This window comes from Lissotriton vulgaris, chromosome 1_1, assembly GCF_964263255.1.
Source record: "Lissotriton vulgaris chromosome 1_1, aLisVul1.2, whole genome shotgun sequence".
Classification (NCBI taxonomy): Eukaryota; Metazoa; Chordata; class Amphibia; order Caudata; family Salamandridae; genus Lissotriton; species Lissotriton vulgaris.
The window spans coordinates 641,467,910-641,539,998 of record NC_141685.1 but is presented as its reverse complement, the minus strand read 5'-3'; positions in this window follow the sequence as shown (position 1 = coordinate 641,539,998).

Below are 72,089 nucleotides of genomic sequence, written 5' to 3'. Positions count from 1 at the left end.
CTCATGGGGCAAGTGTCTTGTAAATACGCTCCCACTTGCGCTTGGCAAATTTAGATTTTGATTATGGGAGTTACCTAGCCATGTTAATAGTGTCCCAAAAATGGTGCTAGGGCATTCCAGAAAACACTTTCATGTGTCTCAAGGACATTTTTAGTCATTTCTTCATGAATGAAGGTATACAATTGATTTATATGCTGTGTTTAAAAACGAATTTTGAAATCAATTAAATTTCTGGATATGTACTGTTAGAGCTTCATAGGTTGTTTGGGGTCATATTTAGAAGCCATTTTAGTGTCTTTGATGTTATGTTTACCTTTTTAAATGGAAAGCGTTCCTCATGGGGCCCTGAGCAGTTCTTAGCCATGTTATTTAATGGGAAGTGGATAACATGGCTAAGAGCATTTGCTGGAAAATGCATGAATATCGCTGACTTTTTAGCGATATTCATGCATTGCGGCCGTTTTTTTTCGCATTTGCGAGCAGTTCTTAGCCATGTTATCCAATGGGAGGTGGATAACATGGCTAAGAGCATTTGCTGGATAATGCATGAATATTGTTGACTTTTCAGCGATATTCATGCATTGCGGCCGTTTTTAATCGCATTTGCGATAAACAATTACATTTCTTGATATGTACTGTTAGAGCTTCATAGGTTGTTTGGGGTCATATTTAGAAGGCATTTTAGTGTCTTTGATGTTATGTTTACCTTTTTAAATGGAAAGCGTTCCTCATGGGGCAAGTGTCTTGTAAATACGCTCCCACTTGCGCTTGGCAAATTTAGATTTTGATTATGGGAGTTACCTAGCCATGTTAATAGTGTCCCAAAAATGGTGCTAGGGCATTCCAGAAAACACTTTCTTGTGTCTCAAGGACATTTTTAGTCATTTCTTCATGAATGCAGGTATACAATTGATTTATATGCTGTGTTTAAAAACGAATTTTGAAATCAATTAAATTTCTGGATATGTACTGTTAGAGCTTCATAGGTTGTTTGGGGTCATATTTAGAAGGCATTTTAGTGTCTTTGATGTTATGTTTACCTTTTTAAATGGAAAGCGTTCCTCATGGGGCCCTGAGCAGTTCTTAGCCATGTTATTTAATAGGAAGTGGATAACATGGCTAAGAGCATTTGCTGGAAAATGCATGAATATCGCTGACTTTTCAGCGATATTCATGCATTGCGGCCATTTTTTTTCGCATTTGCGAGCAGTTCTTAGCCATGTTATCCAATGGGAGGTGGATAACATGGCTAAGAGCATTTGCTTCAAAGGTTGTTTGGGGTCATACACCATTTTTGGGAAATTATTAACATGCCTATGTAACTCCCATAATCAAAATCTAAATTTGCCAACCGCAAGTGGGAGCGTATTTACAAGAAATGTGCACCATGAAGAACGTAAAATAGCATAATAGACACTCAAATGCCTTATAAATATGACCCAAAACAACTTATGAAGCACTAGCAGTGCATATTTCCAGAAATGTATTGGTTTTCATTTAATGATTTACTTCATTGGTAGGCCTTCACATGTTTTTTTACCTTGGTTTTTTTCAGTGAAAATCTTATCTGCAACCATGTGTTGGCCTCACCTCAAATAAACAAAACAGGTGATGGACTGAATGTGGATCAATGACACACATTCACCCCAGTCTAAAGATCTGGGCCTAAACAAACCTTTAGATAGGCTACATCTTATCGCCATCCTGAATTAATCATTTAAAATATTAGGGAGTGATTTATGATTGTTCTATGCCTGTTTTGTACCATTGAGTGTCATTTTTGTGATGCAGTGCTGGTGGAAAACATTTGCTATGTTAAATAATTAGTAGGGCATTAAGTTTTAGATGACTGTTATTCATTTACTGTTTGGTAATAGTGGTTAATAACATTTTTTATTATATTTTTCCACAGATTCAACTGCAGATTCTTTCATAGTTTGGAAAATGCCTACAAAAAATAGAATTAGAAAGGCTAGAAAACGTCAAAGACAGCAGGATGATGTTTTATTGCAGCAGTCCTCTTCCCCAAATACTTGTCAAAACACCAAGAAAGGTCCGGGTAAGAGCACGAAATCATTCTTAAGAAATATTTGTAGTAAGAAAAGTTTTTCTCCAAAAAATGTTTCAGTCCACAAAAAGAAAAGCAATTTAAATGGAAAGGAGAGACCCATCACAAATGTTACTGGTAGAGGAAGAGATAACTCTGTGCATGATAGTAGAAGGAAACAACAGTTTAGGGACATTCGAAATCGAATGTTCCGTAACAGGATAATAGTTAATTTATTGAAAAATATAAAAAAAAAAAGGCCAACAGAAAGCGGCATTTTATAAGAAGAAGAAAAATGTAGAGAAAATTATTGATCATGCTTTTGAAATTAAGCGAAAGTTGTTTATTTTGGTAATCAATAGAATTAGGAAACTAAGCAAGGTAATTTCTGATTTCAAAACAAAAAGTAGATGGAAGAGAGTAGTAAATCGTACTAACTTTTGTGAAGTTTTTTCCGGAGAATGGATGCATAGTTCAAGTTGTGAGGCATTTTTTAATGAGGAGAGTTATTTTCAGGATAATGATTTGGTGTTTGCAGTTGACACCAGTGGTCGAGCTTATGAAGTGAAGGATGGTTGTCCAGTTGAAAAAGAACAACTTGTGACAACAGAGACAGAAGAGGCGCTAAGTGATGAGGTTTTAGGAAGACGTCCTAAGGGTCCTGTGTACATTTGGAAGTGTAGTTCTATTTGCAGTGTGCAACAGGTTTCCATCAATTTGCTTTGTGATTTTATACGGACATTTAATAAGAAAAGTTTGAAGCAGAAAATGAAGTTATTGCAAGATTTAGATCCTTGCAGAGTGAGACAAATGACAGGTTTGCGTGGTCATTCACTGGCTTGTCTTTCCAGGAGAGTATGCCAGAGTGTTTTTCATCATTTCAGGATGCTAGCAGTGCATCATAATAAAGTGAGAAAATTAGTGAGAATGTTGTATTATGCTAAGAGTCCAGCAATTATGCTTAAACAATTATGTGCTGCTCTTTTGCATTGTTCTGAAATAGATGTGAAGAATATTTGTGAAGAAATTGAGTTTTGTTACTTTGGTAGTAAAGATGAGAATGTTCAAATTGACCCTGAAGTAGAGGGTAATGTTGAAGATAATGTACAGGTTTCCAGTACAGAATATTTTCAGAAGGAAATTGCCACGTTTCAGATGAAATCAAGTGAGAGGTCTAATTTCACTTGTGTATGTTGTCGACGCACTTATTATAAGAATCAGACTAAGTTAGTGGATTTATATGCAAAAAGTGAAAGGGAAAATAATAGTGAATGGAAGGATTTTGCCACATACTTGATGGTAGAAAATTGTTTTGATTTGGGAGTGGACCAACGTGTGTGTACTTATTGTTGTAATAAATTAAATCAAAACCAGATGCCTGCTAGGGCGGTTCATAATAATCTGGAATTGGTTGAGATTCCTTCAGAATTGAAGGATTTAAATACTTATGAATCTATTTTGATACAAAGTATCCATCCCTTTCAGGCTATTGTAAGAATGGAGCCAAAGACAGGGAAGTTGCCTCCAGCAGATTTACAGAGAGGATTAAAGGGAAGAGTTGTTTATTTGCCTCTAGATTTGAACAAAAACATTAACACAATTGGAGTTGAGAAAGTGGAAGAGGAACCTCTGGTTATCTTGGTTAATGGGGTTCCGACAAAGAATAAGAAAATATGGCAAGATTTAGTGGATGTTAGGAAAGTGAAAAATGCAACTTTGTATTTGAAGAAAAATAATAAGTACTATAAGAATGTATATGTTGCAGAAGAGGAAGTAAGTGATGAAGAGGATAGCGTTTTGTGTGCTGGCCAAATTGAGAAAGTAGAGGTGTCTAATAGTGAAGAAATATATGAACATTATAGTGTTCATCCTTTGCATTCCAAGGAAGTCATGGGGAATGCAATTGAGTTGTTTCAAATGAAACAAGCCAAAGGGAGTCCCATTAGTGTTTGGGAGGAAAGTTTGGAAGCTCGGTGTTTCCCACAGCTATTTCCCACAGGTCAAGGAGGAAGATATGATGAGCGACCTCATCAAATTCCTGCGTCTGAATACCGGACTTTACGATTGTATGCAGAAGATCCTAGGTTTCGTCAATGCATTCCCTATTTGTTTCATCTCTTGTTTGAAAGCGATCTGTCAGGACTGTCATATGCAGTGAACCACATTTTAAAAAGTGGTATACAGATGCGAAACATCTCGGCAAGTGACTTTATGCATAAAGTCAATGTCCAAGACAGTATTTTGGATTCTCACTTAATTAATCTCATGGCGTGTCAGCGTGGTACTAATGAGTACTGGTACCGTCGTCATGGTGATTTAAAATGTATGCTGAGGAACTTAGGAACTCCAACATGGTTCCTCACTCTGAGCTGTGCCGAGTATGGCTGGGAAGACTTACTTGAATTTCTACGAGAGGCAAATGGAAATATTGAAAACATTGAATTCAAGACACCTGGAGAACTGTGTTCTTTGGATCCAGTGAATGTATGCAGGTACTTCAATCATAGATTTGAAGCTATGATGTCTTTCATCACAAATAAAAAGAATCCACCTCTTGGAGAGGTGTTGGATTTCTTCTGGAGAAAGGAGTACCAAGCAAGAGGTGCCCCTCATATACATATGTTGTTGTGGATCAAGGATGCACCTAAATTTGGAACAGATCCGGATGACTTAGTGATGAATTTCATAGAACAGTATTCTACGTGTGCTGTTCCAAACGCAACGGAGAAGAAAAGCCTAAGAGAACAAGTTCTACGTTTCCAAAGCCATCGTTGTGGAAAGTACTGTTGTCGTAAATTCAGAAACAAGGACAAGTTCTACACCAAATGTCGTTTCAACTTTCCACGACTGGTTGATTTCTAAAGGAAGAGTGAACAGTTTGATGTCTTCGCTGCGACATAATGTGACGAGGAAATCACCCAAGAATACATACAATTTGAAAAGGAACGAAGAGTCCAAGTACATCAATGACTACAACCCAGTGATTTTGTCCATGTGGAATGCTAACATGGATATACAGTTTGTGGCTGACAACTGTATGGCTGTGGCTCGGTATGTGACATCTTACATCACCAAAAAAGAAAAGACCGAACTGAAGGATATGTGGGAGGACATTTCCCATGAAAAGAGCCTCAGCAAGAAGTTGTACAGTTTCAGTCTGAAGATGTTGTCGCATCGAGAAATCGGAGCTTACGAATGTTCTGATCGATTGTCTTCAGCAAGTCTCTATGCCAAATCCAGGAGTCTCGTTTGGGCGAGTCTTGGTCTTGCTGCAACGCGAAATCGAGTTCTAAAACCTGTCCGGGAAATTGAGTATTTGGCAGAAAAGGAACCAAACAGTACCGACATTTTGAAGACCAACATGTTGGATACATATTATCCAAATCGAAGCAGTCACCTTGAAAATGTTTGTCTATATGAGGTTCTCCAAAATTATATATTCAAGAGGAACATCAAAGAAGATATTGAGAAAGGAGTGTATGCTGTAATTGGAAGTGAGGGATGCCTGGTCAAGCAAAGAAAATGCCAATTAGTAAACCATCGAAAATTGAGTGGTGAATCTCCAGAAAAAAAGGAGTTTTTTTATTTAGCACTTTTGCAACTTTTCAAGCCTTGGCGTGCAGAAGAGGAACTGCTTGGAGATTTCCTCTGTTACGAAGACTCTTTCAATGCAGCCAAGGAGTCCATAGAATGTCCTGCTTTTTCTAAATATCAAGAAATGCTAACTTTGGAAATTGAGCAGGAAGCAACGATTGCAGCCGAGATTGCCAGAGACAGTTCTCAGGACAGTCAGAGTTCTGTTTCATTGAGTCAAGATCCACTTGGAGGACCTATTATCGAAAATGAAGCTGCCACTGCTATGAATGAAGTAGAAAGAGCCATGGCACATGCTCAGGAGGATTCAGTTAACTTAGAAGACTTGGAAAAACAACTCAACGTTGAGCAGAGGAAAATATATGATGAAGTTACCAAGGAAATTGAGCACGGATTAAGTCATGAGAAGAACGAGTGCTCATGTACATCGTTGAAGCCTGTCCGACTGTACGTGAGTGGAGAAGCGGGAACTGGAAAAAGTTTCCTCATTAAAGCAATCTCTTGTTATTTGCAGGAAAGGACTGAGTCATCGCTGTCTTGTGTTGTCACCGCTCCTACTGGACTGGCAGCACATAACATTAAAGGTATTACTTTGCATCGTCTACTGATGCTGCCGGTGGAGCATGACAACAAATTACAATACAACAAGTTATCTGGGGATGCTTGCTGTGAAGTTTCAAGAGTCTTGAGGAAAATGAAACTACTTATCATTGACGAAGTAAGCATGGTTTCCAATGTCATGCTTGCCTTTGTGCATTTGAGAATGCAAGAAGTACTTAAAACTGAATATGATGTGTTATTTGGTGGCAAACACATCATTGTTTTCGGAGATCTTCTGCAGCTGACACCAGTAAAAGGTCAACCTGTGTTCAAAATACTCACGCATGAAGATACCAGGAAGTGCCTAGGGAGCATTGGCAACGTCAATATATGGTTAAACTTCAATTATGCTGAACTGCATGAAAATATGCGTCAAGCAAAGGATGAAGATTACAAGAATATTCTACAAGATATTAGAATTGGAAAAGTGACCGAGCATGGGAAAGAAGCTTTAAATGCACGATTACTGTCAAATTTATATCCCAAACAAGAGATTGTGCCTGAGAATATTTTTAAGAAAATTACTGAGAAGAAATCCGGGATATGTTTGATGCCAACTCTTGCAGAATGTGGCATCTTCAACAACAAAATGTTGAATTTAGAAAAGCAAGAGATTGTGAAACTTGAAGCTATCGACAAATTAGAGCATATGGGATCAACAATTATTTTGTCAGACAATTTGAAATCAAAATTGGATTCATTAGAGAAGACTATATCTAAAACAGCGGGTTTTGAAAAGACTTTGAATGTGTGTTTAAATTGCCGAATCATTTTGAGAAGGAATTTACATGTAGAAAGAGGTCTGGTAAATGGATCAATGGGTAATGTTGTTGATTTTGAGAAATACAGAAATTGAGATGGAATAGAATTTTTAAGAATTAAATTTGATGGCATTGAGGAAGTACAGCAAATTGGTCGTTGTTCTGCTAGGTTTTTGCTTGTTAAAGACTTATATGTTCGCCGTAAACAGTTTCCTGTTTGCTTGGCATATGCGGTGACAATCCATAAATCGCAAGGTTTAAGTGTAGACAGTGCATTGGTGAATATTGGCAGTTCTGTGTTCAAGGAGGGTATGGCATATGTGGCATTGTCACGAGTTAGAACTTTATCGGGATTGTACTTGATTGACTGTGATGTCACAAACATTTGTGCGGATCTAGATTGTGTTAAGGAATACAATAGGTTAAGAAGAGAGTATGCGCCACATTTGCCTCAATATCCTTTGTTTGAGAAACGTGTGGTAGGCCGGAAACGTAGAAATATCAGTAATAGTAGGGAGGTTGTTGCAAAAAGACTAAAAGTCAATGAACCGAAAATTGTTAGCAGAAAGAAAGTGGATTCTGTTGAAGATGTTGTCGGTTTTCAATTTGAAAACAGTTCTGGTGTCAACTGCTATGCAAATGTAGTGGTTAATGTTCTCTTTTCATTAGAGAGTTTAAAAGAACAGATTCTGTTGAATTCAGAACAAATTTTATGCTGTTTGTTGAATTCTGTTTTCGAGAAATGTAGCACTGATCGAACAAAAGTAGAAAGTGTGTCTGAAGTTCGTTATCTGTTAGATGAATGTTCAGGTCAAACAGACTTCTCTGAAAATAATCAGCAAGATTGTCAGGAGTTTTTAATGTATATGCTTGATATATTGCAAGATGAGGGTGTAGATGTAGATCACCTGTTTGGGCTTTCTTATCAATGGCAGCATGACTGCGAGAACTGTATGGTATCAAGTACTACTAGTGTAGACTCAGAAAGATTTATATATTTAACTTTGCCAGACAGTAAATCAGTGTCCTTTAATAAGCTAGTAAATGCAGCGGATCACAACATGGAGTGTAGCCAATGTAAATGTGATATGATGTCAACATTATTTATACGTAGATATGGCCAGTATGTCATTTTAATGATCCAACGATGTAAGCCTGATGGATCAAAATTGTCAACTTTAATAAAAAAATTTGTGGCTTCTCAGCTGTCAATATCAGGGAGGACTTTTGTAACTGTAGCAATTATCTATCACGATGGTCCTTCAACAACATCAGGACATTATACAGCTTACTTAAAGTCTCGAAACGGCTGGTCATTCTGCAAAGATTCTGTTGTAACTTTCAAAAAAAAATAATTGCCGTTTGACCTTAAAAATTCTTACCTGGTGTTTTTAAAACCAAAATTTTAAAGAAAGTTTTTTGGGATTTCCTGTGAGGAATTGGAAATTGTTCATCAAGTAGAGGGAATGTAAGTCTGCAATGCTGTCTAGATTATTGGTCCAAAACTTTTAATTATAATGTCAATTTTAAAATCCAACTATATAAACCTGATGCAAGTAAGTCTGCTTCATAGTAAGCAGTATCAGTGTCAAAGGAAAAGGAGAATATGAGTGACAAAGAAGAGTAAGATATTAGTAGTCCAGGATTGTGAAAATATTCTCAAATGTTTTCTTTTTGAAAGATGCGAAAATAGAAAATGACGGGATTTGATTTGAAGAATTACAAGATTTGCGAATCGCTGCAACATGATTTGGCCTAGTGGAAACATGTGATAGAATGTGAGAAGTCTTTTTTTGTATGTAACATGTTTTTCGAAATGATGGAGGTTTTCTTTCAGAAAGTGCCGGGCTGAAAATATTTATAGCACAACAGAGTGGATGCTGTTCATAGGAGATCCTTTGACGTTATTGAAAGTAAGTTAATTTTAAGGAGTTTTGAATTCAGAATTCTTATGTTGTATGGGTTTTTTAAACACAATCATTTTGATTGTGTTTTTTTTCCCCGCTGTTACATGATGAATACCTTCAAATCACTGATTTAAGTGAAATTTGATACATTCTGAGAACAGCAAAAATAAACCATTTAACATGTATAATTAATGTTCTGCTTTTTGTACCTATGATATACATTTAGAAATGTGAGGTAGATATGGAAAAAGTGAGTCTTCTGTAAGTGTCAATTCTAATGCTTACAGTGCTGTACTTCTGGGTACTGTTTTTTTTGAAAAAAAAGAAATAGGCCTCACCTCTAAGAAAGCTCTTGAAAGCACACATCTTATTTGCATCCTGAAACAATCATTTAAAATGTTAGACACAATTTTATGATGGTTTTACATCTCTTTTGCGCTGTTATTGCATCACTATTGTGAGACATAAGCAATGCAAAAGAAGCATCATGTTTCTAAATAGGCCTCATTTCATCAGCATGAAGATACTGTTTGTTTAAAATAAATATCTTTAGGATTGTGTACGGGTCATAGAGAAGTAGAGGTTTCTGTAAGTGTCAAAGTTGTTTAAAAACTGTTTCTTCTTGAACCTTTTCCCTTCTTTTTTCTAATTTTTAAATACATGTTTTAATATTTTTGGAAATGTTTGTTTTCTCATTTACAGATTGAATATATGAAAAATTTTCTTTAAAAGTTATCAAGAATTATAAGGTAAATGTTTTCTACTTTTATAACCCGCATTCCACTGCTGATGATGTCACTGACTATGTTATGAATGATGTAATAAGTGGGCATGTTTTACTACAATGGTAGGTCTTCACATCTATTATCTCCTCTGTATTCTTCAACAAGCATAAATTTGATATGCAACCCAGAGTACGGTTCACCTTAAACAAACTTTTAGAGAGGACATACCTTATCGTCACCCTCAATCAATCATTTAATCTATCACATTTAACATCTATTAGTTCTACTGCTTCATTTCTTTAATCTTTACTTTCCTGTGTTTGCTACTTCTCTCATTCCTTTCTCTATTACTTAATTTTTCTACTCCTTCCAGTATTTTTCTCACTCCCTCTCTTCTCATACTTCGTCATTATTATTCACTAATTCTGTCTCTATTAATGTTACTGTTTCTGAATGATCTCCAAAAATTTTTAAAACAAGAACAGTAAGTATAAGGATAGGAAAAGACATTTATGTTACAAGAAAGACAGCTATAGGAAGTAAACAAAAAAAACTGTTACTCGCAATCCACTGCTGATGATGTCACTGACCATGTCAAAAATTATGTAATATATGACATGATCAGAAGTGAATTGCGGGTAACAGTATCTTTTCTTTACTCCCTATAGCTGTCTTTTTTGTAATATAACTGTCTGTTTCCTTTCCTTATACTTACTGTTCTTTTTTAAAAAAAATTTTTTTTGGTTCGCTCAAAGTTCGCGTACCGGAGTGCGAACTGGGAGCGAACTAATAGAAATAGAGCTTGGCAGAGTTCAAAGAATTCAACCAATTTTTTTTAATAATGGGGAGGTAGTTCTGAAAAGAACTTTTTTTTTGTTTTTGTTTTATTTTATTTTTTTTATTTTTTGAACATTTTTTATATTTTTTTGTTTTTTTCTGAACATTTTGTATTTTTTTTTATTTTTTGGGGGGTAGGGGGGAAACAAAAATGATTCAGTGAAAAGGGCTCAACAGGAGCAGCGAAAAAAAGAAGAATTTATTTCTTGGGTCGTTTTGGGCACACATGATTGTTGATGGCTCTCATTATAAGGGTAATGCTACTTTCGCGGTAGCAAAGTGTCTGGTTGCACCACACACAGACTTGCTTCACTTCCCCCATGTTGATTTGGATGTTCGGGATCACCTCCCTCGCCTCCGGTCCCGATACCTCCTGAACAACGGATCTTCTCGACATTTCTGGGGGATTTTGTTGTTGGTCGCGAAGCTGGGCATTGCTGTAATTGTGCGGGTGCGCGATATATAGTTAGCGCATCTAACTATATATGGAATTTCAATGGTTTTATGCGAGTAAAATAAGGTTTTGTAAATGCAAATTCCTAACTATATATGTTCTTTAACCAATGGTTTTTTCATTGAATTTTAAAGGTTTTGTAAATGGAAATTCCTAACTATATATGGTTTATAACCTATGGTTTTTTCATTGAATATATATATATATATATATATATATATATATATATATATGTATGTATGTATGTATATATATATATATATATATATATATATATATATATATATATATATATATATATATATATATATATATATATATATATATATATATATATTCACTGAAAAAAACATAGGTTATAGACCATATATAGTTAGGAATTAGCATTTACAAAACCTTGAAAATTCACTGAAAAAACCATGGGTTATAGACCATATATAGTTAGGAATTAGCATTTACAAAACCTTATTTTACTCACACAAAACCATTGAAATTTCATATATAGTTAGTTGCACTAACTATATATCGCGCACCCGCAATCCACTGCTGATGATGTCACATATTACATCATTCATGACATGGTCAGTGATGACATCTCAAATGACATCACTGATGACATCACTGATGACATCATCCAGTGACTGTCTGTTTCTGTAAAGTTTAAATATGTTTTACATATTGAAGAATGAGTGGATGTATAAGTGTCTGGATGAAGGATTTAGTAGGTGCATGACTGACTGTATGAGTGAGTGAGTGATTAAATGTGTCTCACCGAGTGCATGGGTTAGTGACTAAACTGTCTTAATTTGTGCATCATTATGTCTGTTGTTCTGTAAACTGCTGCATGTGTTGATCAGTAGCTATATGAGTAACTATATGGGTTATTGATTGATTGTCCAAGTATTTGTATGGGAGACTGAGTGTGTGTGTGGCTGGCTGGGAGATGTGTGACTCTGTGCAGATCAATGTGTTCTTGTATCAATTATTGTATAAGAGAGTAAGTATGTGTTAGTATATGTTTGAAAATGTAAGGTACTCTATGTTTAACTGTATTGATTAGAAAATGGAAGTGTGATTGATTCTTTACAGGACTGACTAGGTGTGTGAGTAACTCCATGGATGAGTGGCAGAGTGTGAGTGTCTGTATAGGTGTATGAGTGCATATGATAGTGTTGTAAAGGTGAGTGATTGTATGTATGAATGATTGTATGGGTGAATGAGTGAATGTGTGTGTAGAAATAGGAATCAGTGAGTGCGTATGTAGTAACTAGTATTGGTGTGTCAATGGTTTAAAAAATTATATTCTGTATTTTACACTGGATGTAACAGAGGTTATAATAAAGTGTGAGGAGATGCATTGTATTGTCACATGAATGATATCATCAGTGATGTGACCATTGATATCAAATGAGATGTCATCAGTGATGTCATTTGTGATGTCATCAGTGATGTCATCAGTGATGTCATTTGAGATGTCATCAGTGATGTCATTTGAGATGTCATCAGTGATGTCATTTGAGATGTCATCAGTGATGTCATCAGTGATGTCATTTGAGATGTCATCAGTGATGTCATCAGTGATGTCACTGACCATGTCATGAATGATGTAATATGTGACATCATCAGCAGTGGATTGCGGGTGCGCGATATATAGTTAGTGCAACTAACTATATATGAAATTTCAATAGTTTTGTGTGAGCAAAATAAGGTTTTGTAAATGATAATTCCTAACTATATATGGTCTATAACCCATGGTTTTTTCAGTGAATTTTCAAGGTTTTGTAAATGCTAATTCCTAACTATATATGGTCTATAACCTATGGTTTTTTCAGTGAATTTCAATGGTTTTTTAATAGCAAATATCAAAAGCTTTAAAATGTGAAGTACGTGGTAGGTAAAAACATTTTCGTGTTTATGCACGCTGATGTGCTTTGAACGCTGCCCCCCCCCTCTTTTCTTTTAGGAGTATTCTCTCTTTGCAGATAGTGAAGGGTAGGGAACGCAGGCCTTTGCCCCCGTTGTAATGCGTCGTGCCTGCTTCCCTCTCCATTTGATTGATTGTTATCCAAGCATTTACTGTTTTAGAATTGGTTCTCTTTGGTTCATTCTCTATTTACAAACAAGCACAGTGTCGCAATACTCTGTTTAGTCCTTGCAGATAGTGAAAAATCGTTAAAAAAACAAAAGGAATCAAGCAAAATCAGTAGGCCACTAATGGGATCTCTTTTTGACCTCGCTAAAATAGAAACATTAGGAACAACCCCTCATGAGAAATACGAAACTAGTGAGAGGAACTCAGCTCGACACCATGATGGCTGCAAGACAGCTCGGCTCCGCCGCCCACCCCGCCCAAAATAACGACAAACCCTATGCAAATATTATAAATATATACAATACACCAGCAAAGTAACAGGGTAAAACGTTTTATTAAATAACTATTTACATGGCAGCCTGCTGCAACATCGATCCAAATGCATGCCGCCATTCCCGGGATTTCTCCCCGACTACTCTGTGGCCTACGAGATGGATCAGTATGGGCAAATATACACTTGGGGATTCACAAGCAACAACAAGCCTTTGTATTTGGGGCTCAAAATCAACAACAGTGACAGAGAACAGAAGCGAACTAAGCACTCAGGGGCTACGTTTAAACGTAACATCATCTCCCCAGAGGTTCATCACCTTACACAGACATGCACTCTGATCTCCTTGGCCTCAGTCAAACATCAATAGTAAGATTTTCATAGGTGAGTGTAGGTTCATTGTTTTCCATCCACAGACTAAAAGCCTGGAGTGGGACTGAAAGAACCATAACTAGGTAAGAAGGAAGGCAGAGGCTGTAGGAAGGACTCTGGATATGGTATGTTGCTTGGTCCCTGAGATGCTTCGATGTCACTGCCTTGCACAAATGGCATAAGTCCTGGATGTTGGGTGCCATAGTTGAGTGTTCCGAGCAGCGCTTGTAACACTGTCTGAAGCTCATTTGCACCTGCTGCAGCTTCACTATTCTCAAAGTAAGTGGGGGCTGTTTGATGACCTGACTGCATTGGAAAGCAAAGTGATGCGGTGCCTCCCTGAACCGCTTGACGGAGGCCCCCGAGGGGCAGTGTGGTGGCGCGGACTCGGAGGGGGCGCTTGGCTCCTGCCCCCTCCCCAAGTCTTGTTGCCCTGGTGTGGCCTGAGATCGCCCCCGACATAGGCGGCCGGCTCTCGGGGTCAGGCGGAACTTTTTGCCTTTTGGTGACTCTTCTATTCTGGACCTTGTCCCACAATCCGTTTGACCTGAAGTCACGTCCTGCAGTGCCCTAGTCCGACCATCACATATACCTGCGCCAGGAGACGACGTGGGGTGCACTAGAAGGGAGAGGCGGCGCGAGCGAGCCTCCCCCACCTCCCCAGGTTCAAAGACCCCACCGTGAGTATAAGCACAACTGGGGCCTTACTGCACACCCTGAGAAAAACTACGCAGCAAGACAATCTCTACCTTCTCCCTTTTCCATGTTCCAACGCTTTGAAATGAACAATATATTTACTCGCAGTGACAAAATGGCGGTCAACACTTCCTGATTTCCTTCGAATCGAACGTTAACAGACGTCACACAGCAACAAAAAAAATTCCGCTCACACGCAGCCACTGGAAGACATGTATCAACATATATGAGCATCCTCAGCCACCCTCAGAAAACATATGGGGTAAGGATACGTCTCCCGTGCCCCCTTATACCCATTTCCCACATTGTTTTCCCTCCATCTTGTGATTTAATTAAAACGAAACACAAATTGGCGAATTCCCGTTACGCTACAGGTTTGCGACCCGGTTCGCGTACCGGGAAGCGCTCCTACCGCGAAAAATATATTTTTTTTATTTGCCCCACGGGACCCTTTAATAACCCCAACATCATTCCTAGGGGGTCAAGAGGGGTCTACCTTGCCCCCTTTCATTAAATTCCCCCTTCGTTTTTTTCCTCCTCTTGTCTCTCGATCCTACCGAGAGACAAGATGGCGGCCGTTCCGGACTGTTTAGAATGTTGACAGACACCGGAGAGCCAATCAGCTTCGCTTCGCAAAGTTCCGTTATGTGAAAAGTACGCGAACCGGAGCGCTACCCGGGACGCTGTCACAGATATATCTGTTTTTTAAAACGTTAATTTTTCAAAATCCACTGGAGCACATATATTGAGACCTAGCAAAGACACATCGGGCTAACAGTCCCTACAATTTTGCCAAGTTTCGTGCAAATCCATTCAGCCGTTCGAGCTAAAAGTGAGGCCAACCGCCCTATGGAAAACTCAATGTTAAAAACTTGTTTTGGGACTCCCCTTTTTTCTAGGCCCCCCCCTTGACGAAACCCCCCAAAGTTTCAGGGGCTGCTCAGAAAGAAAATGTGCCATTTTCCTGAAAATTTCAGCTAATTCCGTCCACAAACGCCAAAGTTATTAGACATAGAATTTTCAAAAATCCCATAGGAAAAAAATCCTAACTATATATACCTACTGGCGACCGCCAGTAGGTAATATATATATATATATATATATATATATATATATATAAAAATATATATATACTCCAGAGTAACCTACTCTGGAGTGCTGTGTCTTTTGTGAAGGAATATATATATATATATATATATATATATATATATATATATATATATATATATATATATATATATATATATATATATATATATATTCAGTGAAAAAACCATAGGTTTCACACCAGTTATAGTTAGCTGGAAATTTTACTGACATAAAACCATTGAAATTCCAACGTTACAGTTAGTTGGACTCACTATAACTTGCGCGCCTGCAATGCACTGCTGATGACATCACATATTACATCACTCATGACATGGTCAGTGACATCACTCATGACATCACTGCAGTCTTTTGGCGCGCCCCGGTGCGCGTACCGGTGCGCGTCCCGTTAGCGCACCCCAAAAAAATAATTAAAAAAAAATAATGAAGGAGTGAGCATAAGGAAAGGGGACAGAGAGAGTAATGTTAAGAGAAAGAGAGCTAGAGGGAGGAACACAGAGGGACTGTGTAATAGATAGTAAGACAGAGAAAAGGTGTAAGAGGGTGTAACTGAGAAAAGGAAAATGAATAAGGGAGCGAAAGAAGAGAAGAGAGAGGAAGAAGACTAAAGCAGAGGTACTGGGAGAATGTGAGTGGGTGTTGAAAGTAAAGGGAAGGAGAGTGAATGATGGGGAATGAGGGGTAGTGACGGAACTGGAGTAAAGGAACAGCGGTGAGAGAGGGTAAGAAAAGAGCAGTGAGTGTAAGTAAAGAGGAGTGAAAGAGGGTGGATAAAAGTGAATAAGGGTAAGACATGGGCAGTGACAGGGAGAAAAGACAGAGAGAGTAAAGGAAGAAGTGACAGAAAGGGACTGAGTGAAGCAGAAAAGAAAGGTAAGTGAAGGAGTATGGGTGAGTTATAGGGAGTGAGCATGACGAAAGAGTAGTGACAGAGTGAGAGGACAGAGACAGTGAGGGTAACAGAGACGGAGTGAGGGAACGGGAGTGAGGAACTGTGAGGACAGAGGGACTGAGAGAAGAAGTGAGAGGAGTGGAGTAAGTGAGTAAGGGAAAGGGAATGAGTGAGGGAGTGAACGAAGGGAACACAGGGTAAGGGAAGTAAAGCAGGGGGACTGAAAGAAGTTGAATGTGGTAGAAAAGTAAGGAAAAGAGAAGTAAACATGGAGGATACGAATAAGTGAGGGAAGCAGAGTAAGGAAACAGGGGTGAGGTAGGGTGAGAGAAAAGTAGTGAGGTTAAAGCAAAGGGCGATGACAAGCTACATTTATTTAGTCACACTTACCATGTAATTAATGTAAACTTAATTACATGTTTTTACTACACTTTATATCTGTGATAGAGAGAAGAAAAACTAAGTTATAATTAGTAAAATATATATTTTAAAATAGAAGAGACAGATCAAGAGGCTAAAAATCATAAAAGTGTACTAAGAAATGAAGTAAGAGTGAAGGACACAGAAAGGGAATTAAAGTAATGTAGAAGGACAAAAAGAGGGAAAAAGAAATAGAAGGAGAGCAAATTACTAAGAGTAAGGCAGATACATTCAGTGACAGAGAGGAAGAGAAGAAGAGAGAAATGAACTTAAGTTAAGTAAGATACTAAAAGAATGTGAGTTCGCAAAACTAAATCAGGAAAGAGGAGTAAATAAAAGAGGAATGAGTGAGAGAGAAAGGAGTCTGATTGAGGATGCATTTACAAGAATGAAGAATGGAAGATGACTGAGAGTGAGTGAAGGGGAGTCACAGAGTGAAGGGATGAAGGGAGTGAGGATAATATAGAAGGATTGAGGGAAAAGGAGTGAACTATAGAATAAATTGTACAACATGTTAGATAGTTTATTTTTGCTGTTCTCCGAATATATTGAATTTCACTAAAAACAGTGAGTTCAAACTATTCATCATATGACAGCGGGAAAAAAAACCACAATCTAAAAGATTTTGTTTAAAAAAACCCATATGAACTTTCAAATCACATATGTACACTAATCTTTGATTCACTTACTTTTCCTTGAGGCCAAATAGTAGATCGTGAAGGTCCTTTTCGTTGGAAAATACTCTGCTGTTCTCTAAAACTTCCATTTCATCAACTTTCTATAAAAAAAGCTCCAAGAACATCTGAAATATGTCTCAATATTTTCATTTCCTCCTTGTGTTAAGTCATGACTCTTTGCTCATTCCTTCACCTTTCCTTACGGCCAAATAGTGTCAGATATATCAGTATGTTTTCAAATTACTCAAAACAAACTCTGAAATTACCGTTTTCCCGACGTTCTGAAAAAAAAGCTCATACAACACTTTCACAATGTTTAAATATTCATATTCCCATCTCTGGATCACTCATGTTCAACATTTCCTATAATACTGATATCACTTACTATGAGAACCACTTACAGTACCTATATGAGAACTTGATTTTTTATATTATGTTGATCACTTTTATTCACAATATAATTTTAAACAGTAGACTAACTTTTATTAACTGCTCCCGTCTTCATAGGCCAATTACCTTTACTTAAATTTTGGTTCTAAAAACACTAGGTAAGAATGTTTTAAGTCAAAAGGCAAACGTTGTTTGAAAGTCAAATGAGTATCATTACAGTAAGTCCAACCTTTTCGACATTTTAAATAAGCTGTATAATGCCCTGATGTTGTCGAAGGACCGTCATGATAAATAATAGCTACAGTTGCAAATGTTTCTTCTTGAAATTGATAACTGAGAAGCCACAAAATTTTTAATAGAAGTTGTCAATTTAGTTCCATCAGGTCTACATCGTTGGAACATTAAAATGACATACTGACCATAAGTTTGTATAAATAATGTGGACAGCATTGGACACTTACATTGGGTACACACCATATTATGATCAGCTGCTTTAACTAGATTATTAAAAGACACTGATTTGCAGTCTGGTAAAGTCAAATATATAAATCTTTCAGTGTCTATTCTAGTACTACTTGATAACCTACAATTATTGCAGTTCATCTTCCAATACACCAAACATATACATAAAAAATTCCTGACAATCCTGCTGAATGTTCTGTGAATTTTTTTTTTGACCAGAACATATGTCTAAAAGATTTAGAATTTCTGAAACACTTTCTATTTTTGCTCTATCACTGCTAAATTTCAGCTCCACCCGCTGCAATGTTAAAATAGAGGATGTGACCGCCACCCAGGCGGTCACATCCTAATCTGCACAGAGGGAACGCCGCAGCCCATGCGGACGTCCTCTCATGCTCTGGGGTCGCGGACGGACTCAAGTCCGTCCGCGATCGTAATGACCCCCATAATCAAGTACAATCCTGATAAAGTTCTGACTCGTGATAATGCCACATATGCCATACCCTCTTTAAACACAGAACTTCCAATGTTCACCAAAGCACTATCTACACTTGAGATTTATGAATTGTCACTGCATATGCCAAACAAACAGGAAACCGTTTTCGGCGAACATAAAGGTCTTTTATAAGCAAAAATCTAGCAGAACAACGACTGATTTGTTGTAGTTGCTCAATGCCATCAAATTTAATTTGTAAAAATTCAATTCTATCTTTATTTCTAAAATTCACAAAATCAACAACATGACCCATTGCTCCATTTACCAGACCTCTTTCAACATTTAAATTCCTTCTCAAAATGATACGACAATTTAAGCACACATTCAGAGTCTTTTCAAAACCAGCAGTTTTAGATATATTCTTCTCTAATGAATCCAATTTTGTTTTCAAATTTTCTGACAAAATAATTGTTGCTCCCATATGCTCTATTTTATCTAGAGCTTCCAGTTTCACAATCTCTTCATTTTCTTATTTTAACATTTTGTTGTTGAAAATGGAACATTCTTGCAGAGTTGGCATCAAACATATCCCAGATTTGTTCTCAGTAGTTTTCTTAAAATATTCTCTGGAAGAATGTCTTCATTTGGATACAAATTTGAAATTAATCGTGCATGTAAAGCTTCTTTCCCATGCTCACTTAGTTTTCTGATTCTTACATCTTGTAGAATATTTTTATAATCTTCATCCTTTGCCTGTCGCATATTTTGAAGCAGTTCTGCATATTTGAAATATAACCATATATTAACGTTTCCAATGCTTCCTAGGGACTTCCTGGTATCTTCATGCGTGAGCATTTTAAATACTGGTTGTCCTTTCACTGGAGTCAACTGCAGTAGATCTCCAAAAACAATAATGTGTTTCCCTCCAAATAACACATCATACTCTGTTCTAAGAATTTCTTGCATTCTCAAATGCACAAAAGCAAGCATTAGATTTGAGACCATGCTTACTTCATCAATGATAAGAAGTTTCATTTTCTTTAGGACTCTGGAAACTTCAGAACACGCATCTCCAGATAGATTGTTGTATTGCAATTTATTATCATGCTCAACTGGTAGCATCAGTAAACGATGTAGAGTAATCCCTTTAATGTTATGTGCTGCCAGCCCAGTTGGAGCGGTTACAACACAAGACAGCGGTGATTCAGTCCTTTTCTGCAGATAAGTTGCAATTGCTTTCATCAGAAAACTTTTTCCAGTTCCCGCTTCTCCACTCATGTACAGTCGGACAGGCTTAAATGATGTACATGAGCACTCTTTTTTCTCATGACTGAATCCATGTTCAATCTGTTCTGTGACTTCGTCATATATCTGTTTCTGCTCAACGTTTAGTTGTTTCACCAAATCTTCTAAGTTAACTACATTCTCTTGAGCTTGTTCCATAGCTCTTTCCATCTCATCCATGGCAGTGGCAGCTTCATTTTGGATAATTGGTCCTCCTAGTGGATCCTGATTCAATGAAGTAGAACTCTGACTGTCTTGGGAAATGTCTCTAGCAATCTCTGCAGCAATTGTAGCTTCTTGCTCTATTTCTTTGTTCAACATTTCCAGATAATTTGGAAAAACAGGACATTCTATGGTATCCTTGGTTGCATTAAAAGAATCTTCGTAACAGAGAAAATCTCCAAGTAGTTCCTCTTCTGTACGCCATGGCTTAAAGAGTTGCAAAAGAGCTAAATAGTAAAATTCTCTTTTGTCTGGAGATTCGCAACTCAATTTTCGATGATTAATCAAATGGCCTTTTCTCTGCTTCACTAGACATCCTTCACACCCAATGACAGCATATTTTCCATTATTGATATCTTCTGTGATGTTCCTCTTATAACTATAGTTTTGCAGACCTAAATACAAACAAGTGTTCTCAAGATGACTACTTCTATTGGGTAGTATGTATCCAACATGTTTGTCTTCAAAATATCTGTACTGTTTGGTTCTTTCTCCGCCAAATACTCAATTTCTTGTACAGATTTCAAAACTCGGTTTCGTGTTGCAGTAAGACCTAGACTCACCCAAATGATTGTTCTAGATTTGGCATAGAGACTTGCTGATGATTACCGATCAGAACATTCATATGCTCCAATTTCTCGATGCAACAACATCTTCAGACTGAAACTGTATAATTTTTTACTTATACTCTTTTCATGTGAAATGTCCTCCCACATTTCCTTCAGTTCTGTCTTTTCTTTTTTTGTGATGTAAGACGTCACATATCGAGCCACAGCAATAGAGTTGTCAGCAACAAACTGAATATCCATGTTAGCATTCCACATGGACAAAATCACTGGGTTGTAGTCGTTCATGTACTTGGATTCTTCGTTTCTTTTTAAATTTTATGTATTTTTTGGTGATTTCCTCGTCACAGTATGTCGCAGAGAAGACATCGAATTATTTACTCTTCCTTTAGAAATCACTGGTCGTGGAAACCCGAAACGACATTTTGTGTAGAACTTGTCCTTGTTTCGGAATATTCGACAACAGTACTTTCCACAACGATGGGATTGAAAGCGTAAAACTTGTTGCCTTAAACTGTTTTCTTCTGTAGTTTTCGGAACAGCACATGTTGAATATTCTTCAATGAAACTCATCACTGTGTCATCCGAATCAGTTCCAAATTTGGGTGCATCTTTAATCCATAACAACATATGCATGTGAGGAGCACCTCTCGATTGATACTCCTTTCTCCAAAAGAAATCCAAAACCTCTCCAAGGGGAGGATTTTTTTTGTTGGTAATAAAAGACATCATAGCTTCAAATCTATGATTGAAATATCTGCATACATTCACTGGATCCAAAGAACACAGTTCTCCAGGTGTTTTGAATTCTATATTTTCTATGTTTCCATTTGCCTCTCGTAGAAATTGAAGTAAGTCGTCCCTTGCATACTCAGCACAGCTAAGAGTGAGGAACCATGTAGGAGTTCCTAAGTTTCGTAGCATACATTTCAATTCCCCATGACGACGGAACAAATACTCGTTGGTACCACGCTGACATGCCATGAGATTGATTAGCTGAGATTCCAAAATACTGTCTTGCAGATTGGCTTTCTCCATAAAGTCCTCACCGAAACATTTTGCAGATGTGCTCCACTTTTCAGTATATGGTTCACTGCATAAGAAAGCCCAGACAAGTCACTTTCATACAGTAGATGAAACAAATATGGAATGCATTGACGAAACCTTGGATCTTCAGCATATAATCTTAAAGTCCGGTATTCAGCTGCAGGAATTTGAACTCGTCGATCGTCATATCGTCCACCTCGACCTGTTGGAAATAACTGTGGAAAACAACGAGCTTCCAAACTTTCTTCCCATACACTAATGGGACTTCCTTTTGCTGCTTTCATTTGAAACAAGTCAATTGCATTCCCCATTACTTCTTTGGAATGCAAAGGATGAACAGTATAATGTTCATATATTTCTTCACTTCTACACACATCAACTTTTTCAATTTGGCCGGCTGAACAATCACTGTCTTCTTCTGTCGCTGTTTCCTCTGCTCCAACACATACATGTTTATAGTGCTCATTGTTTTTGACCAAATACAACGTTGCCTTTTTGACTTTCCTAACATCCACTAAATCTTGCCAGATTTTCTTACTCTTTGTCGGAACCCCATTAACTAGAATAACCAGAGGTTCCTCTTCCACTCTTTCTACACCAATTGTATCAATATTTTTCTTGAAATCTAGAGGCAAATAAACAACTCTTCCCTTTAATCCTCTCTGTAAATCTGAAGGAGGCAATTTCCCTATCTTAGGCTCCATGCGAACAATAGCCTGAAAAGGATGGACACATTGAATCAAAATAGATTCATAGGTATTTAAATCCATCAATTCAGAAGGAATGTCTACCAACTCAAGATCATTATGAACAGCTCTAGCAGGCATTCTGTTTTCATTTAATTTTTTAAAACAATAATTACAAATACGCTGATCAGAACTCAAATCAAAAGAATTCTCTACCAACAAATAAGTTGCAAAATCCTTCTATTCACTATTATTTTCCATTTCACTTTTTGAATATAAATCAACTAACCTAGTCTGAATCTTATAATGAGTCCATCGACAATACACACAAGTAAAATTAGGCCTTTCACTTGATTTCACCTTAAACTTGGCAATTTCCTGGTCAAACTTTTCTATACTTGAAATCTGTACATTGTCTTCCACATTACCTTCTATTACTGTATCAATTTCTACACTGTCCTCTTTGTCACCAAAATAACAAAACTCAATTTCTTCACAAATGTTCTTTACATCTAATTCAGATCCATGCAAAAGAGCACTGTTTAACTGTTTAAGCTTAAGTGCTGGACTTTTTGCATAATACAACCTTCTCACTAATTTCCTCATTTTATTATGAAGCACTGCTAACATCCTAAAATGATGACAAACACTCTGACATACTTTTCTAGAAAGACAAGCCAGTGAATGCCCATGCAAACCTGTGTTTTCTCTCACTCTGCAAGGATCTAAGTCTTCATTTTCTGTTTTAGACTTTTCTTACTATATGTACGTAAGAAATTACGAAGCAAATCGATTGAATCCTGTCACACACTACAAATACTGCTACACTTCCAAGTGTAGACTGGACCCTTAGTATGTCTCCCTAAAACCTCATCAGCTAACACCTCTTCTGCATCTCTAGACACAAGTTTCTCTTTTTCCATCGGACAACCGTCTTTCACCTCATATGCTCGACCACTGGTGTCAACTGCATGCACCAAAACATTCTCCTGGAAGTAACTCTCCTCATTAAAAAATGGCTCAGAACTTGAACTATGCATCCATTCTCCAGAAAAACCTTCACAAAAATTAGTCCGATTAATTATTCTTTTCCATCTACTATTCGATTTGAAAACATCAATTGCCTTCTTAAGTATCCTAATTCTATTGATTTCTAAAATAAATATTTTTTTCTTAACTTCAAAAGCCTGATCAACAATTTACTCTACACTTTTCTTTTTCTTGTAAAAAGCAGCTCTTTGATTACCTTTCTTAACATTTTTTAACAAACTTAAAACTACCCTATTGCGAAACATTCGTCTACGAATGTCCCTAAATTGGTTTTGCCTTCTATTCCTATACATACTGTTCTCTCCTGCTGCTGTAGTAACATTTTTGGGGGGCCTCTCCTTCCTTTTCAAATTTGCTCTCTCCTTCTGAATATTCACATTCCCATTAACATTTTTTTTTATCTACATATGTTCCGAAAAAAAGACTTAGTTGTCTTACCAGGAGCTTTTTTTGTGTTTTTTGAAGTACTTGTTGTAGGGGAGTGGTTTAATTCCGTTGCTGTTTTTGATTTTTTCCGCTTGGCATCTTTCCTTCTCCTCTGCCTTGAGGGCATATTTCCTTACTATTAAATGTTGATTTCAATCTGTGGTAAAGAAAGAAATTACACATTATAGACCACTATTAGCAAACAACAAAGCAATGACAATAAGCAAACGATATAAACACTAGTTTGCAACATATCTAAGTTTATACCACAGCAACTATATAACTAGAAGTAAGACAGAGAAAAAGAGCTAGAGGGAGTAACACAAAGAGACAGAGAGAGTCAGACAAAGAAACCGGTAGAGGGAGTAAAACATAGAGAAGGAGTAAGACAGAGAGAGTGTATAATATGCTGTAAGATAGAGAAAGGATGTAATAGGGAGAGGGAGTAAGTCAAAGAAAGGGAGAAAAAGAGTAAGTCAGAAAAATGATGTAACAGGGTGTAAAACAGAGAAAGGGTGTAAGAGGATGTAAGACAGAGAGAGGGTGTTAGAAGGGAAGAGCATGTAAAAGAGACTAAAACAGAGAGAGCCTGTAAAAGGGAGAGAGAGAGTAAGAGGAAGTAAATCAGAGAGAGGATATAACAAGAAGTAGCTCAGACAGAGGGTGTAACAGAAAGAGAGGAAGAGAGTAAATAAGTCAGAAAGAGGGAGAGAGGGTGCAAAACAGACAAAAGGTGTAATAGGGAGTAAGTCAGAGAATGTTACAAGGAGAAAGGTTATAAGACGGAGTAAATCAGGAAGAGGATGTAAGGGAGAGTATGACTTAGAAATTGCTGTAAAAAAGAGAGAGAGGGAATAAATCAGAGACAGGGTGTAAGAGAAAGTAAGTCAAAGAGAGAGTGAAAGAGAGTGTAACACAGAGTCAGGATATAAAAAGGAATAAGTCAGAGAGAGGGTGTTAGAAGGGGACAGGTGGAAAAATAATAATAATGCTTGGTAAAGAAATGTTGGTGCATAAAGAAATTGTATTTTGTAAATGAGTGAGGTTTCAGTAGTGTAATGAAATGCTTGTACATATGACCTGTGCTCTGTTTTTTTAATGTTATTTAAAAAAAGATTTCGGGCACATGAATTGGTTTTACATTAATGACAAGGATTAGATGGCATCTGCATGATTAAAAAATATATTAGCACATTTCACAATCATGTCACCTGTGTTTCCTCAGATTAGTAAACAGATTGTGCAGATGAGGTGAGGCCTGTACAGGGGTGCAGAGGAGGTGAGGCCTGTGTCCAATAGTGCAATGGACAGTACTCACCTCCTCTGACCCTTTGGCAAGCCTCAGCTCCTCTGTGCCCCCTGGACAGGCCTCAATCTATTGGGTATAATTGATGGTAACAGGGTGCAGATGAGGTGAGGCCTGACCAGGAGTGCAGATGAGGTGATGCCTGTCCAGGGGAACAGAGGAGGTGAGGCCTGTGTCCAAGAGTACAGTGGACAGGACTTCATAAAGTCTCTCCCCCACTGCACTCTTAGACACAGGCCTCACCTCCTTTGCACCCCTGGATAGGTCTCTCTCCCTCTACACTCTTGAACACAGGCCTCGCCTCCTCTGCACCCCTGTACAAGCCTCACCTCATCTGCAACCCTGAACAGGCCTCACCTCATCTGCACCCCTGGACAGGCCTCACCTCATCTACACCCCTGGACAGGCCTCACCTCATCTGCACAATCTACTTCCTAATCTGACGAAACACAGGTGACATGATTGTGAAAGGTTCAAATATATTTATTTAATCTTACAGACACTATTTATTCCTTTTCAAAAATCTAAAAGCCATTCATTTGCCCCAAAATCGCTTTTTAAATAACATTTAAGAAACAGTGCGCAGGTCCAGAAGGTGTCTGCATGATTAAATAAATATATTTGCACTTTTCACAAACATGCAAGCTGTGTTTCCTAAGATTAGGAAGTAGATTACGCTTTTGTATTCTTCCTTCGTGTCATATTTCTTGATAATACTTGGAAAAGAAATGTTAGTGCATAGAGGAATTGTATTTTGTAAAAAAGTGAGGTTTCAGTAGTGTAATGAAATGCTTGTACATATGACCTGTGCTCTGTTTTTTAAATGTTAATTAATAATCGATTTAGAGCACATGAATTGGTTTTACATTATTCACAAGGTTTAGATAGTGTCTGCATGATTAAATCAATATATTTGCACGTTTCACCTGTTTCCTCAGATTAGAAAGCAGATTGTGCAAATGAGGTGAGGCATGTCCAGGGGTGCAGAGGAGGTGAGGCCTGTCCAGCGGTCAAAGGAGATCAGTCCTGTTCAAGGTTGTAGAGGAGGTATGGCCTGTGTTCAATATTGTAGTGGGGGAGAGGCTTGTCCAAGGGTGTAGATGAGATGAGGCCTGTCCAGAGGTGCAGAAGAGGTGAGGCCTGTCCAGGGGAGCAGAGGTGGTGAGGCCTGTGTCTAAGAGTGCAGTGGACTGGACTTCATGAAGCCTCTCCCCCACTGCACTCTTAGGCACAGGCCTCACCTCCTTTGCACCATTGGACAGGCCTCTCTCCCACTACACTCTTGAACACATGCCTCGCCTCCTCTGCACCCCTGTACAAGCCTCACCTCATTTGCAACCCTGAACAGGCCTCACCTCATCTGCACCCCTGGACAGGCCTCACCTCATCTACACCCCTGGACAGGCCTCAACTCATCTGCACAATCTACTTCCTAATCTGACGAAACACAGGACATGATTGTGAAAGGTTCAAATATATTTATTTAATCTTACAGACACTATTTTATTCCTTCCCAAAAATATAAAAGCCATTCATTTGCCCCAAAATCGTTTTTTAAATAACATTTAAGAAACAGTGCGCAGGTCCTATGTACAAGCATTCAATTTCACTACTGAAACCTCACTATTTCACAAAATACAATTCCTCTATCTTGCATATGTTGATATCAAGCATTATCAAAAAAATGACACAAACCAACAAGAAAGAAGCTCAATCTGCTTCCTAACCTGAGTTAACGCAGGTACCATCATTCTGAAAGGTCCAAATATATTTATTTAATCTTGCAGACACTATTTATTCCTTCTCAAAAATGTAAAAATGTAAAAGTGTAAAAGCCATGTAAAAGCCATTCATTTACCATTCATTTACCCCAAAATCGTTTTTAAAATAACATTTTAGAAACACAGCACAGGTCCTATCTACAAGCATTCCACGTCACTACTGAAACGTCTCAGTTTTACAAAATACAATTCCTCTATGCAGCAAAATCTTTTTACCAAGCATTATCAAAAAACATGACACAAACCAACAAGATAGAAGCTCAATCTGCTTCCTAATCTGAGGTAACGCAGGTGACATGATTGTGAAAGGTTCAAATATATTTATTTAATCATACAGACACTATTTATTCCTTTTCAAAAATGTAAAAGCCATTCATATGCCCCAAAATCGCTTTTTTAATAACATTTAAGAAACAGTGCGCAGGTCCAGAAGGTGTCTGCATGATTAAATAAATATATTTGCACTTTTCACAAACATGCAAGCTGTGTTTCCTAAGATTAGGAAGTAGATTACGCTTTTGTATTCTTCCTTCGTGTCATATTTCTTGATAATACTTGGAAAAGAAATGTTAGTGCATAGAGGAATTGTATTTTGTAAAAAAGTGAGGTTTCAGTAGTGTAATGAAATGCTTGTACATATGACCTGTGCTCTGTTTTTTAAATGTTAATTAAAAATCGATTTAGAGCACATGAATTGGTTTTACATTATTCACAAGGTTTAGATAGTGTCTGCATGATTAAATCAATATATTTGCACGTTTCACCTGTGTTTCCTCAGATTAGAAAGCAGATTGTGCAAATGAGGTGAGGCATGTCCAGGGGTGCAGAGGAGGTGAGGCCTGTCCAGCGGTCAAAGGAGATCAGTCCTGTTCAAGGTTGTAGAGGAGGTATGGCCTGTGTTCAATATTGTAGTGGGGGAGAGGCTTGTCCAAGCGTGTAGATGAGATGAGGCCTGTCCAGAGGTGCAGAGGAGGTGAGGCCTGTCCAGGGGAGCAGAGGTGGTGAGGCCTGTGTCTAAGAGTGCAGTGGACTGGACTTCATGAAGCCTCTCCCCCACTGCACTCTTAGGCACAGGCCTCACCTCCTTTGCACCCCTGGACAGGCCTCTCTCCCACTACACTCTTGAACACATGCCTCGCCTCCTCTGCACCCCTGTACAAGACTCACCTCATTTGCAACCCTGAACAGGCCTCACCTCATCTGCACCCCTGGACAGGCCTCACCTCATCTACACCCCTGGACAGGCCTCAACTCATCTGCACAATCTACTTCCTAATCTGACGAAACACAGGTGACATGATTGTGAAAGGTTCAAATATATTTATTTAATCTTACAGACACTATTTTATTCCTTCCCAAAAATATAAAAGCCATTCATTTGCCCCAAAATCGTTTTTTAAATAACATTTAAGAAACAGTGCGCAGGTCCTATGTACAAGCATTCAATTTCACTACTGAAACCTCACTATTTCACAAAATACAATTCCTCTATCTTGCATATGTTGATATCAAGCATTATCAAAAAAATGACACAAACCAACAAGAAAGAAGCTCAATCTGCTTCCTAATCTGAGTTAACGCAGGTACCATCATTCTGAAAGGTCCAAATATATTTATTTAATCTTGCAGACACTATTTATTCCTTCTCAAAAATGTAAAAATGTAAAAGTGTAAAAGCCATGTAAAAGCCATTCATTTACCATTCATTTACCCCAAAATCGTTTTTAAAATAACATTTTAGAAACACAGCACAGGTCCTATGTACAAGCATTCCATGTCACTACTGAAACGTCTCATTTTTACAAAATACAATTCCTCTATGCAGCAAAATCTTTTTACCAAGCATTATCAAAAAACATGACACAAACCAACAAGATAGAAGCTCAATCTGCTTCCTAATCTGAGGTAACGCAGGTGACATCATTGTGAAAGGTTCAAATATATTTATTTAATCATACAGACACTATTTATTCCTTTTAAAAAATGTAAAAGCCATTCATTTTCCCCAAAATCATTTTTCACATGACATTTAAGAAACACAGCACAGGTCCTACGTACTTCTCAATTTTACAAAATACAATTCCTCTATGCAGCAAAATATTTTTACCAAGCATTATCAAAAAACATGGCACAAAGCAACATTAAAAAAACCACAATCTGCTTCCAAATCTTCTCCATAGAGCATACAAGTATCTATCTATATTAACTGAATCATTACTCACCTTTACAAATGCTTTGGGAGATTGAGAACAGTGTCAGACACACACACCAATTTTTCTTTAGCAGAGCAAAAGGTATGCACTCCAGACACTGCAACCACGACTGGCACAGAAAACCTCTAGTTCTACACACATATGCCTCATGTCACCCAATTAAAACTCTTCCCTCACTATTTTCAAACCAACACCCTTCCCCCCTCAACCTTTCTACCTGTTACCATAGCAACTACCTCCTCACTGAACTCCCAGGTTTAAAAGTTTATTCTACAATGTTGCAAATCAACTCAGCAAGGATTTTTGACATCTCAATACACCAGCTTATCCAGTGCAATGTTTCTTTAAACAACTTTTTCTTAACCATTCAAATGTCTTCTTTCACAGAACACAACCATGCACCCTAACTTTCAATTTTCAACTATCTGAATCCACCAATCATTGCTTGTGATTCAAGAGCAGTGAAACTCCACAGTTATTTTTTTGTAAACTCCTACTGTTCCAACTGCCATTTCATTCCCACACTTCATCTGACTGCACCAGAACCTTCTCTCACCATGTTCTGTCTGGAATATTGGACATAGCTTCATCCACTGGGCTCAAAGGTATGCAGCTATCAGAAATTTTCACAACCTTGATTTACCAAATGTGGACATCAAGTGGATTGGCCAGAGAGGATTGAGATGTCACCAATTGATACCATTGGTGAAAACCTTTTTGCATCTGCCACACCCTGATCTCTTAATTGTGCACTGTGGTGGAAATGACTTGGGCACTTTGACTGGGGTAGGTCTGGAAATGCTTTTAAAGGACACCTTTGTTCAATTGATGGCACTTTTTCCACAAACTGCCTTGGTATATTCCAATATATGTCAAAGACAGAAATGGAAGTGGTCCAACCAATTTTGTCCACAATTTGAGAAAGCACGGAAACATGTAAATAAATCTGTTTCTGCTTACATGAGAGACTATGGAATGGGTTCAATATACAACAATAACTTGCGTTACAACATGCAAGATATCTACAGAGGAGATGGTGTGCACTTCTCAGATGAGGGGAATAGAATATTCCTCCTGAATTTAAAACTGTGCATTGGAACCTACTTGTAGGTACCTAAATCAGCCACAGAACCCAAAAGCTCTTTTCAGGGCTACCCTACCTCACTCAAAATGATTATCTTACTCTAACTTTTTTCACTATTTTTCACCAAAGTACGCTCCCTGGTACGCTCCCCGGTGCGCGTACCGGGCGCTCCCCCGCGAAATTGAAAAAAAACCCATTATTTTTTTGCCTATATGGGCCTCCTAAACCCCCCTCAGAAAACCTTGAGGGTCAGGGGGTGTCTACCGTGCCCCCTTTTACCCATTCCCAACGTTGTTTGTCCTCCATCTTGTGTCTCAATTCTACCAAAACACAAAATGGCGGACCCCCGTAGCGCTCCTGGTGCGCGTACTGGAGCGCGCACCGGTAAGCGCTCCCCAAAAATTTTGGAAGTTAATTTACATAAAAACCACTGGAGACACTTTCACCAAATATAAAATAGGCCCTACTACATACCAGTCCCTAGCATTTTTCCAAATTTGGTGGAATTCCATTGAGCCATTTGGGCTGTAGCCCTGTCTAGATATCCTGAGGTAAATTACATTACATGACAAAAACACATATCAAAGTGTTAGAATTTACAACCAATTAAAATGTTACTTTCATTTTGTACTTTTATGTGCTGACATTTGATTGGTTATGTACTTGAATATATATGAAAAATGAAAGGGAAACACAGCCATTTTGACTAGTTCTACCTGAGGTACATTTGGAAAGGATTTTCAGTCAAAACTTCAACTGCTTTGACAAAGGTAAGTTGTTAATTTGTAAGGGGAACTATGTTGTGCACTTTAAGTTAATTTGGAAAAACGTTTTCTGATAGTTATTTACTGTCCCTCTGTTATAGTTATAGATTGAGCTAGGCTTCTCTGTTATAGTTATGGATTGAGTTAGGCTTCTCTGGTATAATTATGAATTTACACTTTTTAATAGTTCTACTTCCTGCCTGAAACCATACACTGCCCAAAAATTACTTCACTGTTAAAAACTCAGAAGTACCTGTCTGAACTTAAACCCAACAGTACCTTCACTCTACTGATATAGTTATTTTTTGCCACCTCTTGTGTCTCGATCCTACCGAGACACAAGATGGCGGCCGCTCCGGACTGTTTGGAATGTTGACAGACACTCGCGAACTCGCAAAATATATATATTGCTTTTAATCAACTGAAAGACACTGAACCTACTAAGGAAAAATACTAATAGCTCACCTAATGGACTGCGAAAACCAGCATGCAATATGACGGTAAACAACTAAGTAACAATGAATAAATAGGTGATGTTAATGCAGTGCCTGGATGTTTGGCTCATGAAGAAGAGGCGCGATTGCCTCGAAACGCGTCGAGCATGTATAAATGAAGGAGGACGGATGACGAGCGGCGATGAGGCAGAGAACACTGTTTGGGTGCAGGACAGCGTTGTGTGCCCGCTTGAGCGCCAGGGCTTTGATTGAAAAAAATAAAATAAATTAAAAAAAAAAAAATATATATATATATATATATATATAAATATATATATTCATTGAAAAGACCAAAGGTTTCAGACAGTTAGATAGTTAGGAATTAGCATTTAAAAACCTTAGCAATTCACAGAAAAAACCTTAGGTTTCAGGGCTGTTATAGTTCGCTGGACATTTCACTCATACAAAACGATTGAAATTCCTCCGTTATAGTTAGTTCTGCTAACTATAACTCGCGCGCCCGCAATCCACGGCTGATGATGTCACATATTACATCATTCAAGACATGGTCAGTGACATCACTTATGACATCACTGACGACATCTCGGAACACCGAAGAAGGCTTGACGCCGAAACGGGTCTGTTCACTTCGCAATAAAGAAGTTTACCGAAAACGTCCCCCCTGTGAGTGCGGTTCATTTTGCTACATTTAAGCAGGGACTGAGCTTCATGTTAGCGGGATTCCACTACCGCCGACCGCACTTGCTGAAGAGTGCTCCTTTGAACTGTGGAGATTGAGCGTGGGTATATATATATATATATATATATATATATATATATATATATATATATATATATATATTCACCAAAAGCTATCAATCGATAGCATAAGTCAGCACTCACCACAGAAATTCTTTCCTCAATTGTCACGGTTTATTTGGAAGCAGCATGCATCACATAGCACCAACGCGTTTCGCAACCCACTGTTGCTTGATCACGGTAATGATACAATGTTACAGTTCCATTTTGTATTTAGAAAAAAACGCTACAAACTCAAAACAATGACATCACTTCCTGTCAATTACAGGAAGTGGCTGGGAAATGTAGTTTTTGTCATAGGAACGAGTGTATCTTTAGGGAAACAGCGAATTCATTTATAAACAAAAATGTGTTATATTCTGTGAATCATACAATTCTCAGGTAATCTCAAACTCTTTGTGCACAATAGGATCATTATTACTCATTGGTGATTTTGGTAACGGCACACGGAGACCTTTAAATACAGGCAATTCGAAGTGCCATCTGGTGGACAAATTAATTATGACCACACAACTGAAATTAAGCTCTCTGGTGAGCATGTTACATTAATTTCAACTCAAATAAAGCCCTCTGGTGGGCTAAACGTCATATCTTAATTATATAGAACCCATTTTGTCTATTTTGGTCCCCGTACTCAGTTTCTCGATCCCGTGGTCGACCCTAATATTGCTTCATATGGATCTCTTATTCAGTTGTTACCTGATGTGGTATTCCTACTGTCTACTGTACACATACGCTGTTATGCATTGTCCCAACCACATTATCCACTCATATCTGTAAATTCCTTGAAATTCTATTAGACTCTGTATCTTGTTACCAAAGAAAATTAATTCAGTACACAAACAGATCTCATATTGATTACATCATCATAAATGTACATAGAGCTCCTCGCTCTGATTAAGACCCCAGGGGCTCATTGTTCGGAAATTGAGAATTTGTCTAGATTCTCTGCATCTAAGTTGTTTTTCTTGGTCCCCGCCCCTTTCATGTGGTAAGACACATTCCAATGCATATGTCTTCAAGAGTTTCCAGTCACTGTTGTGCATTAGTTCCATGTGTTTGGCGACCGCGTTGTTCTTATCTTTATTCACTGTCGCTCTGATGTGCTCAAGGATACGTAGTTTAAATTGTTTCTTCGTACTCCCGATATATTTTAGAGCACATGGGCACTCAATCACATATACTACGTGAGTGCTCGTACAGTCTATCAACTGGTTGATCTTCCACAATTTGTTGTTGGGTAAGTTCACTTCTTTCTTATTTATTGCAATTTGACAGACCTTACACCGTTGGCATTTGATAAAGCCTTTCGTGTTCATCCATTGAATGCCCTTTTTCTTTTTTGATTTGTCCTGGAAATGGCTCTGTATCAACCTATCTTTAAGGTTCTTAGCTCGACGATATGTGACTACTGGATGATTACCCATTACTTTGCCCACAGTTTGATCTAATTGCAGTAATTTCCAGTTCTTTCTGAGAGTATTGACAATTTGTTTTGATTCTCTCGTATAGTCTAGAATTAATCTCACTTTTCTTTCATTAGGTATTTTGTTCTGAGTGGTGTTTGTTGCAGATTTTTTAGTAGTCAAGGCATCTTCTCTTTTTTTCTGGTTTGCTCTTTGCCACCCTTTTTCAATGATAGCTTTGTGGTATCCTCTGGTTTTAAATCTCTGCGCCATGCTCTCACTTTTTGCTCTCCATTCTTTCTCTTCTGAGCAAATTCTTCGTGCTCTTAAAAACTCTCCATACGGTATGTTCTCCTTGACAGAAGGTTTGTGAAAGCTGTCAAAGTGTAAGATTGAGTTAGTTGCCGTATCTTTTCTATGGAGTGTTGTCTCCACTTTGTTGTCTTGAATGTAGATCTCCGTATCCAGAAAAATTGCTCTGTCTTTGCTGATGTGATACGTGAAGCGAATATTTGAGGTTGAGGAATTCAAAATTTGGAAATAATTCTCAAATTCACAAGCCGTTCCTTCCCAAATTATAAAAAGATCGTCTATGTATCTTATCCATTTCGCTATCTTTTCAACATAGAAATCATTATCAGAGTGCCAGACAATTTGTTGCTCCCACCACCCCATTGTGAGACATGCATATGCTGGGCTGAATGAGAAACCCATGGCACAGCCATGGATTTGCTGGTAAATTTCATCCCCGAATAAGAACACATTTTGAGTAAGGCACATCTCCACCATGTCAATCAACATCTGATTGTGTTGGTTCAAATGGATATCTCGTTCTTTTAAGAAAAAAGCACAAGCATTCAATCCGATGTCATTATCAATATTTGTGTACAAACACACAACGTCCATTGTTATAAGTAGGTAGTTTGCTTGCCATGGGAGGTCCTCTAGATGTTTCAATAGGTCTGTTGTGTCACGTAAGTAAGAGCTTAAGCTGGTAACAAACGGCAAGAGGAAGAAATCAATGTAATTTGCAATTGGTTCCATGAGGGACCCCTTCGATGACACAATGGGTCTCCCTGGTGGTTTTAGTGGGTTCTTGTGCACTTTCGGAAGAAAGTAGATAGTGGCCATTTTTGGATGGTCTGTGCACAAAAATTTCCTTTCATCTATGTCGATTAGATTTTGGTTGTTCCATAATTGAAGTTTTTGATCCAATTTTTCTTTGAATATCTTAGTTGGGTTAGATTCTAGTTTTCTGTAATATTTTTTGTTGTCCAACTGTAGATGTGCCTCAGCCATGTAGTCGATTGTGTTTAGAATGACAATATTCCCGCCTTTATCGGCTGATTTTATAGTTATTGTTTTGTCATCTTTTAAGTTGTTCAACGCAATTCTTTCGTCTTTTGTTAGGTTGTCTTTATACTTGAAACCCTTGATTTTGTAGATATCTTTGACAATGGCCTCTTGAAATAGGTCAATCTTGTTCCCCTGAGGCAATTGGGGATAGAATTTGGAGGGAGCTTTCATCCCACTCAATCCTGCGCCCTTTTGGTGTACTGTTTGCGATTCTGAGATGATATCACCCTCATTGTCTGTGTCCAAGTTGGTAAGTACTGTTAAAGCCGGTAAATCCGCCGCGGTTAGACTTTGTTCTATGTTGGTTTCATTGGTTCGTTTTTGGTTTTTATTCTTTACATATGTTGCCATTTTTTCATTTTCCTCAAAGATTTTCATGAGTTTTATTTTTCTGATATATTTATATATATCTATTCTTGTCTGTGCCATATCCATTGATTCTGATGGACAAAACGTTATCCCTTTTTTTAGTAAAGATGTTTCATGTTCATTGATGTTTTTATGAGACAAATTCAAAACCACTAACTCATCTTGTATTATGTTGTTTATTTGCCCTTCTTCTGGCGCATTGATCTCGTTTCTGTACCTATCGTTTCTGATCCATCTTTTTCTCCTTTGTCCCCTTCTGGTTGTCTTTTTTGTGATGTTCCTGATCTGGGTACCCATCTGCGCCCTTGACCTCTTCCTCTGACACTTTGGTTTTGATTGAACTCCCATGTCCTTTGTTCTAATACCAGTCTCATATCTCCTAAAAAATCCTTGTTAGTTGCATCCGGGTTCTGCACTCCATCTTCACTTGTTCCCGTGGAGGTCAATGATGTCGCACTTGATGAACTTTGTTTATTCAGACCTTTACGTTGTTTTTTGAAAATATCAAATTTTCTGGCATATGTAAAGATGCATCCATTGGTGTAATCCTCTTCATCTCTTTGAAATTTAGATTGCTTGCGGTTTCTTACTACTTCTTCATGTTTGTTTACATACTTTTCCAACTCTTCCTTGAACTTTGTTTGTTCTGGGGTGAGTTCTAAAAGCGCTAGTTCTTTCTCCAATTCTGCCAATTCCTCCTTTATTTTGGTTAGTGAGACTTCTAGCAAGCTAAAAGCAAGCTTAAGATGTGGGAGAGACTAAGCAAGAAAGAAATCAATAAGTGGTGGGAACTAATCACATTGAAAAAATATATTGAAGTAAAAAGGGTCCCAAGAGGACTGCGGATTTCACTGATGCCCAGCCAACAAGATGTGTCGGATGAATTACTGAATGAATGGGGTGAATATATACTAGAATCATCCTTGGGACTAATCAAAATTCTGATAAAACATCTAGAAGTCTCACTAACCAAAATAAAGGAGGAATTGGCAGAATTGGAGAAAGAACTAGCGCTTTTAGAACTCACCCCAGAACAAACAAAGTTCAAGGAAGAGTTGGAAAAGTATGTAAACAAACATGAAGAAGTAGTAAGAAACCGCAAGCAATCTAAATTTCAAAGAGATGAAGAGGATTACACCAATGGATGCATCTTTACATATGCCAGAAAATTTGATATTTTCAAAAAACAACGTAAAGGTCTGAATAAACAAAGTTCATCAAGTGCGACATCATTGACCTCCACGGGAACAAGTGAAGATGGAGTGCAGAACCCGGATGCAACTAACAAGGATTTTTTAGGAGATATGAGACTGGTATTAGAACAAAGGACATGGGAGTTCAATCAAAACCAAAGTGTCAGAGGAAGAGGTCAAGGGCGCAGATGGGTACCCACATCAGGAACATCACAAAAAAGACAACCAGAAGGGGACAAAGGAGAAAAAGATGGATCAGAAACGATAGGTACAGAAACGAGATCAATGCGCCAGAAGAAGGGCAAATAAACAACATAATACAAGATGAGCTAGTGGTTTTGAATTTGTCTCATAAAAACATCAATGAACATGAAACATCTTTACTAAAAAAAGGGATAACGTTTTGTCCATCAGAATCAATGGATATGGCACAGACAAGAATAGATATATATAAATATATCAGAAAAATAAAACTCATGAAAATCTTTGAGGAAAATGAAAAAATGGCAACATATGTAAAGAATAAAAACCAAAAACGAACCAATGAAACCAACATAGAACAAAGTCTAACCGCGGCGGATTTACCGGCTTTAACAGTACTTACCAACTTGGACACAGACAATGAGGGTGATATCATCTCAGAATCGCAAACAGTACACCAAAAGGGCGCAGGATTGAGTGGGATGAAAGCTCCCTCCAAATTCTATCCCCAATTGCCTCAGGGGAACAAGATTGACCTATTTCAAGAGGCCATTGTCAAAGATATCTACAAAATCAAGGGTTTCAAGTATAAAGACAACCTAACAAAAGACGAAAGAATTGCGTTGAACAACTTAAAAGATGACAAAACAATAACTATAAAATCAGCCGATAAAGGCGGGAATATTGTCATTCTAAACACAATCGACTACATGGCTGAGGCACATCTACAGTTGGACAACAAAAAATATTACAGAAAACTAGAATCTAACCCAACTAAGATATCCAAAGAAAAATTGGATCAAAAACTTCAATTATGGAACAACCAAAATCTAATCGACATAGATGAAAGGAAATTTTTGTGCACAGACCATCCAAAAATGGCCACTATCTACTTTCTTCCGAAAGTGCACAAGAACCCACTAAAACCACCAGGGAGACCCATTGTGTCATCGAAGGGGTCCCTCATGGAACCAATTGCAAATTACATTGATTTCTTCCTCTTGCCGTTTGTTACCAGCTTAAGCTCTTACTTACGTGACACAACAGACCTATTGAAACATCTAGAGAACCTCCCATGGCAAGCAAACTACCTACTTATAACAATGGACGTTGTGTGTTTGTACACAAATATTGATAATGACATCGGATTGAATGCTTGTGCTATTTTCTTAAAAGAACGAGATATCCATTTGAACCAACACAATCAGATGTTGATTGACATGGTGGAGATGTGCCTTACTCAAAATGTGTTCTTATTCGGGGATGAAATTTACCAGCAAATCCATGGCTGTGCCATGGGTTTCTCATTCAGCCCAGCATATGCATGTCTCACAATGGGGTGGTGGGAGCAACAAATTGCCTGGCACTCTGATAATGATTTCTATGTTGAAAAGATAGCGAAATGGATAAGATACATAGACGATCTTTTTATAATTTGGGAAGGAACGGCTTGTGAATTTGAGAATTATTTCCAAATTTTGAATTCCTCAACCTCAAATATTCGCTTCACGTATCACATCAGCAAAGACAGAGCAATTTTTCTTGATACGGAGATCTACATTCAAGACAACAAAGTGGAGACAACACTCCATAGAAAAGATACGGCAACTAACTCAATCTTACACTTTGACAGCTTTCACAAACCTTCTGTCAAGGAGAACATACCGTATGGAGAGTTTTTAAGAGCACGAAGAATTTGCTCAGAAGAGAAAGAATGGAGAGCAAAAAGTGAGAGCATGGCGCAGAGATTTAAAACCAGAGGATACCACAAAGCTATCATTGAAAAAGGGTGGCAAAGAGCAAACCAGAAAAAAAGAGAAGATGCCTTGACTACTAAAAAATCTGCAACAAACACCACTCAGAACAAAATACCTAATGAAAGAAAAGTGAGATTAATTCTAGACTATACGAGAGAATCAAAACAAATTGTCAATACTCTCAGAAAGAACTGGAAATTACTGCAATTAGATCAAACTGTGGGCAAAGTAATGGGTAATCATCCAGTAGTCACATATCGTCGAGCTAAGAACCTTAAAGATAGGTTGATACAGAGCCATTTCCAGGACAAATCAAAAAAGAAAAAGGGCATTCAATGGATGAACACGAAAGGCTTTATCAAATGCCAACGGTGTAAGGTCTGTCAAATTGCAATAAATAAGAAAGAAGTGAACTTACCCAACAACAAATTGTGGAAGATCAACCAGTTGATAGACTGTACGAGCACTCACGTAGTATATGTGATTGAGTGCCCATGTGCTCTAAAATATATCGGGAGTACGAAGAAACAATTTAAACTACGTATCCTTGAGCACATCAGAGCGACAGTGAATAAAGATAAGAACAACGCGGTCGCCAAACACATGGAACTAATGCACAACAGTGACTGGAAACTCTTGAAGACATATGCATTGGAATGTGTCTTACCACATGAAAGGGGCGGGGACCAAGAAAAACAACTTAGATGCAGAGAATCTAGACAAATTCTCAATTTCCGAACAATAAGCCCCTGGGGTCTTAATCAGAGCGAGGAGCTCTATGTACATTTATGATGATGTAATCAATATGAGATCTGTTTGTGTACTGAATTAATTTTCTTTGGTAACAAGATACAGAGTCTAATAGAATTTCAAGGAATTTACAGATATGAGTGGATAATGTGGTTGGGACAATGCATAACAGCGTATGTGTACAGTAGACAGTAGGAATACCACATCAGGTAACAACTGAATAAGAGATCCATATGAAGCAATATTAGGGTCGACCACGGGATCGAGAAACTGAGTACGGGGACCAAAATAGACAAAATGGGTTCTATATAATTAAGATATGACGTTTAGCCCACCAGAGGGCTTTATTTGAGTTGAAATTAATGTAACATGCTCACCAGAGAGCTTAATTTCAGTTGTGTGGTCATAATTAATTTGTCCACCAGATGGCACTTCGAATTGCCTGTATTTAAAGGTCTCCGTGTGCCGTTACCAAAATCACCAATGAGTAATAATGATCCTATTGTGCACAAAGAGTTTGAGATTACCTGAGAATTGTATGATTCACAGAATATAACACATTTTTGTTTATAAATGAATTCGCTGTTTCCCTAAAGATACACTCGTTCCTATGACAAAAACTACATTTCCCAGCCACTCCCTGTAATTGACAGGAAGTGATGTCATTGTTTTGAGTTTGTAGCGTTTTTTTCTAAATACAAAATGGAACTGTAACATTGTATCATTACCGTGATCAAGCAACAGTGGGTTGCGAAACGCGTTGGTGCTATGTGATGCATGCTGCTTCCAAATAAACCGTGACAATTGAGGAAAGAATTTCTGTGGTGAGTGCTGACTTATGCTATCGATTGATAGCTTTTGGTGAATTTAAGAAAGCGGGGCTCTGCTTTGAAGTCAGCACCGGTGGATGAGCGCCGTTGGATTACAGTATTGAGCCATAATTGTGGATATATATATATATATATATATATATATATACATATATATATTTGCGCACCCAAAGCGTACCTACTGCAGAGGGTCCACGTATTCTAGCTTCCATTTTGGAAAAGTCGTGAAGGATCCGCGTATGGTGAGCAAACAGTGCGTTTTTTTTTCAATTTCTTCAAATATGTACAATGTTACGTGGTGCGCGCGACTGGTATGTGACCGGTCCGCGAGTCCTGCTCCCACGCATTCGCGACACAAGCGTATTACAGTATGCGACACTTGCGCAGTGGCGGGCCACAAGTGACGTCATATAAGTGCTGGGACGTGCTGTGTGTGCGACTCCCGTGAATTTTTTATGTTCTAAAATGATATGTACATGTCTTTAATGTACATATTAGGGCAAAAGATTATCTAAGGTATTCATAAAAATAATATATTTCTTCTTGTAATAAACTTATATTATTTTTAAATATATTTTCGCGAAGTCACGTCAGGTGAACGCTTTGTGAGCGCACGGTGTGCGTATCCCATTTGACCTCAAAAAAAAAGATTTGATTGGTTTATAACATTTTCCTCTGCAACTATTGAAGGACCCTACCCATTTTATTTGTTCTGTTTGGAGCAGTTGATAAGAGACATCTCTTCTTCTTCCAGAGCTGGTTTTGGAATTTATTTGGTGTTTTTAAAAAATTGCATTGAAGAAATGACATCTGGCTTGCAAGCTCCTCATCATTCTTCAGATGAAGATATCTTGGAGGAAGATCCACACAAGCAGAGGCCTGAATCAATGGTATGGAAAATATTCACCTTTCCTGACGGAGAAAAAAAGGTCAACGCAAGAAAAGTCCCTTGCTTGCTGTGTGACAGGGTCCTGTCACGAGGCAGTAGCAAGAAATACTCCAGTGGAACAGCGAGCACGTATAAACATCTGCGGACCATTAACCTGAAGAATCTGGCACAAGAAGAAATGAGGCGTGCAGCAAAAAATCCACCACCAGGCATTGCTAGCAACTTCGGAGCTTCCACTTCAGCACCACCAGTAGACATTCACCCAGAATTTGCTTTTCTGCAGCAGCACTGCAAAACCATCATCTGTTATGGTGAACAGTCAGGGGACACTATTTGTACAGCTCAACTGAACCACAAATGCACATTTAAAAAAAATGTTTGTTTTAGGAATGATGTTGAATTCCAAAAGCTAAATGTTTACTTAGTTCCTTTTTTGTTCAATTTTTAAAAAACACTAAAAAAGTACAACATTTAAAAAAAAAAGTAGAAAACAAATACAAAAAGGAAAAAAAAGTTCAAAACTACCTTGTCTGGTTTTAAAAAAGGACTATAATTGCATGGTAATTTCCAAAAGTTTGGTTGAATATATGTGAAGAGCATGATTGACTGAAAGAATGCATTAGTACTGTATGGTGAATTTATAGGGGCAGATCTATGAGGAAGTGCTGCAGCGTGACACTGCAAGCCCTTTAGCTGCACTGCGCTGCGGCACTTTCGAAACACAGGGATGTGACATATTTACATGAATATGTCGCAATTCTGTGTTCCCTCTGCACAAAAACTGCAGCCATGCAGTGACGTAGGCACCGTTGCTCCATGGTGCAAGGATATCTGTGTCATGGGGAGATTGTTTTTGTGCAGGAAGGGACTACTTCTTGCACAAAAACAATCACTAAATGCATTTTCCTCTTTCAATGTGTGCTGTGGAACGCAGCATGCATTGAAAGAGGAAAACATGAGAAACATTTCTCCTTTTTGTGCCTCGCTACACCACCTCTAGGGTGGTGCACCATTCACACGTATCTAAAGATTTACACTTTCTCGTAAGTCATGAGCTGTGTTATTCCATTGGTGTTGTGTGGAAACAGACACAGCAACACCCATGGAACGCCCCTTCAACTCAAAGTGCTGCGTTTGAATGGGTCGTATTTTCAAGGAGAGGAAAAACCACGGTGGGTGGCTTTTCCTCTCCTTGTAAATATGGAGGAGTCCCCAGCGCCATCACTACGTTACAAATAATGATGTACTGGTGGTGCAGGGGGCTTGTAAATCTGCCCCATAAGTGCTTAGGTATTGGCAGAGCGATACAATAAGAACACAGTGCTGGATAGCTGGTTCACTAGCTGCATGAGACTGACAGGAGTTGTCCTAAGCTGCATGAGTACTACTTCAGTATTTAGTGGAGTGTACCAATAGTATGTATCTGCTTAGAGGTTTGTAGGGATTTTGCACAGAATTTTGTACATGTACTTGTTTTGGTGCCTAGGTCATTCTATAAGCACATCACTAGTAACTAGAATGATGACAGTGCTGCAAAGAGAGTGCTCAGTAAATTCATAAGTGCTTAGGTATTTTCTCAATGCCTGAGTCATTCTGCAAGTGCATAGACAGTGACTAGGTTCCTAGAGTGCTATTAGTTGACAGCAGGATAGGTTTATATGCACTTATGTTTCAGCAGAGTGATTAGATAAGGACATACTTCTGTCAGGTTGATTGCAGGAGTGGACACAGACTCTACGCCGGAACCACCGCCAAACTCCAGAAGAGACTCCTCCCTCTACGTCAAAATCACCGCCAAACTCCAGAAGAGACTCCAGCGGATCCAGAACGCCTCAGCACGACTCATCCTGGACATCCCCCGTCGTAGCCACATCTCCGGACACCTGAGAGACCTGCACTGGCTCCCGGTCAACAAGAGAATCACCTTCCGACTCCTCACCCACGCACACAAAGCCCTACACAACCAAGGCCCAGGATACCTCAACAGCCGCCTCAACTTCTACGCTCCCAAACGCCAGCTTCCATCGACCGGCCACGCCCTCGCCGCCGTCCCCCGCATCCGAAGAGCCACCACAGGGGGAAGGTCCTTCTCCTACCTCGCCGCCAAGACTTGGAACTCCCTCCCGACCCACCTCCGCCTGACCCAGGACCACCTCGCCTTCAGGAAGCAACTCAAGACCTGGCTGTTCGAACAGTAGCGGGCCCCCCCCCACCTCCCTAGCGCCTTGAGACCCTCTGGGTGTGTAGCGCGCTATGTAAATGCTCTGATTGATTGATTGACAGTGTGATTCCAGACAGGCATGACTATTATCTGGACTTTTGCAGGACGGAATCAGATCAGTGGTCTGTATGGACATGCTTCTGTCAGGATGATTGTTGGAGTAGCGTTGAGGGGAAGGCAGGCGAACTGGCCATGCAGTAACCGTTGCTTATACTGAGCAGTGAGGAAGGGATCCCCCCAAAACCACGCTAAGGCTCATGAGGTCTCCTAACCTTGAACTATAAGTTCTCTTCAACGCCAATTGGGCGCAACTGAGCATATTCGTTGAAACATTGATAGGTACATTTCACCTAGTCTATTTTTGTAGAATACACTTTGACATCTCATGTGAGTAAGGTGAGGATAACGTGCATATCCTTGTCCTGAAGAAGGAGTCTGTGTACTCCAAAACATGCTGAAACCTTTGTTTGATATACCCTAATACGTATATAATCAACCCCACCTTGCACCTTTTTAATAATACCAGCCGAGGATATAATAAATTTATTTTCTTCCTACGAGCCAGGTATTTTTTAACTTCACTTTTTTCACCTCACCTCACTTACTCACTCCAAAAACACACACCCTCACATAGTTCACTACCAAGTGCTCCTACGTAGTCGCAAGTCGTAGCATGCCGCATCCAGTAGAGGGGTGCAAAGGCCCCAATGATGAAGCATGACACCAAGGGGCCTGTTGGTGTGTGAGGGGCATTTAAACAACACTGTGTGTTCCCCATCACTTTAGGGACCACAACCACTTCTCTGAGTGGATTCTATTTTGTTTAATCTGATTGTAGGAGTGGACAGAGCTGCTTTAGAGCCATAGAACAGGTCAACAGAGCTGCTTTAGAGCCAGAGAACCAGGTCAGCAAAGCTGTTGTAGAGCCAGAGACCTAGGTCAGCAGAGCTTCTGTAGAGCCAGAGAATCAGGACAGCAGAGCTGCTTTAGAGCCAAAGAACCAGGTCAGCAGAGCTGCTGTAAAGCCAGAGAAACCAGGTCAGCAGAGCTGCTTTAGAGCCAGAGAACCAGGTCAGCAGAGCCGTTGTAGAGCCAGAGAACCACGTCAGCAGAGCTGCTCTAGAGTCTAAGAAGTAGGTCAGCAGAGCTGCTCTAGAACCAGAGACCCGGGTCAGCAGAGATGCTCTAGAGACCGAGAACCAGGTCAGCAGAATTGCTGGTGAGCCAGAGAAACCAGGTGTGGAAAAACAGTAGTCCCTACCTCGTCGGAATGGCGGTCTAGTCAGGGGTCCCTCACCCCCGCAACGGGGCGAACAGCGTCCCTTGGTCATCGGACTTCCTCTATCTCTCTTCGCCCACAGGATCCGCCAACCAACGAAGACCCGGAAACAGACAACCAGGATACCGGAAGTGAAACCCCTGTAGGTGACCCGGAACCCGACCCATCCGGAACCGGAAGCACGTCCACTGCAGTCCGCCTGGACCATAGAAAAGCCGGGAGGACAGACGAAGCATCGTTCAGCCCAGCGGACTCGTGGCAGGAGACAGCGAACGGCGCGGAACCCCCAACGGAGAGCGGAAAGAAGGAGGAGATCGGAGTGAAGGCGGAAAGCGGAGAGGAGAACGAGGAAGAGGACCTGTGGTCGGAGGACTGGTGGCGACCTCCGGAGGTGGCTGGAGAGCGGCCGCAACTCGGATGAGAGTTGCGGCGGGGCACGTGAGTACCCTCTATCCTTTCTCCGTGTCCCTTAGTGTAAATAGTGTAAATACCTGTAGAACTTGTAAAACTTGTATATAGACCCTCACGAGCACCCCGCACTAGCCTTAGTAAATAAGTGTAGTATCACGGGCACTGTTTATATTCCCCCCACTTGTCCCTGACACACTCAATCACCCTAACCCTCCAGTTTCTTATTGGTCTGATCCCTCCTACCCTTCCAACCTCCCCCACGTTCATTTTCTGGCCCATTCACTCCCCGGTGAAGGTGGAAGCACGCGGTAGTCCTTACTGGACGGGACTAACCCCTGTACTCTCTCTCCTTTACATATCTCCGAGGAGCCCCATCACCCGGCCGTACCCTGATGACAACAGCCCCGCAGAGGATTACAACCAAGGCATCTATACTGCATCAGAACCCATCCGGCTCGGTGCTTCCCTCCGGAATTCTTTCCTCTACCTCTCTTGAACAAGACTTTGTGTGCATTACCAACGAATAAATCCTTAACCATAGCTCACTACATCCGGCCTCCCAGCCTGTTATTCCGGTCCGCCCAGCCCACAACTCCACAGGTGGTGTCAGAAGTGGGATCTGCCGGAAGCATGGAGGCCGCAGTCAAACTCCTCGCGGAGAGCCAGGAGCAGCTTGGCAAAATGATGGAACGCTTTCTTAAAACTGCGGAAGATGACCGAGGTCAACTCCATGATGTCCTAAAGGGACAGGGGACCGCACAGGACCAAGCCCTTGAAAAACTGACCACAGTCATGGGACAACAAAGACCCATAACCTCCTTACCCTCAGTCGTCCTCCAAAAGTATGTGTCGGGTGAAGACCCCGACTATTTCTTCACTAATTTCGAGCGCCTGGCCCAGGCTGCGGCTTGGCCTGCCGATCGCTGGGGCCACTATCTGGGTCCCCTGTTGACTGGTGAACTACAGGCAGCCTATCAGCAGGCCAATATACAGGGCCTGACTCCCTACCAAGACATAAAAACCTGCATTCTGGAGAGGCTGGGGATTGACGACGAAACATATAGGGTTCGTCTGCGGCAGGCCAAAGAGGGTCCCCAAGAAACGCCACGGGCTCTCTCGTTCCGGATACAGGACTTGGCGAACCGATGGCTGAAACCGGCCATCGCCACTAAGGAAGAGATTCTATCAAAAATATACTTGGAACAGTACCTGGCATCTCTACATCCGGCCACCCAAAAGTGGGTGAGACAACACGCCCGCCTGACTCTGGATAGTGCGGTGGAGATTGCCAGTGCCTACAGCAGAGCCCAAGAGTCACAACGGGTCAAAGAGGAACCGCATCCACGTATTCCACATGGCAGCCACTCACGTCCCCAGAGACCACCTCCCGCGGTCAGAAGACCGGATCCGGTTCCCCTGATGCCCTACCCAGTCATGCCTCGACCCAACCTGCCTGGTCCTCAGTGTTATCACTGCGGAGGGTACGGGCACATAGCTCGTGTGTGTCCTCAAAAGGAGGAACCCATGGACATAGGGATGGCCCGGAATTTTGTATGTCTCACCAACGAAGTTACCCCTCCGCCTTTCCGCTGTCCAGTGAGAATGGAGGGACACCGCATGATGGCTTTGGCGGACACGGGATGTAGACATAGCGTCCTACGACCCCAGGAACTACCCCATCCTGTCGGACCACTAACTGGAACGGTCGCTATCAAATGTGTCCACGGCGACACCAGGAGTTATCCAACGGCCCGAGTGCGGGTACAACAACACTCAGATGAGGGAAGTATGTTAACTGTCGGTTTGGTTCCTAATCTCCCTGAACAAGCCATTTTAGGTAGCGATTATAGTGGTCTTCCCCACCTCCTGAAAGACACTACAGACTCCCTAAAGAAATGGTGGGCGGAGGCCCCGTTTCCCCATGGGTCTCCTTCCGCGGACTCTCCATCAAAACCCGGGAAGACCAAGAAGCAAAAGAAAAGAGAGAAAAGGATCTTTACCGGTGCATACCCTACTCAGATCGATGTTCACCCCTGGGAAAGAGACCGGGAATTCCGAGCCACCCAGCAAGAGGATCCCCGTAATGCAGGAAGCCTGGAATCGTGCCCTGGACAATGAGGACCCACTGCAAGTAGGTCCTTACTTCTTTCAAAAGAATGGACTCCTCTACAGAAAAGGGGGGCCACAGCTCCCAACCCAGCTAGTCATCCCGGGATTGTTTCGGGACAAAGTCCTGTATCTGGCCCACAGTCACTTGCTGGGAGGGCATTTCAGTGATGAAAAAACGGGGCAAACAATCCTTGGAAAGTTTTACTCGCCGGGCGTACACGGTCAAATAAAACAATACTGCAGGGAGTGTCCGGTCTGCCAGAGAAATAGCCGGTATCGTCCCCCCCCGAGTTCCTCTCCAGCCCCTTCCTCTTATCGATGTGCCTTTCTCCCGAGTAGGTATGGACCTGATAGGACCTCTGCTACCCTCTAGGACGGGTTGTAGGTACGCTCTGGTGTTGGTGGATTATGCTACCCGGTTCCCGGAAGCCGTCCCTTTGAAACAACCCACTGCCCAAAACATCGCCAAGGCCCTCATCTCCATCTTCAGTAGAGTAGGGTTCCCTCGGGAGATCTTAACAGATCAAGGTACGCCTTTTGTGTCCTCCCTCATGCGTCAAGTATGCGCCCAACTGGGTATTAAACAAATAAGAACTTCGGCGTATCACCCCCAGACAGACGGGTTGGTGGAACGTTATAACGCCACATTAAAGACCACCCTCAAGAAGCTCCTGGGCCTTGAGAGCAAAAGGTGGGAGGAGATGCTTCCCCTTGCCCTCTTCGCCATCCGGTGCAAAATGCAAAGTAGCACCGGGTATTCCCCATATGAATTGTTATATGGACGAGCCCCTAGGACCCTGTTAGATATGGCTCGCGAGGCCTGGGAAGCTGAGCCAGATCGTACCCGTCCCCTCCCGGAGTATGTTGATAATCTCCGAACCCACTTAACCCAAATCAGAGAAATAGTGAGACAGAACATGGTAGCCTCTCAGGTCACCCAGAAACAACAGTATAACAAAGGAACCAAGGCCCGTTCGTTTAAACCTGGAGATCTGGTATTGTTACTTCTGCCCTCCTCCGACCATAAACTATTGGGGCAGTGGCAGGGCCCATTCCCTATCTTAAGACAGGTGACTCCCGTCACCTACGAACTCGATATGGATGCCACCCGAGGGGTCACACAGATCTACCATGTTAATCTGTTAAAGAAATGGGAGGGGCCCCTCCCTGTCCTGACAAGCACTCCCTCCCTTCCCTTTGAGGGCTGTATGGATCCCGACCTCCCTGAAAGGAACAAACAGGACCTTAGACGGGTCTTATCCTCTGTACAATCAGTGTTTTCTTCCCTACCCGGACACTCCACCATCGTGGAGCACGCAATCCACACAGAATCAGGGAAAACAGTGCGACAAAGACCCTACCGGATCCCTGAAGCACGAAGAGCAGTCTAAAAGAAGAGACGACCCAGATGTTGAAGATGGGTATAATCGAACCGTCCAACAGCAGTTGGAATTCCCCAATCGTTCTAGTACCCAAACCCGATGGCTCTACTCGTTTCTGCATCGATTTCAGGGAGGTGAACAAAATCTCTGCCTTTGATTCCTATCCCCTACCTCGAGTAGACGAGATGGTGGAGCGTATAGGCAAAGCCAAATATATCAGTACCCTTGACTTGTGCAAGGGGTACTGGCAGATCCCTTTAAAACCCAAAGACAAGCCGAAAACGGCGTTTTCAACCCCTGAGGGTTTGTTCCAGTTCAGAGTGATGCCCTTCGGGCTTCATGGAGCCCCGGCAACTTTCCAAAGGGCTATGAACCTGGTCTTACGACTCCATGCCAGCTATGCCGGGGCGTACCTAGACGACATAGTCATATATAGCGACAGCTGGGAACAACACCTACACCATTTGCAGACAGTAGTACACTCCCTTGGTAATCACGGCTTTACCATCAACCCCGCCAAGACCACCTTGGCTGCCCAAAGCGTGAAATATCTGGGTTATCTGTTGGGGGAAGGGGTCATTCGTCCCCAAAACAATAAAATCCAGGCCATTCACTCCATACCCTTCCCTCACACCAAGAGAGAACTTCGTGCCTTTCTCGGGTTGCTGGGGTATTACAGGAGATGTATACCCAACTTTTCCCAGATAGCCGCTCCCTTGACAGACCTGTTGAAAAAAACCTCCAGAACCGAAGAGAAGTTACAGCAACCCACTCCCCAGCTGCTGCAAGCCTTTGACCTACTCAAGCAGTCCCTGTTGTCAGAACCCGTGTTAATCAGTCCTGACTATTCACAACCATTCATCCTGCAGACAGACGCCTCCGATCAGGGTTTGGGGGCAGTCCTGTCACAGAAAGATGCAAGTGGGGTTGAAAAACCGATCCTGTATCTCAGCCGGAAGCTCTTCCCACGGGAGCAGAACTATGCAGTGGTAGAGAAAGAGTCTCTAGCGATTAAATGGGCTGTGGACAGTCTCCGGTATTATTTAGAGGGCCGTGAGTTCCTCTTGTATACGGACCACGCCCTGCTTGAGTGGATGGCCCACAACCGGGGCCACAACGACCGGGTTCTTAGGTGGTTTCTTTCTCTACAGCCTTTCCGTTTCAGAACACTACACCGAAAGAGACAAGACCAGGGAAATGCTGATTACCTCTCACGTTATCCATCTCCTTCCAACCCTACTAGTAAGACAGCTAGGGAAAGGGGATGTGGAAAAACAGTAGTCCCTACCTCGTCGGAATGGCGGTCTAGTCAGGGGTCCCTCACCCCCGCAACGGGACGAACAGCGTCCCTTGGTCATCGGACTTCCTCTATCTCTCTTCGCCCACAGGATCCGCCAACCAACGAAGACCCGGAAACAGACAACCAGGATACCGGAAGTGAAACCCCTGTAGGTGACCCGGAACCCGACCCATCCGGAACCGGAAGCACGTCCACTGCAGTCCGCCTGGACCATAGAAAGCATCGTTCAGCCCAGCGGACTCGTGGCAGGAGACAGCGAACGGCGCGGAACCCCCGACGGAGAGCGGAAAGAAGGAGGAGATCGGAGTGAAGGCGGAAAGCGGAGAGGAGAACGAGGAAGAGGACCTGTGGTCGGAGGACTGGTGGCGACCTCCGGAGGTGGCTGGAGAGCGGCCGCAACTCGGATGAGAGTTGCGGCGGGGCACGTGAGTACCCTCTATCCTTTCTCCGTGTCCCTTAGTGTAAATAGTGTAAATACCTGTAGAACTTGTAAAACTTGTATATAGACCCTCACGAGCACCCCGCACTAGCCTTAGTAAATAAGTGTAGTATCACGGGCACTGTTTATATTCCCCCCACTTGTCCCTGACACACTCAATCACCCTAACCCTCCCGTTTCTTATTGGTCTGATCCCCTCCTACCCTTCCAACCTCCCCCACGTTCATTTTCTGGCCCATTCACTCCCCGGTGAAGGTGGAAGCACGCGGTAGTCCTTACTGGACGGGACTAACCCCTGTACTCTCTCTCCTTTACTTATCTCCAAGGAGCCCCATCACCCGGCCGTACCCTGATGACAACAGCCCCGCAGAGGATTACAACCAAGGCATCTATCCTGCATCAGAACCCATCCGGCTCGGCGCTTCCCTCCGGAATTCTTTCCTCTACCTCTCTTGAACAAGACTTTGTGTGCATTACCAACGAATAAATCCTTAACCATAGCTCACTACATCCGGCCTCCCAGCCTGTTATTCCGGTCCGCCCAGCCCACAACTCCACACCAGGTCAGCGAACTGCTTTAGAGGGAGAGAACCAGGTTCGCAGAACTGCTTTAGAGCCATAGAACCAGGTCAGCAGAGCTACTTTAGAGCTATAGAACCAGGCCACCACAGCTGCTCTAGAGGCAGAGAACCAGGACAGCAGAGCTGCTTTAGAGCCAGAGAACCAGGTCAGCAGATCTGCTGTAAAGCCAGAGAAACCAGGTCAGCAGAGCTGCTTTAGAGCCAGAGAACCAGGTCAGCAGAGCCGTTGTAGAGCCAGAGAACCAGATCAGCAGAGCTGCTCTAGAGTCTAGGAAGCAGGTCAGCAGAGCTGCTCTAGAACCAGAGACCCAGGTCAGCGAGCTGCTTTAGAGGGAGAGAACCAGGTCCGCAGAACTGCTTTAGAGCCATAGAACCAGGTCAGCAGAGCTTCTTTAGAGCTATAGAACCAGGCCAGCACAGCTGCTCTAGAGGCAGAGAACCAGTCAGCAGAGCTGCTTTAGAGGGAGAGAACCGGGTCAGCAGAGCTTCTGTAAAGCCAGAGAGACCAGGTCAGCAGAGCTGCTTTAGAGCCAGAGAACCAGGTCAGCAGATCTGCTGTAAAGCCAGAGAAACCAGGTCAGCAGAGCTGCTTTAGAGCCAGAGAACCAGGTCAGCAGAGCCGTTGTAGAGCCAGAGAACCCGGTCAGCAGAGCTGCTCTAGAGTCTAAGAAACAGGTCAGCAGAGCTGCTCTAGAACCAGAGAAACCAGGTCAGCGAGCTGCTTTAGAGGGAGAGAACCAGGTCCGCAGAACTGCTTTAGAGCCATAGAACCAGGTCAGCAGAGCTGCTTTAGACCTATAGAACCAGGCCAGCACAGCTGCTCTAGAGGCAGAGAACCAGGTCAGCAGAGCTGCTTTAGAGAGAGAGAACCAGGTCAGCAGAGCTGCTCTAGAGCCAGTGAAACCAGGTCAGCAAAGCTGCTCTAGAGCCAGAGAACTAGGTCAGCAGAGCTGCTTTAGAGCCATAGAACCAGGTCAGCAGTGCTGCTCTAGAGCCAGAGAACCAGGTCAGGAGAGCTGCTGTAGAGCCAGAGAAACCAAGGCAGTAGAGCTGCTTTAGACCCAGAGAACCTGGTTAGCAGAGCTGCTTTAGAGGGAGAGAACCCGGTCAGCAGAGCTGCTTTAGCGCCAAGGGAACAGGTCAGCAAAGCTGCTCTAGAGCCGGAGAACTAGCCCACCAGCTACCTCCAATAAGCGTCACAGAGCTGCGTTGCAGAAAGGTGTAAAAAGGGGCATGACCTCAGAACACCTCTCTGCAACACAGTTCCCTGGCACATACTGGAGGTACCTGGTGGGCTAGTTGGCCCCTAGGGACCCTCAAGATTGAAGAGGAATTAATTCCTCATCTTAAAAACGCACCACAGGGCAATGGTGTTTGGGTAGTGCAGGGGGTCGTTGTCAAAGCCCGCTCACCTGTGAATCCTGATTTCTTCTTTTGGGAAGATGAAGACTATTCGCACCTGCCCCTGTGCCTCTTGTCTTACTGCACCGATTGTAAACAATGCGCAAGAAAAAGAAACTCAAGGGAAGGGGGAAGTGGATAAAATAACAAAAAGAGAGACAAACGCAGCTCCTCTTGCCAAGGCTACCTATGGCGATTGCACTTGGTCTGTTAAATCTAGAACAAATGAAACAAATAAGAAAAATGTTTAGACCCCCTTCTTAATGTATCATGCATCCAAATCTTCACCTTGTTTACTAATGCATATTCAAATATATTGCTAGATACCTCTCTACTCTGGATTTTCAGCTCACCAGAGCTTTTGGCTTGATCAGGAATATACTTCTTCCCTTTAAATAAACATATACCTTGTTAATGACTTGTGCGCAAAGACTAAAACTTTCATATGTCATCAAATGAAATAACCTAAAACATCTACTCACTGATTAATCAAGTAATATACCATTGTCCATTGCAATCCTGCTCACATTGTAAATCTGTGGTCTTTTCTTGACAAAAATAGCAACAGAACAAAATAAATAAATTAAACCAAAAGGATGAGGTCTCTTTCATCAAGTTCTGAAAGACCTTTTATCTGGGCGCGCTGTTGAGAAAATCTTTTCTGAGCCCCAAATCAAGAAAGAAAACTTGGTCCGATTATTGCCTTTAACTTGGTCAGAACATTGTCATTAACTTGGTCTGGTTATGTCCTTTCATGTACATGAAATTGTCACTTACTTGGAGTACTGCACAGTTCAAACACACTTTTCTTACTGTTCGTCTTTTTTTTTGTCCTCATTTGCCGTATCCTCGTTCCAAGAAGTATTCAACCACCTTATTGTCCTTCCAGGAGAGAGCAAAACCGTGGCCTCTTCCTGCACCCGGACAGATGTGTATGATTGGCGGGAGGTACTTTTAGGAAGATCGTACTCCATCTAGGCTTATCACAGCCTGTTGGCCCTGACTTCGTTGTGTTCCGGCAGACCCCCATCTGGACCTTGGAGTGTATGGGCATAATCATCAGACCCGGGGGGAAAAAAAAAAAACGGTGGCCCGAATAACTTAGCGTCTCCACTTGACTAATAAATTCCAAAAGGCAAGACTCCGAGAGCTGCCAGATCTAGCTGTGTCTACCTTTGATGTTTCGTAAAGGGATGACAGCCATACTGCGTGGGTTGGAGGGGGGAATCGACCCAATGTTTGCATATTTGCTGTCTTGCACGGAGCATTGCATGGAACAGGAAGGTCTTCTCTCACCTCGTGATATTATCCTCTAGGCCAAATATAATTAGTGCCAGACTGATAGAGAATTGATTCCAGAGTAGTCCTAATTTCTTCCCAGTATACACTGATACCGGGACAGTCCCAAAACATATGAGTGTCCGAAGCTGCTGGGAGGAGGCACTTATTACAACACTTTCCTAGCTGGAATTTAGAAATCCTTTGGGGGGAGAGATAAGCCCGATGGCATGTAAACAGGTGGTTACGTCTTAACCATGCAGGCTTAACAACTTTGTATAAAAGGCTAAAAGAACTTAGCCATAAATCTTCACCCTGTGTCCCCAATTCCGCCCCTCACAATTCTGACGGGAGCTTAAATTCAACATCAGCCTCCTCCATAATGGACCAGTACCAGAAGGCCACCTCCTTGCGCCCCACTTGTCTTTCTACCAGATATTTCTCTAGAGGACTGTATTCCCCGACCTGATCATTTCTCCTTAACTGCTCACTAGACCAACTGGCCAGCTGCAAGTATTTGAATCTGGATATGGCTGGGCCAACCCTCTCAAAGAGCACTTCCCATTCCACCAAAGAGCCTCCCGCCATCAACTCTCCCCATCTTTGAATCCCAGCTACTCGTAAGGGGACAGCAAGACTGTCTTTTAGACAGGGAGGGAGCCCCGTGGAATCCCAGATTGGGGCAAGATTAGAAAAATATACCAACCCAACTCTAGACTTTATCCGAACCCATTCTCTCATCAATGATTGTAGAATCTTTAGTCTCACCTTCTTAAAAAATCTCTGATGACCAAACTTAAACAAAAAACCGTCAAGCAGGAGATTAGCCCCGGTTAACATAGTCCTAAACATTTTCCCATTTAAGTTGTCCCCAGGGGTCTTCAACAGCATCCTGGAGTGGGACAGCTGGAATGCCCAGGAGTAATACTCCAGGTCTGGCAATGCAAGCCCTCCCTTCTCCCTCCTCCTCCTTAATTTTTTCCAAGCCAGCCTAACCGACTTGTAGCTCCAGATAAAAGAGTTAATTTGCTGCTGGCATTTATGAAGCTGTTTGGGATCAAAAGCAATTGGAATTGAATTAAAGATGAACGTAAATCTAAGGAGGATCGACATTTTTACTAGGTTTGTTTTCCCATACACAGTCAAAGAGAGAAAGGACCATGCTTTCATTAGTGCCTTTGCCCGATCTAAATTGGTATGAGCTAGGATGCCCATATCATGGGTGATTTTAACTCCCAGATAACGGATTGAGGGGGTCACTGGAAGTAGTGAGTTATCGATATTCCAGGTCATAAGCTCAGTTTTCCCTGCGTTTATTTCATACCCAGAGACCCGTCCGAATTCCTCTTCCCTCTTTATAACCACTGGGAAGGCCAGGCAGGGTCTGTGGTGTAAATGAGGATATCGTCAGCATAGAGTCTGACCTTCTTCTCCCAACCATAGAATGTAAATGGTGGGACACTACATTCGTCTCTCAAGATCTGAACAAAAGGTTCTACATACATATTAAACAACAGGGGAGAGAGCGGACCACCCTGTCTGGTACCCCTCATAATTCGAAAGGGTTCAGTGCGAGTGCCATTCACCAAAAGGCTGGCCCTGGGAACACTATATAGAAGGTTGATTGCTCGACAGAACTTAGGCCCAAACTTCTTCATTGTTGCATCCAGGTAGGGCCAGTTGACCCTATTGAATGCCTTTGTGGCATCCAGGTCATAATGGCCAGAGGAAGGACAAAAGTTGAGGCGATATCGATTGCCCCCACCAAATCGTGGGTTAGATCTGCCAGCTGACGCCCTCGTATAAAACCCTTTTGATCTTGGTGTATAATCGTGCCGATCTACCCCCAGACATCAGAGCCCAACCCAACCTCCTCTCATTCCGCAAAGCACTCAAAACTTGGCTGTTCCCGTGAGGCTCCATCTACTTCTGGGCATCCACTTCTGGGTCTCTGTCATTTAGCGCTGGGACGCTCACGGGCAGCTATGCGCTCTACAAATCGGTAAAAAAAAAAAAAGAGATCTCTCTCCCAAGCCGTGCCGACAAAATAGTGGCAAAGACTGGTCAGATTTAATTTTCCAGGCTAACACTTTACCTGCGGCCTCCCCATATTTAAAGTATGAGAGCTTACTGGCCTCCCACCTCTTGGCCACCCTTTCCTGAAGAATGTTATCAAGTTTCCCTTTTAATTCTTTCCGTTTCTCCTGATCTTCCAAGGGCAGATTGCCAGAGCCTGATTTCGAGTCCAGTAGTGAGAGCTCCTGTTCTATATTTGATATTACCTCACTATACTGCTTCTTTCTATATGAGGCTCGATTAGTGATACACCCTCTTAAGTAGGCCTTAAACGCCTCCCACAAAATAGCCAATGAGGCCGAGTTTACATTCTGATCTAAAAACAGGGTAGACTCTCCTATCAGGAAGTCCGTCTCTACTTCCTCGAGCAAAATGGTTCAATCAAAAGACCAGGAGGTGTGTTTGATGTGTTGACCCCGTGTTAAAGAGAAGGAGATTGCCGAGTGATCCGGCAGATGGGATGGAAGGTAAACCACGCCCCTCAAGGCTTCTCTTAAAGTGTAGCTAAAAAGAGCATAGTCAATGCGGGATTTATGCTTATACTTAAGGTTGTGAAAGGACACTCCCAACGTAGTGCCTGCTCTCTCCCTCCATACATCCGCTAACATCAAGGTTGTCATACACGTTATGAGGGTTGACCTAGATTTGGTATGTGTCTGTGCTCTGGAATTGGGCGATTTATCCAGTTTGGGATTTAGTACTAAATTAAAGTCTCCCATCCATATCATGGGGTCTTGGGATGTAATCAGGTAGCTTTGAATTATGTTTAGGTAGGACGGGTCATCGTCATTGGGACCATAGTATCCCACCAAGGTGAAAGCTCTCACATCCAATTGAACACTGACTAAAAGTCATCTACCACTGGGATCCTCCTTGTAATCTATGATCTGAGCTTTAGCCTGTTTCTTAAAAAAGATAAGAATCCCCCGAATGTTGGCATTATGATCGGTACAAAGAAATGTATCCACCCATTTCAAGTTTTTCACCATTTCGTTCACCTCTTGTTTTAAAAGATGTGTCTCCTGGATGACAATGACCTGCGAGGGGAGAATCTGAGATACTGCAAGATTTTATGTCTCCTTCCCCTCAAACGCGGGCCATTGACATTCCAGGATAAGAACTGTAGACCCGTCATTTATATTTCTGGCCCCTCACCCCTCACCCTTCCATCGGAACCATAGGGGACCCATAGTGACTACTCCTGTCCTGGTTATTATCAGGTTGTCATTAGGTTTACGGCACATAAGATGGATATTAATACATATATAACCAAAGAGAACCAGCATATGAGAACTTTTTAGTGCTTTTTCCCCCCACCCTGGAAAACCCCCTCATACTTGACCTGGCCAGATGTGTTGCCAGATTGCGTCTCCAACACGACCCTGCCCCAGCCTCAACTGCTTTATCTAAAGGGTTATGTCCGGCCTGCGCGCATGTATTACAACCCAGAAGTCGTGGGGGAAAGGGGGAGACCCCCTCCCTAAGTTGTGCCCAAGAGAGAGAAGAAAATAACAGATGTGTTTCTTAGATGGTGTATACCCCCAAATAATTCAAATTTATATATATTTATATCATTCTCTTTTCTTTTTTTCCTTCCCCTTTCCCCCCTTTTTTCTTTTTTCTTTTCCCTCTTTCTTTTCTTTTCTTCTTTCTTTCTTTTGTTTTTCCTTTTCGCCCCGCGACTGAAATGTTTTTTTTTTTGCTTTTTGCTTTTCATCTTTTTAGCTTCCCCTTTTTTTCATTTATCTATTCTTTGCTATTCCCTCTATCTCGTTACCCACTTCTATACATTCCCCTGAAGCCAAAACACTCAGTTTACACTGTTAAGTTGAAGGGGAATACACAGGGAAGAGCTTGCATTGCATTATTGTGGGGTATCCGAATATGAGAGAGAGAAGATAAGGGTAGCGTGAAGGTAACCTAATTGCCCCTCTCTGTATGGTTGCTAATGGTGGCTAACAACTCGTCAGCATCCAAGGGCGTGCAAATGTTGTGCATCTTGTTGTTAAACATTACCCTTAAAAAAGCAGGGAATCTCATCTGCACCGTCGCCCCCAGGGCCCTAAACTTATCCATTTTCTGACCCAACTCCCATTGCCTGTCTAGCGTGGTTTTAGACAAGTCTGACCGGGCTTCAAAAGAGAAATCCGGGGCCTTCAATGAGTTGGCCTTAAGTGCAAGGTTCAGAATCTTCTCGTTGATGGAGTAAGTCAGGGAGTTCACCAGAATTTTCCTGAGCTTCACCCTTCCCGGGTTTAAACGGAAGGGATCCCGATGTATCCTCTGGATGTCGTTCTCTAGCTCCGCAGTGGTCTCATCTACGTTTAGGGCGTTCTTTAATAGGGAAACAACATACTGATTGATCTCGCCACCCTCCTTTCCTTCAGGGATCTTTAGGAGTCTAAGGTTATTTCTCCTTGAATAATTTTCCATGGATTCGACCCTGTCCTTCACTGCATCTCCTTCTCTCCGCAAAGACTGGATCTTGACCTCTGCATACTCCAACTTCGCTTTTAGTTCCCCCACTTCCCCCTCCAGGCTCTCAGTTCTCTCGTAGAGACCATCTACCTTCTTTCCAAGGGTATCACAGACGGCTCTGATCTCATTTTGGTTTTGCTTAGATTCTGTGAAACCACATTTGATCTCACTCCTTATTGCTAAGAGCATTGCCTCAAGGGAGTCTACCCCTTACTACCCCCGGGCGTTGGTCCGCCGATCCCTGACGTCTCGCTACTCTCACTTTCAGCCTCCACTGAGACTTTCTCGGCCCCCTTGGGGTTTCTAATTGGCTCAGATATATTCACATCCCTTAAGCTCGCAGACCGAGAGGACGTAAGCCCCTGGGAGGTAACAGCTTTATCAGGCTTAGCACTCATATTGTTAAGCTGGAGGCCTTTCTCCCCCACCAAACTATGCCCAATATCCAATATCTGGGGTAGGACCTTGAAATAAGATCTTAGCGATGGCGTGATTCGGGCGGCAGTCTTTCGTGACCCCTTAGACGTATTCTTCCCCGCTGACTGCTTCTTGGAGGTTGTGTTAGATTTAATGCTCACAGCCCCCCTCCTGCTGTATTTCCTGGGAGAGACTGCAAGTTTTCCAAACTGATCTGTCCCTCCTCCAGAGCCTCTACCCCGGATAGTTCTTCCCCTCCTTTGCCCCCGCCGCAGGCTCGCTGCAGTCAACTAACCTTTGGGTCTCGCCGTGTTTGTCAGATGATGCGGAATGACCAGGGCCCTTCCCCTGCCTCCTACCCTTCCCAGCACCCGGTTTCCCAAGGGTACTGCCGCGCCCAGACTCACCTCCCTTCAAGGCACTATTGTCCACACCTGCAATGCTACCATAATCGAAGTAGGAGTCAGCGTCAACGTCGGGATCGGGACCGAGGCTTGAATCCGACACCGCAGCAACGCTAGACACTGATGCGGGCTCTGCTGGAAACAGCCCCCCAGGAGGCAACTTCTTTCCCGCTCTCATCTCTCCGCTCCTCCGCTGGGCGCTTCCCCCCAGGAGTCCACGAGCTGCTGATCTGCGGCTCTTCCGAAGCTCCATGGCTGCCTCTGACCACCGCAGGAGAGAGGCAAGCGGTGAGACAGGGCTCACACACATCCACCGCCCGGAACCGCTTCCAAACCGGGAGCCGAGATCACTCCTCTTTCTGTTGAGGAGCCCCGCACATGGGCAAAAAAGGAGAAAAGAAAAGCAAAGGAACGACTCTTCTTGCCTTCGAGGGGTTTCACACCATGAATCAGCCGCCACTGGTAAAAATTACTGCATACAGTCGGAGGCTAGGAACAGGTCTGCTGAGACTGGCGGTCCGCCCTAACCAGCGGCCGCCATGTTTTTCCAAACAGCTGTTTTGTCACTGGCTGGTAGGAACTCCCTCCCTACTTCCCTTACTGTTCGTCTTTTGTCTTTGATTCAGGAGGATCTGTTTCCAGAAGGATCGGAATCGCCACGGACGAGAAGCCGGAATGAACCAGGAAGTGAAGCAAGCTGTTCCTGTAGAGCCAGGAGTCACAGGAAGGACGAGGGAAATCCAGGAGTTGAAGAGGAAAGGAGCAGGAAGACCGGCGAGGGATTCACAGGTAAGACGAGTAGTCGGACGAGCGCAAGCAAGCCCTGATGTTCCAAGAAGCCTTTCATAGGCGAGGGCGGGCGGGCGGGGCTCACACGCCCTGCACTTTGCAGATGAGGCAGTTTTAAAACGTGCAGCGCTCATTAGAATAGAAGACTGACGCTGCACCTGGACTCAAATGCAAGCGATATCCAATGGTGCTCGGAATTCTAACAAGCCTTGACAAAAACAATTCCAACATAGTAAATAACATGGAATACAAGGGAATTTGGCACCATGTTATAAATATATCGCTTTGTCAATATACAAAGAAATAACACATTATTAATTTGTGCTTCTTCTAATGCTGGGACAAGGGACAGGCCCTTTGTACAGAACAAACCCTTACAGTCGCCCCCTTATAGGGCGCGGTTTGCCAGGATGTTTTAAATAAAATATTCTGAGTAGTCGTGGGGCATGCACAAAAGAAGCTGGTTCCCATGAGTTTTCTGTATCATCAATCCTTTCCAGGCTACTAAGTAAAATAGATACCCATGAAGTCTTTTGGCATCTAAAATTTTACGTACTTCATATTCTAGATGTCCTGCAATAGGAATGGGAGTAGGTGGGGTTTCTGCTCGAGTATGAGGGTTGTAGGGTTTAAGCAAAGACACATGAAATGTAGGGTGTACTGGATACTCATCAGGAAGGTCTAATTGTACTGTAACAGGATTTTTTATTGCAACAACACTAAAGGGGTCTATGAATCGTGGCTTTAATTATCGAGACCCTTCTATGTTCAAATTCTGTGTGGAAAGCCAAACCTTATCTCCAACTTTATAAACTGGTGCCTCTGTTCTATGTTTATCTGCTTGTGTTTTCATTCGATCCTTATAAATACTCAGGTGTTTTTTAGCTTTTTCTTGAATGTCTAACAAAGAGGTCAACCTTTCAGTAACTGTTGGGAGAAGAGAGTCATTCAAAATAACAGGTAAAGTCCTAGGATGGTATCCCTGCATGAAATAAAATGGCGAACAATGTGTAGCAGAATGTACAGAATTATTATATACAAATTCCGCCAGTGGTAAAGCCTCAACCCATTCACTGGAGTAATCTGCTAATAGACAGCGTAAGGTTTGAAGCAATGTTTGATTCAGGCATTCTGTTTATCCATCTGTTTCTGGATGAAAAGCAGTGGACAAAGCTACTTTTATTTTCAATTTGCCACAAAGTGTTTTCCAAAATTTTGAATTGAACTGACTGCCTCTATCCGAAATCACCTTACTTGGCAAACCATGAAGACGTACAACTTCTTTTAGAAAAATATCTGCAAAGTCTACTGCGGAAGGCAACTTTGTTAAAGGTACAAAATGTGCCATTTTGGACAAATAGTCCGCTATTACAAGTACGGTAGTATATTTTTAGCTGGGGGGTAAATTTACGATAAAAGCTAAACTCAAAGTATGCCACGGTATCTGTGGGGTTGTCATTGGAATTAATAAACCAGCTGGTGCTCTGTGTGGAGATTTTTGACAAGCACATGTGGGGCAAGCCTTGATATATTGTTTCACATCATTACTCATGGTGGACCACCAGAATTGTCTTTGAATGTTTTCTAATGTTTTAACCCAGCCTGGATGTCCTGCTAAAGCAGAAGTGTGATGCCATGTAATAATCTGTGTTTGTAACGCAGCGCTTAGTACATAAAGAAGGGAATCATTATACAACAAACCATGTTGTATAGTGTTCAGCGGCTGTTTCAGCCATTCTTGTGGAGGAATTTGTATATGTGTCTTATATAAAGCCTTCATAAAATCCAGTTGTTGAACTGGGGCTATTATGTTTTGTGGTGCTATAATAGACTGTCCTTTCTTTTCCTGACTTGCGTCTACTGAATGACCATACCTGGACAACACATCTGACTGAATTTGTTGTGTACCTGGTCTGTATATGATAACAAAGTCGAAGGTACTTAAAGAATTTAACCAACGCATATGACGTGGTGTTAAGGCTTTAATGGAACTAAAGAATTATCAGATTTTTGTGATCACTGAAAATGGTGACTGGAAAATTTGCCCCCATTAGATGATGACGCCACTCAAAAAAAGCTAATTTTATGGCTAATAATTCTCGCTCAGCCACAGTGTAATTCTGCTCCGCAGGAAGCAACTTTTTAGAGTAAAAGGCGATAGGATGTAGCTGACCATCTACTGAGTCTCGCTGTGAAAGAACCCCACCTAGCGCCACCTGTGAAGCATCCGCTTCTACAAAAAATGGTAGATCAGGGTCAGGATGTTTAAGGATAGGTGCAGAGGTGAATCTTTGTTTAAGAAGCTGAAAGGCTTGTGAAGCCTGGGTATCCTACAAAAAGCGCTGTCCTTTCTGTAATAATTTAGTGATTGGAGCCATTAGGTCTGCAAAATGAGAAATAAATCTCCTATAAAAGTTAGCAAAACCTAAAAACTTTTGTACTTCTTTAGGGGATGTTGGTTCTAGCCAATCTGTAATTGCAGTTACTTTCTTTGTATCCATAGTGATACCCTGTGGTGATAAACAATACCCCAGGAAGTCAACTGTGGTTGCATTAAAAATGCATTTTTCCAATTTAGCAAATAGTTGATGTTATTTTAACTTTGATAACACTGCTCTAACATGCTGTACATGTTCCTCTGGGTACTTAGAATAGATAAGGATATCATCTATGTATACAATTACACAGACGTGCAAACATTCATGCAGAACCTCATTAATAAAAAATTGGAACGCCGCTGGGGCGTTACACAATCCAAAGGGCATTAGAGTGTATTCAAACAGACCGAATTTGGTCTTGAAGGCAGTTTTCCATTCATCTCCCTCTTTAACTCGCACCAAATGGCATGCTTCTCTCAAGTCCAACTTGGTGTAGATGGTGAATGTCTTAGTTGATCCAAGAGGACCGGAATCAAAGGGAGTAGGTATTTATTCTTAATCGTTGCTTTATTAAGCCCCCTATAATCTATGCAAGCGCGAAGAGTATTGTCCGGTTTTGGTATAAAAAAGAGGAGAGGACAAAGGAGATGTGGAGTGTTGAATAAAACCAGACAGTAACAAATCATCTAAATACGTTTTTAAATACTCAGTTTCTTTCTCAGTAAGCCCATATACTCTGCTATTTGGCAGAGGGGCCCCAGGGATCAAGTCAATGCAGCAGTGGTATGACCGGTGTGGAGGCAAAACACTCGCTTTTACCGGGTCAAAGACATCTCTAAAGTCCAAGTATTCAGAGCGAATACCAATATCTTGACATGATAGAGTATTAGCACAGTGTAATACAGAGAGATGTTCATGACCTGCTTCTTTATAACAAGTAGACCTACAAAAAGAAGAATCCAAAGTAACTGTTCTTGCCACCCAGTCTATTTTCGGATTATGAGTAATCAGCCAAGCTACCCCCAAAATTAAACCAAAGTTGGGAGTATCTATCAAATCGAAAATAAGTTCCTCAGTGTGCCCATTCTGACATACCATAGTAATAGGGCTAGTTTTGTTTGTGATTAAGCCAAAAGTCAACTCCGAACCATCCACTGCACAGACGGTCTCTGGGTGTGTTTTTTGAACAGTTGGTAAATTTAATTTCCGAGCTAAGGCATTATCAACAAAATTCCCCGTGGCTCCTGAATCCAAGAGTACAGGAAGAGTGTATCTTACTTGAGTGCTCACAATTAAAATTATGTGTATAAGAAAGTGTTTTGGAATATGTGGTACAACAAAAGCTGCAGAGAAAGAGGTGTGAGTATGACTATTTCTCGAGCAAGTGACCTCTGCCCTTGTCGAGTTTATTCGTTTTCCGACTCCGATCCTGTCATAGACAAAAGATTAATCTTTTTTGTGGTCTTAGGTTTTACAGGACACTCTTTGGCAAAGTGACCAGACTTGCCACAATACAAGCACAGTTGCAGCTTTCTCCGTCTTTCCTTTTCCTCAGATGACAAAGGACCTCTGATTGTCCCTATTTGCTTTGGCTTTGGTTCAGGGAGTTTGTTTTCCACCTCCTTCTTGTCTTGTTTAATAAAAGTCAATCTAGATTCCATCCTAGACCTATCTCCTTTCCTTTCACCTAATCAGTGGTCTAACTTGACCACTAAATCAACAAAATCAGAATAGTCATCAGGAAGATCAACAATATGTGCTAAGGCATCTTTTAGGTCATCTCTCAAACCCTTATAGAAAAGAGAGACTCGCTTCTCCTCGGGCCATTGAGTCTCAGTTAGGAGTCGATTGAAACAGGTAAGATGAGTTAGCAAGTCTTTATTACCTTGTTTCAGATTTAATAACTCGTTATCACTGGCCTGAATATAAGTATGTTTTGCAAATAGTCTAATCATTGTTCTCTTAAACTGATTCCAATTATGCAAAATCGGGTCGTCTCTATCCACATATGGAATAGACCAATTAGCCGCTGTTCCTCCCAAATAAGAAAGGACAAAAGCCACTTTAGTAGCATCGGTGGGAAACTGTTGGGGTTTACAAACAAACTGTAACTGACATTGATTGAGGAACACGTGAAATGTATTACTGTCTCCATGAAAGCGTTCAGGAGCTGCTAGGGGCACGACATTGGGTACATTGACTGTGACTTCGACCGGAGAGGATGTGGAAGCGGATGTTTTGGACCTAGCACCTGTCTCAAGAGGTTCTTTAAATAAAGGAGTGTATCGTGTTCCCCAAAGATTTTCTCTGGGTTTATAGCGAACCAATTCTTCAGAGTTTTTAATTCTTCCTGCATATGTTGCAAAAGAATTGTGACAGAATCATTACGAGTTAGATCCTCGTTCAAGGCTTGTGCCAAACCAGTGGCATCTATGTTTTCTAAATCGTCCTCTGCATTCATCTTTCCAACAGATTTAAGGTGTGGCTTGCGCTTCTGTCAAAGCCCGCTCACCTGTGAATCCTGATTTCTTCTGTTGGGAAGATGAAGACTATTCGCACCTGCCCCTGCGCCCTTTGTCTTACTGCTACGAATGTGAACAATGCGCAAGAACAAGAAACTCAAGGGAAGGGGGAAGTGGATAAAATAACAAAAAGAGAGACAAACGCAGCTCCTGTTGCAGTGGCTACCTATGGCGATTGCACTTGGTCTTTTTAATCTAGAACAAATGAAACAAATAAGACAAATGTTTAGACCCCCTTCTTAATGTATCATGCATCCTAATCTTCACCTTGTTTACTAATGCATATTCAAATATATTACTAGATACCTCTCTACTCTGGACTTTCAGCTCACCAGAGCTTTTGGCTTGATCAGGAATATACTTCTTCCCTTTAAATAAACATATACCTTGTTAATGACTTATGCGCAAAGACTAAAACTTTCATATGTCATCAAATGAAATAACCTAAACCATCTACTCACTGATTAATCAAGTAATATACCATTGTCCATTGTAATCCTGCTCACATTGTAAATCTGTGGTCTTTTCTTGACAAATATAGCAATAGAACAAAATTAATAAATTAAACCAAAAGAGTGAGGTCTCTTTCATCAAGTTCTGAAAGATCTTTTATCTGGGCGGGCTGTTGAGAAAATCTTTTCTGAGCCCCAAATCAAGAAAGAAAAATTGGTCCGATTATTGCCTTTAACATGGTCAGAACATTGTCATTAACTTGGTCTGGTTATGTCCTTTTATGTACATGAAGTTGTCACTTACTTGGATTACTGCACAGTTCAAACACACTTTTCTTACTGTTCGTCTTTTGTCTTTGTTTCAGGAGGATCTGTTTCCAGAAGAACCGGAAGACTGGAAGAGTCGGAATCGAAGCGGACGAGAAGTGGGGATGGACCAGGAAGTAAAGCAAGCTGTTCCTGTAGAGCCAGGAGTCACAGGAAGGACAGTGGAAATCCAGGAGTTGAAGAGGAAAGGAGCAGGAAGCGGTACAAAAGGGAGTGGTGATGGACAGAGCATCTGAATCAATCAAACACTCACACCCAGTCAAAAGATCTGGGTTTAATCCATCACCGTTCTTTAGCCCACTCTGCCACCCCAGTTCAGACATGGCTATATGCAAATCAGTCTGACCCTGTGCCTCATGGGAACAGTCCAGCCCGAACTGCCAAGCCATGTCTTCCCTGGACCGGAAACAAGCTTCCGAGGGCCGGTTTCTGGCATTCCAGCCATCTTCAGCTCGGCTTGCTTGAATCCAGTGGCAAAGTGATCAAGGGACTCACATCTGAGCATACCCTGCTACACTTATGGCTGCCAAAAGCGGTACAAAAGGGGCTGGTGATGGACGGAGCATCTGAATCAATCAAACACTCACACCCAGTCAAAAGATCTGGGTTTAATCCATTTTCCCTGGAACGGAACAAGCTTCAGAGGACCGGTTTCTGGCATTCCAGCCGTCTTCAGCCCGGCTTGCTTGAATCCAGTTGTGGAAAGGTAGGGCCGATTTCGACCAAGGACCTTTGAGTATTTGCCCGGCGTTAGCCACGTCTCATACCATTCAATATTATCAAACAAAGAGGCAGGCGCTGGAGACTGGAAGGCAGGAAACAGGAGTTTATTCTGACAGAGCAGAACACGTCAAATCAGACAACAGGGTATCTTCTCGAGGTGCTCTAGCCGCATCTCTGAGGCCTGGCCTCTTATACACTGGTTTATGATCTTTATTACAGTAACACATTCCTGCAAACACTTTGAAGTACGGAAAAGACATCCTCGGAACCCCCGCTTCATGCCCGTTCCCACACACATTTACAGTAGAAGTCCCCACCCCGGTCTCAACAGGTGATGACTGTCGCGCAGCTGGATATTCCGCCAGTTCCCAGAATGTGTGTGGCTGATCGGATCTCATGGGGTGGGGGCTTCGATCAGTTGTGGATCCTTTGATGAGAGAAGCTTTCTACTGTATGGGGGCAATAAACTGCATCCGCAGGGCCAGGTGGCGGCCTGGGAACGAGTAGGACAATCGGGCACAGAGGGAAGGGGGTTTATCAAAGGGTGCGAGATCATGAAAGGGATGGAGGGAGGTGTCTAGCTGGGAACGGGATGTGGTTCTGAGGCAGGGTTGCGCTGAAGGGGAGGTTTATGGTCCAAGCATGTGAGAGCGGGGGCTGTCAGTGTACGGGGGATGCTTACGAGGTCAGGGGGAGAGAGACGCGCTGGCTAGCAGCAATGAGCAGAGAGGCCATGGCATTCTAAATGGCGGCCATTTACGCGCACATATGAGCCTTAAAGGGACAAGATGGCACCGATAATGTTGATGTCGCAAACTAGATTTTAACACAGTGGCAAAGTGAGCAAGGGACTCACGTCTGAGCATACCCTGCCACACTTATGGCAGCCAAAAGCGTCACAAAAGGGCGTGGTGATGGACGGAGCATCTGAATCAATCAAACACTCACACCCAGTCAAAAGATCTGGGTTTAATCCATCACCGTTCTTTAGCCCACTCTGCCACCCCAGTTCAGACATGGCTATATGCAAATCAGTCTGACCCTGTGCCTCATGGGAACAGTCCAGCCCGAACTGCCAAGCCATGTCTTCCCTGGACCAGAAACAAGCTTCCGAGGACCGGTTTCTGGCATTCCAGCCGTCTTCAGCCCGGCTTGCTTGAATCCAGTGGCAAAGTGAGCAAGGGACTCACGTCTGAGCATACCCTGCCACACTTATGGCGGCCAAAAGCGGTACAAAAGGGGGTGTTGATGGACGGAGCATCTGAATCAATCAAACACTCACACCTAGTCAAAAGATCTGGGTTTAATCCATCACCGTTCTTTAGCCCACTCTGCCACCCCAGTTCAGACATGGCTCCGTCCATCACCACCCCTTTCGTACTGCTTTTGGCCGCCATAAGTGTGGCAAGGTATGCTCAGACGTGAGTCCCTTGCTCACTTTGCCACTGGATTCAAGCAAGCCGGGCTGAAGACGGCTGGAATGCCAGAAACCGGTCCTCGGAAGCTTGTTTCCGGTCCAGGGAAGACATGGCTTGGCAGTTCGGGCTGGACTGTTCCCATGAGGCACATGGTGTCAGAGCTCCAAGCATACCTGATATGTAATCGCCTTGACTTGTACTTGCGCGGGAGCAGAGATGATTAGGCTCAGGAACTAGATGCCAGTACCCGAATCCCAAGAGACGATGTCGGCAGGTCTATAAGAACCTCCCTACATCATCCTCCGGGAAGGGGGTGTGGATAAATAACAAACAGAGAAGAGACTGGTCCGGAAAGTTTCCTCAGACTACTTCCTTCAGGGTGTCTGCGTACTGGAAACCTGTAAGAGGAGCACACCATTAGTTTTTCCTTCCTACGCTACTCTGACTCTAATGTTCTCGGGCTTAATCTTAACTCACTTAATATTTTCCCGGACCTGGCTTCTCTTCTATGAAATGTGGTCTTTCTCGTCTAGTTAGTCGTTGCTGCAGGGAAGACAAGGGCGAATGGGTTAATTCCTTACACATGCTATTCTATGGTCACCCCTGATACTGTCTTCTTCTAAACATACTTACTTGACTAACTACTCGAGTACGCTGCTTGGGGGGGTTCTGTAAAGTTGTTCTGAATTGGGAAAACGTGGTACAGGACTTTACTTATAGATAGTCTTTACACTAGCAACGACTCAAGGAGGAATGTTCTGGCAACCCTTATTTCCGCTTTTTTCACACAAAGTTCAGGAAATGGTTTCTCTTTTCCTTTGCCATTCAATGTTCTAGGAAGAAAAAGACTTCTCGTTTCTTTTTTTGCTCAAGGTTCAAATAAAGGGTTTCTCGGTTCTCTTTTACTCAGTGTTCAAGAAAAGGTTTCTCGTTTCTCTTGGTCACATGGGATTTAGAAGTTCGGATTGTGCACTTGACAATGTTAACTACGACACTTTGAATATCTTCAGTTTGGCCAAACACTAGTTATTCGACACTTAGCTTTCTGTTGTCGACTGACTCTCTTGTTCGCTGAATTCTTCTTCTCCACAGGAATTCACCTTTGCTCAGTATACACTTCGACGATTCTTCGGAGGTTCTCTTTACCGCTGGAAACTTGGACTTGGGAAAGGGCTGTTATTACGCGTTTGAATTAGTACGCCGTAATAACGTTTCCTCGACACTCGCGCTAAACGCAAATGGAGTACTACAACCAGGATACTTTAAACTAAGGATTCGAGAAATTCACCAGAGTACGCACACAGGTTCTTCTTCGCTAACGGTTCAGGTGAAGTGCGTAGTTTCTAGAACTTGCGTCCCGCTCATACTCTCCGCACCAAAACAAGGCTTAAACGACTAGAGCGTCAACCTCACAGCACCACGGCACCGCGGCAGCCATTTTGTCTCTCCAGAGTCGGACCCTCTCCGACCATGATAACTCTGTGTACCTTCGGGCTTCGCCTTGGGTCGAGGTTGAACCACACACCAGCGTATTCACATGACGGGTTCTGACAGTACCCCCCAACAAGGCAGGCTCCTTCCTTCTGGGCTTGGAGGGGTAGCGTTGGTGGAAGGAATGAACCAATCTGGGAGCGTGAACATCTTCTTCCAGTTCCCACGATCGCTCTTCAGGCCCATAACCCTTCCAGTCGATGAGGTAGTACAGTTTCCCTTTGGAGAACTTGGAATCCAGAATGTCTTTTACCTCAAACTCCGTTCCCGTTTCCAGGTGAATTGGCTTAGGGGGTGCTTGCATTCTCAGGTCTACAGAAGTTCCCTTTAGCAATGAAACATGGAAGACAGGATGAATCTTTAGCCTAGGAGGAAGTGTCAATTGATAGGTGACGGGATTGATTTGTTTCTCCACTGGGTAAGGACCAATAAAGCGGGGTTGAAATTTTCGATTTCCTTTTAGTCTCAGATGCTTTGTGTTCAACCACACCTTATCCCCCACGGACAGTGGAGGACCAGCACGCCGCTTCCTATCCGCATAAATCTTATACTTCTCCTTAGCCTTTTGCAGATTGTCCGTTGCCTGTTGCTGGATGTGATCCATCTGGGACACCAGGTCCTCGACAGCTGGGACTGCCGTTTCCATTTGTCGGATCGATGCGTTTGGATGTCGTCCATAATTCAAGAAGAAGGGGGAGAAACCAGTGGAACTGTTTCTCGCATTGTTATGGGCGAATTCCGCCGACCACAAGTAATCGGCCCACTGAATTTCTTCCTTCAGAAGGAATAGTCGAAGATACTGCTCCAGCTCTTGATTCACCCTCTCTGTTTGCCCATCTGTCTCTGGGTGATAGCTCGTGGAAAACCTAACTTCTGTACCTAGACCTTTCATGAATGCCTTCCAAAAATGAGATACGAACTGAGTATCCCTATCCGAAATGACCACCTTGGGTATGCCATGGATCCTGACTATTTGGGAGTTAAAATGATCTGCTACTTGTTTAGCTGACGGAGTTCCTTTTAATGCTATGAAGTGGGCCATTTTTGAGAAGGCGTCTACTACTACTAGAATGGTGTCATAACCTCTGCTCAAGGGTAAATCGGTAATGAGATCAAGAGTCACTGTGTGCCAGGGATAAGGAGGGGTGGGTAGGGGTTGCAGGAGCCCCTTAGGTGCTTGTCGTTCAGATTTTCCCTGAGCGCAGATCTCACAAGCCTTAACATATCTCTCAATATCTGTTGACATCCCAGGCCACCAATAATGTCTCTTTATCAGCTCTTTGGTTTTGTTCTCTCCCATGTGTCCCGCCAGCTTATCATCATGACACTCACGCATCACCTGTTGCTGCAATTCTGTTGTAGGCACATACAAGGCCTCCCCTTGATATGGCAACTGACGAACGATCTTCCTGCCAGGATCTTCTTTAACCCAATTTTGCTTGTCCTCCGAACTCATGCTTCCTGCTATGGCCTCTTGGACATTGATTGAAACTGTGGCCCCAATAAACTTGTTCTCAGGGATGATCGGTTGAACCTCTATGGTCGTTCTCTGAGGGTCGGTATCCAGTCTGGAAAGTGCGTCGGCCTTCCCGTTTTGTGCTCCTGGACGAAAGGTAATTACGAAGTCGTAATCCGCAAAGTACAGGGACCATCTGAGTTGCCTTGGTGTGAGCGTTCTGGCGGACTTCAAGAACTTCAGGTTTCGGTGATCTGTGAATACTGTGACTTGATGCTGTGTCCCCATCAGATAATGCCGCCACTCCTTGAAGGCATCCTTGATAGCCAGTAATTCCTTCTCGGTGATAGTGTAGTTAATTTCCGCCGGGGTCAGCTTCCTAGATCGGTAAGCTACTGGATGCAGTTGACCTGTGCTCTTGTGACGCTGCGACAGGACTCCCCCCAACGCCTGGTCTGACGCATCGGTCTCGACATAAAACGGTTCCGATGGATCAGCATGAAGCAGGACTGGTGCAGTAGTAAAGGCTTCTTTTAAGGCTTGAAAGGCCCCCTCGGCCTCTTCCGACCACTCGAACTTCGTTCCTTTCTTTAACAGCCTGGTAAGGGGTAGAATTCTCCCGGAAAACTCTCTGATGAATCGCCTGTAGAAGTTGGCAAACCCAATGAAACTTTGGACCTCTTTCACACTCGTTGGAGATTTCCAGGTGGTTACTGCCTCTATCTTCCGCGGATCCATTAAAATGCCAGACGGGGAAAGGACAAATCCCAAAAATTCGACCTGGGAAACGTCGAAGGCACACTTCTCCAGTTTCACAAACAGCTTGTTCTCTTGTAGTTTCCTCAAAACTCCTTTCACCTGCTCGTGGTGTCTCGTCACATCAGAGGAATAAATCAAGATGTCATCAATGTATACAATGGCACACTGGTCGATGAACTCCTTCAGGACATCATTAATAAAATGCTGGAAGGCAGCTGGGGCATTACATAGCCCATAAGGCATCACTTGGTACTCGAATAGGCCAAATCTAGTCCGAAAGGCCGTCTTCCACTCGTCACCTTCTCGCATCCTGACTAGGTGGTAGGCCCCTCGCAGGTCTAATTTTGTGTAGACTTGAGCTCCTTTGACTTGGTCCAATAACTCCGATATCAAGGGCAGGGGGTATCTGTTCTTCTTTGTTATCCTATTGATTGCTCGGTAATCGATGCATGTTCTTAAGTCCCCTTCCTTCTTTGGCACGAAAAATAGGGGCGACGAGACTGGCGACTGTGAGGGTCGGATGAAACCATTCGCCAGATACTTGTCCAGGTATTCTTTCAGATGTTGGTGTTCTTTCTCGGTTAACGCGTACACTCGACTGCATGGCAAGTTGGCTCCAGGTTCTAGATCAATCTTGCAGTCGTAGGCTCTGTGTGGAGGTAACATCTCGGCTTCCACTTCGTTGAACACACCTTCGAACTCCTTATACATCTCCGGGACCTGGCGGGTGTCCATGGCGCACACGGAGTGCTCTACAAGACTCAAGGCATGAGCTGGGTTTATTTCTTCTCCACTATTCCTTGGAACAAAACAGTTCTCACCACA